We start from the raw sequence: 71878 nt of genomic DNA on the forward strand, positions 1-71878 counted from the left end.
AAATGTTTTCAAAATATGAACATTTGTGGAGAACAATTGTGATTAATTTCAATGTATTTTTTATAGCTTTGAATTATTAAAATATATATTTTTTTGTTTTCTGTCTATATTCATTCATAAATCTATTATATAAAGAACAAAAAAAAAATTTCCTCACGCCAATTTTGTGCCCTAGTGATCACAATTCCTAAGTCCGTTACATCTAAAACAAAATGTTGGGTTTAGGGTTTCTTCGATAAATACAACTTACAATTATTGGGAGGAAAGGAAAGGGTCGGGGTCCAAGTGTGAGAGACCCACCCCAATTGAGGGTGAATGTGGCATTTGTGTTTGGATTAAACTTTTAAAGGCCTTTGTCGTCGTGTCATATATATATCGACAATGCTAGAGACCCTCAAAATTTAACCCCCAAAAGTCCCCCAAATCTATGTGGCATTAAAATAACCATTGATTTAAAACACACATGTAGGGACCACTTCACATCCAACACTCCACAATAAATGGGGGACTTTTGGGGATCACTTTTTGGGGGTCTCAAGCATTATCCTATATATATATATCGTGTGGAGGATCGGATCTTCCAAGCAACTTTTATTGTTATTTCCATAGCATAATTGTCTTATATACTCAATTTACAAAAAAGATCATCAAAAGCTGGCCAAGAAAAACATCCACCACTTCTAAGCGACAAAACTACCAAAGCAAAGCCCCTCAGGTGCAATGTCACGACCCAAATAAGAACGTCCAACTCATGACTTTGTCACAAGTCAGCATAATTTAGAAATGATATTTTCAGCCATTCCAAACCATTTAGGTCCAAAAACAACTTCTTCCACGATCTGCCTTTGATAAACAGAAAATCTATTTCCATCAAACGTACACATTCTGAATATATTTATAGTTTCTATTCAAATACACAGAGTCATCCACGAAAGAAATTGTACAAAAAAAAAAAGAATAGTAGGACGTCACCATTCCTTATTGCATCTAATATTTTTTTGAATGGATTACATTGTCTTCCTCATTTATTTTTGCAAGTTTAAGAAATTAAAATTTGCATGGAATTTGAAAGCCTTGACTATTGTGTGATGTATATCCCAAGAAGAGTACTACATCACACTGGTTGTGCATATTCTCCTCATTTATTGATTGGAAATGATGCTAAATTCCAGTTGAGAATCTGATGGCGCTCAGTGAGAAGCCCTGTTGATGCTGTGAATCCCACATAGATGAAGCTTGGCAGGGTATTTGGGATGTCAATAGGCACCTCAAGAAAAGTCTCACCTATTGGATCAGATGCATATCCAACGTGAACTCTAATGGACTTTGTCCTCCCATCCAATACTATTAGAACCTTGATGTCTCTTCCACTTTTCAGGTCAATTCCGGTATCATTGAGACTCCTAGCTTGAATCGGATGTATTACACTTTTTGTGACAACCGCAATGTGATTTGCATCCAAATCACCTGTATTCTTGTAAGTGTCAAACTCCACAGCTAATTGACCACCAACATGGCCTGCATTTACCTCAAAATGTATTGGTGTAGTTGAACATATAATGTATGTATGAATTTTATATCATATAATAAAGACAGGAACCATAGCTTCACATTATATTACCATCTAGTGCTGGATCCATTATTCCAAGATAGGAACCACAGCTGTCAGATGGCGAGGGACTACTGTCTGGTGCCATAATAAATGTTAGTCCGTCTGCCGATTCAGTTGAATAAGGGGAGGTAAGAATCCTGAACGTGAATTTAGTAAGGATCACTGCTGGCCACGCAAGCAAAGGGTGTTTGTATAGAACCTTGCCAACTTGATTTAGTGGTAAGGTTGGATAACCTGGTTGTGGCTCTGGGGTTAGGCTTAAGTAGCCGTCATGACTGGTAACTGAACCCGTGCAAGTTAAGTTACCATCACTGCAACTTGCCGGGGTGAATGAAGGAAAGCTGAAACCAGTGGTGATTTGAGGGAATGGAGAAGGAGCTGGGGTGAATGAAGAAGCTTGGTTAAGAAAAGCAAAGAGAAACAGAAACAGAAACATGTTTGGGAGGTTATATTTGTATGTGAGACTACTTCACTTACAACTCATAGCAAGAAATCGGACTTACTCAACTATATATAGTGGGGTTTGATGATAGTAGTCGATGAAGTTTATGCTGCATTGTTGGAGGGAAATTAAGCCATCTTCAACAAGAAAAAGAAAAAGTTGGCTTAACTTTGTAGTTAGCGTACTTTACAATATTTTTGTTCGCATTTCCCATCTGGATCCAATTACCCAAACATATTTTATGCTATTGAGTTACATAATTAACATCTCCAAGGCCTCATTGTATTCGTAGATTAACCTTCGTGAGACTCAGAAAGATATAAAGACACAAGGTAAAGTCCATACACCAAAAGAAACATAGTTCACATGTTTTACAAGAAACTAAGCAGAAATGGCATCATGACAGGCTTGTGTCTAAACAAATATTCTTTCTGGTCTTTTGTATTATGTATTGTTTCTCTTTCTTATGAATCAAATCCTCTATGACACCAAGAATTCTGTTAATTTTAAAGAGAACTAGTACTTATCTACACAAGATTGAAGAGCCTTAATTAGTCGATTACGCGTTCCATAATACATCAGCAGTTCCATAAAAACTATCGATCAAGTCTGTTGCCAAAATCAATAATTGAACCACAAAATATTTAAAGAATAAGCCAACTGTAGTCTGTAGCTGTCTCAATGTCCTCTAATTAAATTTTTTTTTATGTAGTGTTCTTCAATATTATTGAACTCATGTAGAAAGTAAATGAGAAATGTCATCATTGTCATATATATTAATTCATATATATTCAAGGGCATTTTCACAAGTGCTCTTGGAACATACCCAAGCCACAAGTCCCATATTCGAAAAACAAGGGTATGTGTCTGCAAGTATATAGCTATAGCTTTTGAGTTCAGATGGGTCACCATCCATATGTGTCCGAAAGTATATTTTAGGCCCACGTAACGTGGGTTCACTCTCAATCTAATTTCTTTAACAAGTACAATATCAAATTTCAAAGAGTCTTCAGTCTTCAACACACTAGTTCTATATTAGTCACTTCATACATTCCTTTCTATGCTTGACTTGCAAGGGAGGACTAGTAGTGATGCTTAAATCTCAGCCGACCTACCACAGTGTCAGTGGGGTGGCAAAAAATCAGTTTGGGGTTGGACAACATCATGTGTTTATGAAATATTTACATATCCAGACCCTAACTCAGATTGGATTTCGGACCACACCCAGATTGGTTTAAATCCAGACAAGTATATCATACAATAACTAAATCCATGTTTGGGCCCAAACAACTAAACTGGACAAGATTTCTGTGTTTGGACCCGGAGCCGATTTTAAACTGAACAAAAATTTTATGTTTAGACCCAGATTTTAGACATATAACTTATTTCCGAACTTGGTTTAATCCGGATTGGATAAATTTGATCTTCCGGATCGGACAGTGTTTTTTCACTCCTATCCACTCATAATCGTTAGGGTAGCCAATGTAGATGACTTAGAGGATGAAAGTATTGGTTATGCAACCTAGAAAAAAAACAAAGGAGAAAAAAAAGGCTGAGATACAAATATAGGCTTTCAACATCAGCAGAAGAGAAGATTATGACTTACTTTCTTCAAATCTTGTTGTTCTTTTAATTCTCTTTGTTTACTGTTGTTTCAAAATGTCAATAAAAATACCTACATGCAATGACAAACGCTATAATGTTACTGTTTTAAAAATTAATATTTTGACTGACTTTCTTCAGCAGAAGAGATGATTATGACTTATTTTCTTCAAATTTTGCTCATTTAATTCTCTTTGTTTACATTTTTTTTTTCACAATATCAATAAAAATTCTTACATTCAATGACAAACATTATAATGTTATTGTTTTGAAAAAGTAATATTTTGATTTATAGCGTTGAGGCTTATACATGTTCGTCGTATTGTGATGACAGTTGAATAAGTAGAGTGATGATTTTGGTCATTATAGCTACCAATAGGCTGCAAGCTATTTTTTTAGACAATTTGTTGAGTAATAATTAATTTAAATAAAAAAAATTGACAATCTTCTGAAAATCAGTGTCGATGTTGGAAAATAAATGGCAAGGACTATAAGAAGAGTACACCATTCCTTATTGCATCTGATATTTGAATGGATTACATAGTCTTCCTCATTTATTTTTGCAAGCTTAAGAATTTAAAATTTGCATATAATTTGAAAGCCTTCACTATTGTGTGATGTATATCCCAAAAGGTGTAAAACATCACACTGGTTGCGCAGATTCTCCTCATTAATTGATTGGATATGATGTTAACTTCCAGTTGAGAACCTGATGGCGCTCAGTGAGTTGCCCTGTTGATGCTGTGAAACCCACATAGATGAAGCTTGGCAAGGTATTTGGGATGTCAATAGGCACCTCAAGAAAAGTCTCACCTATTGGATCAGATGCATATCCAATGTGAACTCTAATGGACTTTGTACTCCCATCCAATATTATTAGAACCTTGATATCTCTTCCACTTTTCAGGTCAATTCCGGTTTCATTGAGACTCCTAACTTGAATTGGATGTATAACACTTTTTGTGTTAATCGATACATGATTGCCATCGAAATCAAATGTATTCTTGTAAGTGTCAAATTCCACCGCTAATTGATCAGCAGCGTGACCTGCATTCATCTCAAAATTAATTGGTTTAGTTGTATATATAATGTATGTATCGATATTACATCAATAGTAAAGATAGGAACCATCGCTTCACATTATATTACCGTCTTGTGAGAATGTTGGAATCCCACATCTAAAATATGTGAGAATGTTGTAAATCCACACCCCCATACACACCAACAATATTGTCCGTTTTGGATTGTCCGGTTCTCATAGATACATCGGACCCGCACAGCTTTGTTTCTCCTTTGCCCCAAGCAAGTGGACTAGCCCAACTCACTCAAGTCTAGGAGAAGGCCTTGTTAGTGGTTAAGGATGGGCTTGGGTTTATAAACCACACATGGTTGACATTACCAATCGATGTGGGACAACACTCCCCCGCACTTGTGGGTTGGGTTATGCCAAACCCAACAAGTGGAGTAGAGGTCATATCCAACTGGACCGAATCGCTCTGATACCATGTTGTAAATCCACACTCCCATACACACCAACAATACTGTCCGCTTTGGATTGCCCGGTTCCCGTGGATATATCAGGCCAGCACTGCTTTGTTTCTCCTTAGGCTCAAGCAAGTGGGTTAGCCCAACTCACTCAAGTATAGGAAAAGACCTTGTTAGTGGTTAAGGGTGGGCTTGGGTTTATAAATCACACATAGTTGGCATTACCAACCGATGTGAGACAACAGAGGATCCCATTGGTTTATAAGAGCAAGCCCATGTCCTTACAATCAATTAGGCATTTTCTCCTTACTTGCAAGTGTACAAGTCACACAAGTAATAAAGTGATGAATAAAGTATCGTTCCCATGAGAATCTATTGGCAATTCAATCAAATACTAATTATGGCTAATCCTACACTATTCGGAGAATCAATGTTTGGGTTTGTTTGCCAACTAACAGTAAAGCAGGAAATTTAACAAATAACTAAGCAATATACAAGTGAAATTAAGCAATCCAACAATCATACCAATTACCGAGTAATTAATTCAAGAGAGCAAACACTAGGGCACCTAATGTTACCACCACCTATCCAGTTAAACTACATTGATTCATTAATCCCTAATTCACAATTTAATTATTAACAACCGATTTCACTTTCTATTCAATGCTCCATTCTTGATTACAGCAAAAGTGTTTTCAATGCCATTCCCTGCTATTCCTAACAATCGGATTTAAATATCAAAAACCCATTAAGTATAGTGAATAATCGTGTAGCGATTGCATAGGTCATTCACCTATATTCCTATGGTTCATGCAATCTATGTCATCTATGGTGAGTGCAACCCTAGATATCTCCTTCCGGTCTCAACCTAGGCAGAACATCATTCGAATGGTGATTAAGCATTCAAAAGCATTAAGAGCATTCAAAAGCATTAAGAGCATTCATAGATAATCAACAATTAAAGAGGAAATTAAGAACGACAAACCAAGTTTATTAAATATTCAAAGTGGGGCTCCATTAGGACCCTAACTAGAGGATTAGTTCCTCATATCATCCAAATACGTAATCAAACCCAAAATAGCAATCATAATTACAAAAAATAGAGAGAGATACAAGAAAATCCTGAAATCCTCCTCCTCTTCCTTGCTTCTATGCCGCCTTCAAATAGTTCGCCAAACCCTAACCTCCAAGAATGAGGCAAAAACCTAATTTCTACCATTTTATACTCCCCAAAACCCCATAGTCGTTTCTCTAACAAGCTTGTGTCATTTTGGAATGTACCCACTTGAATTTAGGGGTATTTTCATGAAGTTTGAAGTGCATAATCACGAACTGGGAGAAGTGTGATCGATCGGTAATCTTCTCCTATCGATTGGAAAAGTCACTAGGACGCAGCTGCAACTTTAAAAATCAAACCCAATCAATCAGAAATGGGGCACGATTGATTAACAAAGTCACTGTTTCCAAAATTTCCCATTTTTGTCTCATTTTGGATCCCTTCTTTCTGGTTCACGCTTTTATGCCTAAAAATGCACAAATGAGACAATTAGGCTGAATCTATCCTTAATCAGCTCAAAACGACACAAAGATCAATGAAAGGGGTGCATAATTGTATGTATATAATATGCACATCACACACACGTGAAGAGAATTATTGTAGAAGTATAAGTGAGATGTATAAAATAATTTGAATGTATCTGCCCTCCCTAAATCCCACTAAGGCAACAGGGACTGGAGCTACAAGGGGTCTTGGAGATATTGTGTCGAAAACTTAGCCTATAATTCGGAGTTGATTACAACATCTGGATAAAAGGAGTTGAAGTTGTTAAATAAAATGCCTCATATCGGAAGTATTACTTAACACCTAAGAGTTAGCAAAGGGGATGTTGTGCAAGATGGGAGCAAGCGCACCAGTCAAAAGTCGGTATGATATAGTATTATTGATGTGAGTTGGTTATTTTCAGTATGAGGGTTATAATTATATTTTGGGTACCCGGGTAGCTTGCTATAAAAGGGGGAAACCCTAGTCGCATTTGTACCACTGAAATTGTCTTATTGAAAATAGTCGTAAACTCCATGGACGTAGGCACTCTTACTGAACCACGTAAATCTTGTGTTCTTCTTCTTTCTCTTCCCTGCTTTGATTGCTCTGCTTGTTTATTGCCCTATTATCTGTTGTTTATGAAGGACATGTTTCATAGCAGAAGTCGTGTATGAAGAATCAGACATGCACACTCCCTATTTACCACTCTTGCATCATGATACTCTTTATTGTTTATACAAACCCCTATTACTCCTATGATATCAATTATCACAAGTTAATTATGTTATCCTAGAACTATATAGGTTGCTAGTATATCACCAATAATAATATTGCAATAAACCAAAATCAGGTGGCTCAAGCCCTGTGCAAGATTACGAGTGAAATTTCTATAGTTATGATAATCAGGTTACTATTGTGGCTTCCCGGTTAAAAATTTCTTCCATTTCTACATAGTTTCTTCCATTTTTGGTCTAAAAAATGGACGTTTCGATGGGTTTCGAACCCTTTTTCATATTTTGGTATTTTTCGGTTTGTTTTTAGGATTTTCCTTATTAGTTGCTTTATTATCTTATTTTCCTTTTCTACTTATGTCGTAATTAGGGTTACGAGTTATTATATAAGGTATTGTAACCTCCTTTGAGAGGTAACTTTGAAATAAAATAAACACACAGTTTCAGGATTTCTCTGAGTTTACTTGTTTTACAAGGTATTGACGACGATCATAACTTTTACCAGTTTCCGTTCTGTGTTAACTTTTTATGCTGGAATATGACGGTTCTTGGTGTAGAGAGTTGTGACTGTCGATGAAGATGGTGGTATATCTATGCAATTTTTGTTTTTATCAAAGTGGAGATTATTGGAATTGATCAATAAAATTAGACTCTAATTAGATTAGAATTAGTAATTCGAGTTTGACTGAGATTATATTTTGTACAACCTTATAAATATAAGACGTTTTTAGGGTTGTAACTAAGTTCTATTGTTTTGTTTTCTCCAAACATGGGTTAGATAGGTGGCTAGATCTAGTGAGAGAGAGAGCAAGGTGGGGAAACTTTGTGATTTATCTTTTGGTGTAATTGGGTTCTGGGTATGAGACAATGAGAGATTCAAGATGTAGGGTTGAAGGACTTAGGCGAGGCCACACAAGAGGTGAGTGAATTGTGTCCCCAAATTCCTATTAGGAATCCTCTAATACAAAATCTTCACACAAAAGCACAACACACACAAAGACTTGGTCTCTAGTAGGATATCCTAAGCCAATTCAAGCAAATTTCAATGAGGCCTTCAATCAAGTCAACCAAATCATTTGTAGTACAAGTATGAAGTTCCAACAATATATAGAACAAAGTCAAGACAATGTATATAATATTAGATTTTAGATAATCAACAAATATTCAAGTTTTAATCAATGCATAATTTGTATGATAAGCGGAAGCAATTTCATCAATTAATAAAATAATTTCAAATCAATGCAAACTTGACTTTCTCCAACTAGACCCGTATGTATCAATCAAACAAATATATTAGTTTTTGATCATATAAAACAATAACATATAATAACACAATATATATTAAACAGTGAACAATATAAAACATATAAAACCATATTAAAGCAATAAAACAAAACTATAAAAGAGTAGCGTTATGAGAGATGCAAACATTAATTTATAGTGGTTCGGCGACTTCACCAAGTCCTCCTACTCCACTCCCTAAGCACCCTTGCTTAGGAGTTCAATCCACTACGGTGATTTTCTGGAGTTCACCACCAAAAATTAGAAGTTTTCACACGTAAACCCTCCTAACTTATACACACGTGGCTTTTAAGACAAACCACAAAATTCTCACAATTCTCACAAGGATGGTATACCCAATTAAGAGTTTTTACAAGTTTTAGCTCAGGTTCTCTCAACGTTTATAGCTGTAAACTAGGAGAACAAGTATGATAGCTCACGGGTAAGATGTTTGAGTGAAGAATATAAAAGCTTTTTGTGATAAGAAAGTAGATGTAGAACAATTGCTTGCTCACGGAAGAATGAGAGAAAGCTAGTGTGATATTGGCTCAAGAGAATGCATGCAATTCTTCCACTTTTCTTTGATGTGCACAGCTAGACTTATAGGATGGCAATTGATGCTTTCCTTTTTAAAGTTTGACAGTCCCTTAGTCTTGCTCTCTATAACTTCGGAAATCACTCTATGAATGACTTGAAACTCAGCTCCTCAATCTCACCCTTGAATTCAGCAATCAAACCTTGAGAAATATCTTCATGAAATAGGAAACTATAACTCCATTTGAATGTAGAGAGTAATTGGCGCGTAGCACCTCCATATGAGCCTTTGAGATCAATTTGTAATTAGAGATATAATAGTCCTGATTCACCTCTATCTTCGTGCCTCTTATAATTTCAAAAATTATGCCTCTTTAATTTTTGAAAATCAGCTTCAAGATCTTCTCTTGACAAAGTTCGAAAATGGCTCCTCATTGAATCCGGAAATAAAGCTCCATAATTTTCTGGTCTTCACATAATCAAAAGTTAGTCCTTTGACCGTTGCCTTTTAATCAGCTTCTTTCCATCTTGATTTTCTCTTGATTTTTGTTTCCTTCAATAGCCAACTTTGAATCTCCTCATTTTCAGATCACATAAGGAAAGTAGAACTTCACATTTATCTCCAGAATATTCTCCAAGTCAAATAACTCCATATGGTCAGTAAATCTTCTTCTTTGCACACCTCTCGGTCAAGTTAATAAGGACGTGAAAATATATTGCATTAATGTTGAAATCATCTCCATAAAATCAGCTTCCAAAACGATTCTCATCTCCTTTCAAAATTCAAACGGCTATCACTCTCAAGGCTTTGAATTTTGGTTGCATATAAGGTAAATAAATCTCGCACTTGATTCTTGCTCATTTATTTTCAGGTAAATTTTCATTCCTTCTTCACTTTGTCTCCATATGGCAACCTTGAACAATAATTTAAACGTGCCATGTCATCCACACAAATATAGCATGCTCGGCCACCTCACTTGCCAATATGGCATTTTCCAAATTTACTCCAATTTGCATCTAGTAGATTGTCAAGGGTACTTCAGAATTTCTTAGCAAACCCTAGGTCTTCCAAGACCATTCTTAGACCATTGGATAGCTCACATATTCATTGGAGTATTTAGACTTAACCTGAAATATTCTTAAAAATGCGTGTAAGCTAGTTTGAGCTTCATGCTTGAAACATAGGTTAGTTATGATAAAATAATTAAACTTCTAACATATATACCATTATAAGCATAAGCAATTCGCACATGAATCATTTAGTTAAGATATAATCATAGTTCACACTCAAGATCAGGTATTCAACATGTATTTTGGTGAACAATCTTCAAAACATGCTTTTCCACATTTTAAGACATATTCAAGTAGATTATGCTCACACACATTTTGGCACACAATCATCAAAACACAATGTTGACCTAGACACTAAGTCTTGGTCCAACAAGGGTGTTAGAAATATGGGTTGGATTGGACACTTATGATAATCTCTTGAACTCTTGGGTATTCTTGGATTTCTTGGTGAGAGAAAATTCTCAGTATGTAGTTGTACAAATTTTCTACATTGTGAAGTTTTCTCTTGACTGTCTTTTGGCAACAACCGTGGTTTTTTCTCCTGTTTTAAAGTTTTTCACGTAAATTATTGCGTTGTTCATTGTTGTTATTTTCACAATTTCAATTTCTCTACTGTCGTATGATAATTCTGTCAAGGAGGATCGAATATACTTTCCCAACAAAACTATGTTAATTGGCATATACATAGTGAACAATGTGCACGTAGGGTACGTCCCACAATATTTTACAGTCTGGCTATTTCAAGACCAGAATTATAAAGAACACAAAATTAAGTACCTTAGCTTCCATTCATTTTCTTATGTGGGCAGTTTCCCTGTTGACAGACAGATTGAAATGTCTTAGTCTTACTAGATGGACTTTACCTTCTGTCTTTATATCTTTGTCAGTCTCACAAACGTCAATTTGCAAATACAATGCGGCCTTGGAGATGTTAATATAACCCAACAACATAATCTTGTAAGCTACGCTAACTACAGAGCCAACTTTTTCTTGTTGAAGGTGACTTAATTTTCCTTCAACAATGCAGCTAGCATAAATTTCATCGACTACTATCATCAAACCCCACCATATATAGTGGAGTAAGTCCGATTGCTTGCTATGAGTTATAAGTGAAGTAGTCTCGCACATAAATATAACCAACCAACCATGTTTGTGTTTGTGTTTCTCTTTGCATTTCTTAACCAAGCTTCTTCTAGCCCAGTTTCAGTTACCAGTGACCAAGCTTCTTCTAGCCCAGTATCTTTTCCATTCCCTATAATCACCCATTTCAACTTCCCTTCATTCACCCCAACAAGTTGCATTGATGGTAACCTAACTTGCACGGGTTCAGTTACCAGTAACGATGGCTACTTAAGCCTAACCCCCGAGCCACGACTAGGCAATCCTGTTGGAAATTCATGTCTTTGACCATGAATTGATTTGAGAGCCAATTATTGGATATGTTGGAACTAAACATGAATCTATTGAGTTTCATGTGGAGAATGATTATGTGTATTCACTTGTTCAAAGCCATGAATATAGTGAATGAAATGTTATTTCAAAGCAAGCCATTTGGACATGACTAAGTTTGAGGAAGAATAAAAGTCCCACATTGGAGAATTAGGTGAACCAACTCTTGTTTATAGGAGTGAGGATTGAACTAATGGCTTGGGCCCAAGGGCACCCAAGCTTTTGTGAGAGGGAAAGAATGCACTTTATGCAAAAAAGACCACCCGCGCCGCCGCCGCCGCCCGGCCTATCCGGTTCGGTTCGCACATGTGTGTGATGGGCCGGCTCAGTCCAAGTTTTTCCTTGTTTGGCCCACCGCCCAGCTCGTGGGGCTCAAACAAATTAAAAATTTATCTTTGTAGAACAAAAAACAAACAAATCAAATTTTATCTGTGTTTTGATTATTCTCAATTAATGTTGGAATTATCCGTGTAGATTAGCTTCCAATCCATTTTCGTTCCAATCCTTGATACCTCCCAAGCACCATAAATAGAGGCCTCCATACCATTCACAAAACACACCTTAAAAGCATTTGCATTTGTTCTTAGAGAGAGTTGAGAGCTGCCGTTGTTGTTTCCGAAAGTTGCCTGGTGTGAAGCTTCCATTCCATGCAGAGCTGTGGCCATTCTATCCTGGGAGACTGTCGTCTGTATTCCTCGAAGCAAACCGGCGATGGGGAGGCGATTTAGTCTTAAAGAGACAGAGACTACTCTGGGCTTGGCTTTTTACATTCAATTTTTTTTTTCTATTCCTCATTGGTAATGTATTATCCAATTGATCGGTAATATGGTAATGTTGTTTCTTCATATTGATTTCATTGTTACACGTTTCAATTCTTAATGTTTCATAAACACTCACTTATTTCACAACAATCTTAAGACTAAATCGTTTATGTTGTTTATGGTTCATTCCTCGAATTGAAACTATTACTATTTTTTGGTGTATTAATTTTGTAGTTATCACTATGACAAACGTGGGAGAAAACATGACTGCCAACGTGGTTGGAGGAAACATTCCTGTCGTGCCAACACTGAACTCCGCTGGAGTAAATGGTGGGAATGCTACTGGTGGCATTCAGCAAGTTACGGTTGCTGTTCCAACAACGTTCCATGTCAACCCGCATGGTGAAAAGCTTGGGAAATTTGGTGGGCAGATTTCAAGAGGTGGCAACAAAAGATGCACTTCTACCTAACCACCTTGAATCTGGCCAAATTTCTCAAAGAGGATGCACCCAAGTTGGATGACGTAGATGTCAACACTCAGAATGTTGCTGCTGTAGCTGCGGTGGATGCATGGAAGCATTCAGATTATCTGTGCAAGAACATCATCCTCAATGGTCTGACCAACAGTCTGTACGGTGTGTACAGTACTTTCCCCACTTCTAAAGCACTCTGGGCGGCTTTAGAGATGAAGTATAAAACAGAGGATGCTGGCTCAAAGAAGTTCGTGGTGGCGCATTTTTTGGAATACCAGATGGTGGATTCTAAGAAAGTGGTAACTCAGACAGAGGAGTTAGAGGTCATCATCAATGAGATCCTGGCTGAGGGGTTGATGTTGAGTGAGTCATTCCAAGTGGCTGCGATTATTGAGATGCTGCCCTCCTAGCTGGAAAGAGTTCAAGAGTTATCTCAAACACAAGACAAAGGAGATGAACTTTGATGACTTGACTATGAAGTTAAGGATTGAGGAAGACAATCGCAACAATGAGAAGAAGGGGTACAAGCATTAGGAGGCAAAGGCCAATGTGGTGGAGACAAGCAAGCCCTCTAAGAGGAAGTTCAATGGAGTCAACAAGAATGGCTCTAAAAGGTTCAAGAGCAAGTGCTTTGAGTGTGACAAGGAGGGGCATCGAGCCAAGGATTGCCGCTCAAGGAAAGGCCAGAAAACTGATCAGAAAAGGAAGGCACAGGCACACCTTACTGGAGTTGAACAGGATTTGGAAGAGATGAACCTCTGTGCAATGATTTCTGAGTGCAATTTGACTGGAAATCCCAGAGAATGGTTGGTGGATACTGGAGCTACTCGCCATGTGTGTGCTAGTAGGGAGATGTTCTCCTCATACCGTCCCATAGTGAATCAGGATATCTGCATGGGAAATGCTGCTACCGCCAGAGTTGATGGTGTTGGTGATATGGTTCTGAAGATGACCTCCGGAAAGGAGCTGACTCTCCTTGGCGTGCTGCATGTGCCTGAAATTCGCAAGAATTTAGTGTTAGGGTCACTGCTTAGCAAGAGAGGATTCAAACTTGTTTTTGAATCGGAAAAATTTACTCTTATTAAGAATGGGATGTATGTGGGGAGGGGTTATCTGGTTGATGGTCTGTTCAAAATGAATGTAATGACGATGAATCGTGCTAATAATATTGCATCTTCTACTTACTTGCTTTAGTCGTGTAATGTATGGCATGGCAGATTAGGACATATTAATTATGGAACTTTACGTTGATTAATTAACATGAACCTAATACCTAAATTTAGCTTAGACATGAATCAAAAATGTGAAACATGTGTAGAAGCTAAATTGGCAAAGGCACCATTTCACTCAATTGAAAGAAATAGTGAACCTTTGAATTTAATTCACACAGATATATATGATTTAAAATTTGTGCAAACAAGAGGTGGAAAAAAATATTTCATTACATTCATCGACGATTGCACAAGGTATTGTTATGTATTTTTGCTAAGAAGCAAAGATGAAGCTATAAAAGCATTCAAGCAATACAAAGTTGAGGTTGAGAACCAACTCAACAAGAAAATCAAAATGTTAAGAAGTGATAGAGGTGGTGAATATGAGTCACCATTTCAATCACTGTGTGCCGAAAATGGAATCATTCATCTAACTATAGCGCCGTACACTCCCCAACAAAATGGGATAGCTGAACGGAAAAAAAGAATGTTAAAGGAAATGATGAATGCAATGTTAATAAGTTCTGGATTACCCCAGAATTTGTGGGGGGAAGCTTTGCTTTCTGCAAATTACGTTCTGAATAAGATACCTCACAAGAAGATGGATAAAACTCCATAAGAATTGTGGAAAGGTCGAGCACCTTCCTACAAATTCTTAAAAGTGTGGGGCTGTCTGGCAAAGGTTGCAATCCCTGATCCGAAAAAGATCAAAATAGGACCTAAAACGGTTGACTGCGTGTTTATTGGATATGCTCACAACAGTAGTGCATATCGATTTCCAGTTCATAAATCAGAAAATTTTGAAATACGTGAGAATACGATTATTGAATCTAGAAATGCTTCATTCTTTGAGAATGTGTTTCCTCACAAAAGTACACATGAAATGAGCACCCTTAAACGAACTCATAAATTTGTGACTCAAAATGAGGAAGAAGGAACTTCACATCAAAATGTTGAAGAAGAACCAAGACGAAGTAAAAGAACAAGGGCTTCTACTTCTTTTGGTCTTGACTTTCTATCATTCTTAGTAGAAAAGGAACCTCAAAGCTTCAAGGAAGCAATTTCTACCCCTGAAGGTCCATTATGGAAGGAGGCAATAGACAGTGAAATTGAGTCCATCATTCAAAACCACACCTAGGAACTAGTGGATTTACCTCCTGGAAGTAAACCATTGGGTTCGAAGTGGGTCTTTAAAAGAAAGATGAAGGCTGATGGATCAATTGATAAATACAAGGCTCGACTTGTAGTTAAAGGCTACAAACAAACAAAGGGAGTAGATTATTTTGATACTTATTCCCCTGTTTCAAGAATAACGTCTATAAGGCTTTTAATGGCCTTTGCGGCATTACGCAATCTTGAAATCCATCAAATGGATGTGAAGACGGCATTCTTGAATGGTGATTTAGATGAAGAAATCTACATGGAGCAACCCAAAGGGTTTGTGGTTCCAGGAAAAGAGAAGAATGTATGCAAACTTGTGAAGCCTCTATATGGACTAAAACAAGCTCCAAAATAATGGCATGAAAAATTTGACCAAGTAATGATGTCAAATGGCTTTCACATTAATGAATGTGACAAATGTGTTTATATGAAGAACACATCATCAGATTGTGTCATTATTTGCCTATATGTGGACGATATGATTATCATTGGTAGTGATAATAATATTGTTAAAGCTACTAAGTAATTACTAGCAAGCAAATTCGACATGAAAGACTTAGGTCTTGCAGATGTCGTCCTTGGAATCAAGATTACCAAAACAAAGGATGGTTACGCGTTATCTGAGTCACACTACATTGAAAAGGTGCTCAATAGATTTGACAAAGATAACAGTACCACAGCGGGAACGCCTGTAGATGTGAATCTTCATCTCAAAAAGAATGAAGGTCCTAGTGTATCTCAATTGGAGTACTCACGGATCATTGGTAGCCTAATGTACCTAATGAATTGTACTCGTCCGGACATTGCTTACTCAGTTAGTAAGCTAAGTCGGTATACTAGTAATCCTGGAGAGGATCACTGGAAAGCAATAGCTAGAGTCCTTAATTATCTAAGGTACACAACTAATTATGGACTACATTACACAAGATATCCACCTGTAATTGAAGGTTACAGTGATGCAAATTGGATTTTAGATTCAGAAGATGCTAAATCCACTAGTGGATACGTCGTCACACTTGGTGGTACAGCTATATCATGGAAATCCTCGAAACAAACGTGTATAGCTAGATCTACTATGGAATCTGAGTTTATAGCACTAGATCGAGTTGGAGAAGAAGCCGAATGGCTCCGTAATTTTTTGGAGGATATTCCTTTGTGGCCAAATCCTGTGTCGGCTATTTGCATAACCTGCGATAGTCAGTCTGCAATAGGAAGGGCACAAAATCAAATATACAACGGTAAGTCTCGACACATTCGTCGTAAACATAAGACCGTAAGATAGCTTTTGTCAAATGGGATTATATCCATTGATTATGTTAAATCAAAGGACAACATTGCTGACCCTTTGACAAAAGGCTTGACTAGAGATCAAGTATATAATTCATCAAGGGGAATGGGTTTAAAGTCCATAACCTAAAGCTCTGCCACACTAGCAACCCAACCTAGCTGATAGGAGATCCCAAGATCTAGGTTCAATGGGACAACCGAATTGTGGGGGAACTTAAAGTAATCACTAAGGAATTTATTCCTAACTCTTTCCTATGATGAGATGGTGATACCTGTCATGGGTTCAGGATAATCTATGATTTTAATGATTCGTGTACGTTGAAAAATTCAACGGAAGTATGGCAGGATAATTCTAACAAGAAATCAACTATATGAGTGTGAAGGGGCCGCTTTTATGAGAGTGATAGGACTAATCTCTCTAGAGCACTCATGAATTACCAGACATGTCCAGGGCCAAAATGGACAGAATGTAAAAGGAACCAATGATGGTGGAAAAGAAACTGTGTGAATATTGTTGTCTTGGTTTATACAAAAGCTAAACAGTTCAAGACATCGCGTTCACTAGTTAGCGAATAATCCCGATGATATTTCACTAGGGAAGGTTCAAAGTCAAAAGCTACCTATCCTGATGCAGCTATTTTCCAAAGCTTTCTCTATCTCTCTAAGTCGAGTCTGCATAGCATCTCTGCATTTCATTCATGTGGGGGATTGTTGGAAATTCATGTCTTTGACCATGAATTGATTTGAGATCCAATTATTGGATATGTTGGAACTAAACATGAATCTATCGAGTTTCATGTGGAGAATAATTATGTGTATTCACTTGTTCAAAGCCATGAATATAGTGAATAAAATGTTATTTCAAAGCAAGCCATTTGGGCATGACTAAGTTTGAGGAAGAATAAAAGTCTCAAATTGGAGAATTAAGTGAACCAACTCCTGTTTATAGGAGTGAGGGTTGAACTAATGGCTTGGGCCCAAGGGCACCCAAGCTTTTATGGGAGGGAAAGAATGCACTTTATGCAAAAAAGACCACACGCGCGCGCGCCGCCGTCCGGCCGGTCCGGTTTGGTTCGCGCGTGTGTGTGTGATGGGTCGGCTCAGTCCAGGTCTTTCCTTTCTTTTTGGACTACAGACCAATGGGCTTTCAACCTATTTCAAGTCTTTCGTTGTTTGGCCCATAGCCCAGCAGACTTCCAGCCCAACCCGGAAACTTGTCTCAGTCCAGCTCGTGGGGCTCAAACAGATAAACGAATAACAAATTAAAAATTTATCCGTGTAGAACAAACAGATCAAATTTTATCTGTTCAATTAATTATCTGTGTTTTGATTATTCTCAATTAATGTTGGAATTACCTGTGTGGATTAGCTTCCGATCCATTTTCGTTCCAATCCTTGATACCTCCCAAGCACTATAAATAGAGGCGTCCATACCATTCACAAAACACACCTTAAAAGCATTTGCATTTGTTCTTAGAGAGAGTTGAGAGCTGCCGTTGTTGTTTCCGAAAGTTGCCCGGTGTGAAGCTTCCATTCCGTGCAGAGCTGTGGCCATTCTATCCTGGGAGACTATCGTCTGTATTCCTCGAAGCAAACCGGCGGTGGGGAGGCGATTTAGTCTTAAGGAGACAGAGACTACTCTGGGCTTGGCTTTTTACATTCAATCTCTTTTTCTGTTCCTCATTGGTAATGTATTATCCAATTGATCGGTAATATGGTAATGTTGTTTCTTCATATTGATTTCATTGTTACACGTTTCAATTCTTAATGTTCCATAAACACTCACTTATTTCACAACAAATCCAACCTTACCACTAAATCAAGTTGGCAGGTTCTATACAAATACCCTTTGTTTGCGTGGCCAGCATATATCTATTCTACGCTCACGTTCAGGATTCTTACCTCCCCTAATTCAACCGAATTTGCAGATGGACTAACATTTATTATGGCACCCAACAGTAGTCCCTCGCCAGCTGACAGCTTTGGTTCCTATCTTGGAATAATGGATCCAGCACAAGAAGGTAATATAATGTGAAGCTATGGTTCTTATCTTTACTATTGATGTAATATCGATACATACATTATATACAACTAAACCAATTACTTTTGAGCTAAATGCAGGTCGCGCTACTGATCAATTAGTGGTGGAATTTGACACTTACAAGAATACATTTGATTTGGATGGCAATCATGTATCGATTAACACAAAAAGTTTGATAACACTAATTTATGTTGAAGTCTCAATGAAACCGGAATTGACCTGAAAAGTGGAAAAGACATCAAGGTCTCAATAATATTGGATGGCAGAGAAAATTATCTTACAATGTACATTGGATATGCATCAGAACTAAGAGATGAGATTTTTGTTGACGTGCCTATTGACATCCCATATACCCGCCAAGCTTCATCTATATGGGATTCACAGCTTCAACAGGGTATCTCACTGAAAGCCATCAGATTCTCAATTGGAGTTTATCATCATATCCAATACACAAGAAATGAGGAGAATCAATCAGCAAACCAGTGTGATGTAGTGCTTCATGCATGGGATATACATCACAAAATACTACTGAAGGCTTTCAAATTCTATGCAAATTTTCAAAATAAATGAGGAAGGCGATATAATCCATTCATATATCAGGTGCAATAAGGAATGGTGATGCCCTATTTTTCTTTCAGCTTTGTCAAGAAATATAGACACGTAATTTATTTTCCATTGTCTAGACTACACCGACTAAGAGACCCGGAAGGCAAACAAATTTCAACCTTAGTGGAAGATTTGGAAACCATATCTTGTTTCTTGGCCTTCCAAGATGTTAGAGCATAACCTCAAAAAATACACCAATCAATAGTTTATAAGAGAGTATCGAAAAATCTTGCCCAGTCAGCATCACAATAAGATGTCAAGGTTATTAGAGAATCTGATGAAAAAAATAAGCCACATATGGAGGTCCCATGTAGATAGCGAATGATTCAAGAAAGTACCCTTCGTATTTAGATGAACTTCCAAATAGTGTTTTAAATCCCGATTTGGACCGGCCGATTCAACCGATTGAACTGGATTCTGATCAGTTCATCGGTACAATTCAATTTGAAATATACGATTAAATCGTGCCGGTCAAGAACTGATTGAACAGGGGGTATTACAAGTATTCATTCGGTGTTAAATCTATTTTATACCCTTTTTTAAAAAAAAAAGAATTTTAATTTTTCAAAACTAAAATTAAAATTTTCGTTTATAAATTAATAAAAATAAAAATTTAACTAAGACCCAAAGTCTCTAAAAAGTGTCCTCAAGTGAATTTTTTAACAATGTCTTTGATGAGAACCTAAGACTTTATTTATAGGAGTCATAAAATATGTTAAAAATACTATTAGTGAGAATTGAACTTGGACAATCAATAAGGAAATCATAAGCCTTAAACATTAAAGCAATATGATTGTCAAGACCCAAATACGACATGTGACCGGCGCATGACCCCAATGGAACGGATCCACCAAGGTAAAGCAAGCCTCAAACCAAAATAGATGAAACATATAAACTGCATATGATAGGAATGTCTCATAACATTACATGTCCAGTACATTACTGGCCTATTGCCCATATATACAAGAAGTGTCTTAACTGTGTTTAGATGGAGCATCTAATGCTGAAGATGAACCTAAATCCAAAAGATAACATATACAAAATACCCGCACAACAGGTGCTGGAATCACCAAAACAACGGAACGTTCCAATATGCCGAGGACGATCCTAGTACTTCCCAATCAACACTATCTGAAACATATCAACAATGGAGGCATGAGTCACAAGACTCAGTGAATGAATAGCAACTTAAGCAATAGTGCAATACAAAGGGGACAAGCAAACTGAGGACGACGAATAATCAAGTAGCATGGAAATCAAGTTCTTTCTCAGGTCACATGAATCAACAGTTTTCCAATTAGCGATAATTAGGCGGGAGGACTTTTGCACAGAATCAACAGGCAGCATGCGAAGTGCCGTAACAGGTAGCATACAAAGTGCCGTATCAGGGAAACAGGCAGCACATACAGTACCGTAACAGGCAGCACACACAGTGCTATAACATACTTGGTGCACTAAGGCTAACGCTTACTGTCGTCAGCATACAATATCCTAATAGAAAGTCACTCCCGCATAACAAAAGATCAACAATGTCAAATTGTCAATCAGATAGAAATAGAGTCGGATAATCTGAGATAAAAATCAAATATCATGTCGAATATCGGAATCACAATCAGAGGAACTCATAACCATAGTCAGATTCAACATAGCCCATACGGTACAAAAACAATACCAAAGTCAGAAACAGAATCAGAATTAGAATACCATGAATTCCAGAATTCAAGTCGGTGTACGAATAAAATCGGTATTCAAATAGCTTCAGACTTAGAACCACAATAAGATAAAGTCGTACCAAACACAATGGTTGACTCAGAACTTGTCCAAAAAATATACGAATCGAGAATCACGAAAATGGCAATGTAAATTTTAAGCGGAAAGAATATGCAAGGTTATAGACGCGCGTACAGTGAATCCTTATTAAACCAACTTCACTCAATACCACAATTGGGACCAAAGTATAAATATTTACCTTCTGTAATCTTCAACCTTTAATCTCTTGATTTTTCCCCCACTGATCTTCACGAGTTGTTCACTACTTTGGTAGAAAATGAAAGAGTTCCTAAGTCCACTCCTTCCAACATCCATGGGTACAAGTTTCTCCTTCTCACCTCCTCTTAACGTGTGACTGTGGTTTCTACATCTACTTAATAACTTGAAGAAAGAAGGAAATAGTTGAACTTCCTTCTCTTAAGATGCTCTTGATATGCCAAAGGAGGAAATGTCACACCATTTCTTCTAGATCCTTCTCGTCTCTACTCTCATACTGTGCTACAGGTGTTTGGCTTCCACGGGAAGCTAAACATAATATTTATATAACTTTAAACTTTATCCAATTGCATTTCAATTTCATTGTTCATTCATTACATTTCAATTTCTTTACCCTTTTCAAAGACCGTTATGTCCTCCAACTTTATCAGAAGTTACCATTCATATATTTACAATTTTACCATTATTTGTTAATTCCAACATTTTTTTAGACCGGGTATTACACACATCACCTGTATTCTTGTAAGTGTCAAACTCCACAACTAATTGACCACCAGCATGACCTGTATTTACCTCAATGTATAGGTTTAGTTGAATATATAATGTTTGTATGGATGTTACTTCATATGATAAAGATAGGAACCATAGCTTCACATTATATTATTATCTTGTGCTGGATCCATTATTCCAAGATAGGAACCATAGCTGTCAGATGGCGATGGACTACTGTCTGGTGCCATAATAAATGTTAGTCCGTCTGTTGAATCGATTGAATAGGGGAAGGTAAGAATCCTGAACGTGAATTTAGTATAGATCATTATTGCTGGCCACGTAGACAAAGGGTATTTGTATAGAACCCTGCCAACTTGATTTAGTTGTAAGGTTGGATTGCCTGGTTGTGGCTCTAGGGTTAGGCTTAAGTAGCCGTCGTGACTGGTAACTGAACCCGTGCAAGTTAAGTTACCATCACTGCAACTTGTTGGGGTGAATGAAGAGAAGTTGAAACGGGTGATTGTAGGGAATGGAAAAGATACTGAGCTAGAAGAAGCTTGGTTACTGGCAACTGAAACTGGGCTAGAAGAGGCTTGGTTAAGAAAAGCAAAGAGAAACACGAACACAAACATGGTTGGTTGGTTATGTTTATGTGTGAGACTACTTCACTTATAACTCATAGCAAGCAATCAGACTTGCTCAACTATAAATATTGTGGTTTGATGATAGTAGTCGATGAAGTCTATGCTGCATTGTTGAAGGAAAATTAAGTCACCTTCAACAAGAAAAAACTTGGCTCTGTAATCAGTGTACTTTACAGAGTTTTTGTTCCTATTTGCCATCTGGATACGAAGATTACAGTTGTTATGTAATAACCCTAGTTTCCAATATTCTTGTTTGTATTAATTTCCTATCTGGATATGAATTTTCTCTCTATTGAGTTATCATAACAGCTCAATATCTTGTATTCTCAGATTGGCATTCTTGAGACTCATGAAGATTAAAGACAAAAGGTATAGTCCAGAAAGAACAATACAGATCAATCTGTCTTTTCTAGTTTCACTAGTTATGCCTACAAATGGTAGCTAATGTACTTCTATTGTGCTCTCAACAATAGCATGGTTCATCTTAAGAATCCCACATCTAAAAGATATGAGGATCCCATTGGGTTTATAAGAGTAAGCTCATCTCTTTACAATCAACTAGGCATTTTCCCTTGTGCTTGAACAAGTTCCATTAAGTGAGACGATCTAGGGAGAAACAAAGCCGTATGAGCCCGATGTATCCACTGGAATTGGCAAACCCAAAGCGGACAATAAATGTATCTAGTTCACTTCATATCCAAATATGAAAGTCCATATTACCGGCAAAAAGGACATGTATAACAAAAATTTTCATAGGCTTATAAATCTCATGCACAATCTAGTACTAGGCCAGAACCACCTGAATTTCTTTTGTCACATTATTGGTACAAGATAGCAGCCTATAACATTCTAGGACAATCTCATGCCTCGAAACCAAGTAAAATTATCATTTTAACATAGCCGAGTCGAACACAGGCTTGTTCAAGCTCGGCTTGTTTAAGTCTTTGCTTGGATTGAAAAATAAAGAATGGAGTAGAGTTAATGGAGGGAGAGTTATGGGAGGGGGAGTTAAGGGAGAGAGACTACATTGACTCGCTATCACTTGGATAGAAAATAGAGTTAGATAGAGTTAAGATATGTGAGTTACAAAAATACCCATATTAAAATTGAAATGATGAAAAAATTTAATAGATGATAACAAACAAACTTTTCTCTCACCTCACAAACCCTTCAAATTGAGAGGTCACAAAATATAGAGTTGGAGAATTAAGTGAGGGGGCATTTGCCCCCTCCTTAACCCCACTTAACTATCGCACCAGCAATAAATCAAATCAAGTGGCTCAAGCCATGTGCAAGATTGCGAGTGAGATTTCTAGAGTTATGATAATCAGGTAACTATTGTAGCTTCCCGGTTAAAAATATCTTCCATTTCTACATAGTTTCTTGTAAACAATGTGAAACTTTGTCACTTGGCATACACATAGTGAACAACATGCACGTAGGGTAGTCCCACAATACAGTCTGGCTATTTCAAGACCAAAGAGTAGAGTTGTAAAGAACACAAAAGTACCTTAGTTTCCATTCATTTTATTATGTAGGGCAGTTTCCCTGTTGACAGACAGATTGAAATGTCTTAGTCCTACTAGATGGACTTTACCGTCTGTCTTTATATCTTTGTGAGTCTCGCAAATGTCAATCTGCAAATACAATGTGGCCTTGGGAGATGTTAATCCAACTCAACAACGTAATCTTTGGATCTAGATAGGAAATACAAACAAAAATATTGTAAACTACAAAGCCAAGCCAACTTTTTTCTTGTTGAAGGTGACTTAAGTTTCCTTCAACAATGCAGCATAAACTTCATCGACTACTATCATCAAACCCCACTATATATAGTTGAGCAAGTCCGATTGCTTGCTATGAGTTATAAGTGAAGTAGTCTCATACATAAATACAACCAACCAACCATGTTTGTGTTTGTGTTTCTCTTTGCTTTCCTTAACCAAGCTTTTTCTAGCCCAGTTTCGGTTACCAGTGACCAAGCTTCTTCTAGCCCAGTATCTTTTCCATTCCCTACAATCACCCGTTTCAACTTCCCTTCATTCACCCCAACAAGTTGCATTGATGGTAACTTAACTTGCACGGGTTCAGTTACCAGTAACGATGGCTACTTAAGCCTAACGCCAGAGCCACATCCAGGCAATCCAACCTTGCAACTAAATCAAGTTGGTAGGGTTCTATACAAATACCCTGTGTTTTTGTGGCCAGCGTATATCTATTCTACGTTCACGTTCAGGATTCTTACCTCCCCTTATTCAACCGAGTCTGCAGATGGACTAACATTTATTATGGCACCCAACAGTAGTCCCTCGCCAGCTGACAGCTATGGTTCCTATCTTGGAATAATGGATCCAGCACAAGACGGTAATATAATGTGAAGCTGTGGTTCCTATCTTTATTATATGATGTAACATCGATACATACATTACATATTCAACTAAACCAATACATTTTGAGGTAAATGCAGGTCATGCTGGTGGTCAATTAGCTGTGGAGTTTGACACTTACAAGAATACAAATGATTTGGATGCAAATCATATTGCGATTGTCACAAAAAGTGTAATACATCCGATTCAAGTTAGGAGTCTCAATTATACCGGAATTGACTTGAAAAGTGGAAGAGATATCAAGGTTCTAATAGTATTGGATGGCATCACAAAGTCCATTAGAGTGCACATTGGATATGCATCTGATCCAATAGGTGAGACTTTTCTTGAGGTGCCTATTAACATCCCCAATATCCTGCCAAGCTTCATCTATGTGGGATTCACAGCATCAACAGGGCGTCTTACTGAGCGCCATCAGATTATCAACTGGAATTTAGCATCATTTCCAATCAAGAAATGAGGAGAATCTACACAACCAGTGTGATGTAGTACTCTTCTTGGGATATACATCACACAATAGTGAAGGCTTTCGAATTCTATGCAAATTTTAATTTCTTAAACTTGCAAAAATAAATGAGGATGGCTATGTAATCCATTCATATATCAAGTTCAATAAGGAATGGTGATGTCCTTCTCTTATTTTTGTCCTTGTCATGAAATATAGACGTCATTTATTTTCCACCATCTTCCTTATCATGAAAAATGGACATGGCATTTATTTTCCACCGTCTACACTGATTTCCAGAAGACGGATGGTAATGTTATATTACACTGGTGCAGAGATTATTTGATATCTTCACAAAACGGGTTAAGTGCAAATGGGTCACTGAAAGATAGGTTAGTCTGCAAATAGGTCACTCAAAGAAAAAATTTTCAAATTGGGTAACTCAATATTTCAATTTTAAGCAATTAGGTCATGGGAATCTAATTCCGATCAATTGGTCGTCGGAATTTGCTTACTTGTCAGTTAACTGCCAATATGAAGCCGATGACTGGTGGCTTTTTAATGACGTGTTTTTACAACTAATTTTGAAAAAAAAAATCAGATTAACCCACCCACCCTCACCCCCACCCATTCTCTCTTCACTAGAAAACTTCCATCGTAGTCACCCTCTCCTTGTGAGATCTTGTCGACTGGAATTGAAACTTCTCCAACTTGCTCCCCTTTGTCATTAAGGAGGGCGAAGCTTTTTCAAAACTTGAATCCAAAGACGAGATCTGACGAGATACAGAACTCCAGAAAATGCCACTCCTCAACAACAACAACACAAAATCAACCACTATGTCGACTTCTCGACTACAAAGCCGAACATTGCACCTATTGCAGAGGGAGACCGAACAGTTTAGTTGTATTCTCAATCCGCTTAAACTCAATCTTTCCCATCCCTAAACACAGAATCCCTAAACTCTAAACGAAGCTTTTCCAACAGAAATCTAATGGCTTCAATCTTGCTATGAGGGCGGGTGAACAACAGATCTAAGGATTCTTTTTATTCGTCAAGCGTGTGAACAACTGATCTAAGGCTACAATCTTTTTAGGGAAAATTTGTGATAAGCCCCTCACTTAAATGTTTTATTCCAATAAGGACACTCTTAAAAATTTTACTCCATAAAGTCCATAAAGTTTAAAACACTATTCCATAAAGGATAAAATGTTAAAATATATGGTTTTATTGCCTAAAATACCCTCATCTTCATCCTCAAATATGACACACTTCTCCTACATGTGATTCATCTCTGACCTCCATCGGAAGCTTCGTCTCCGCGACCGGAAGCTTCATCTCTGCCCCTCGTGACTTATTCAACAATTATACGACATTTTTTAAGTTAAATTTCATCCCTTTTTTTGTATTAGTACTAGATCTACTCATATTCATAAGGGGGCTTGTAGATCTTGTTGTTTTTCTTCGATTTGTCATCCCATCATTATTTTTCGGTATTTTATTTGGTGATTTTCATGATTTTTTAGTTCTGATTTGAGATCTACAGACCGCAGGTGATATGTTATCTATTTCGATTAATTTGATATCTATCATATGCTATCTGTTTTGCCAAATGTTATTTGTCTTCTTAAAATGTTATCTGTCTTTAATGAAATGTTATCTGTTTGAAGTTCCAAAAGGACAAAAACATATCACATGACATATCAGAACATATTCGAAACATATATATCTGCATATTCATATTCGATTTTAGAAGAATATTGACAGATACAAAACAAATATAATATTGACAAATACAAAACAGATATATTATCATATACTAAAGGTAGAACAATGCCTTTTCATGTTTGTTCTCTATTTCTCTCTCTAGATCAAAACTTTGCTTTGAAGATCCGTCTCTATCGAAAGTGAAGGAAGAATAAAGAGCCCCAATCCCGATCTTAGTCGCAAGGAGGAAGAAGAAGAAGAAGAAGAGAAATATCGATCTATGTCGCAAGTAAAGGAAGAAGAGTCGAAGAAAGAAGAAGTAGCGAAGAAAGAAGAAAAAGAGAGGCGTCGAAGGAAGGAAGAAGAGAAACGCTGAAGAAAGAAGAAAGAAGACTCAAGGGCAAGTAGCCACATGACAGTAGATATTAAGTTGTTCAAGACCCTTAATAGATCTGTTACTACTCAAGTAGTGTTGGGAAATTGATATTTGGTGAGAGTAGAAGTGTCACGGCCCGTCCCAGGAACGTGACTTATTGACAACACGTGTGTGCACCCACGTGCCGCCACCTAAAAATCAAGACTCAAATACCATTAATTCACCATTATACCAACACAATTTTAAACAAAAATTCCGCAGCACCTCCCCGTATATCGGAGAATGCCTCCTGCATCAAACATAGCAATTTAAAACCAACCAATTCCCATACCACCAAACTAATCATCCAGGGCCTCAGGCCATAACCATCAACAAATCCATATTCATACACATACTAAGGCCTCGACCAAAACTATCCATAACAATATGTACTCGTAGGTATCTTAATACATATTTAAACAAAAGACCAATTAAGCACCACCACATAAACACCACACCAAACAAACCATCACAAGTCCAGGCTATCCGCGTCACGCTCCTCCCCACTGGTCCGTAGTCGGAGCACTAGCGTTAGTACCTATATCACCTGAGGAGGGGAAAATATAACACGGTGAGCAGGAGGCTCAGTGAGGATATCGAATAGGAGCATAAAATGAGAAACAAGGCCGGAACATTATAAAGAAATAACGCAATGCAACAATATGTCATGTCGTCACACAAATGCAATCCATACATCTAACCGAGCCATGTCGCTAGAGCCAGTTAATCGGAACCACTAGCACATACTCTCACAAATATTCCATACCATGCCACTAGAGCCAATTAACCGGAACCACTAGTGCATGTTCATACAAGTACCATCAGCCGTGTCACTAGAGCCAAATAACCGGAACCACTAGTACACGTTGACGTACGTACCAAAATCCAATCGACCACTTCTACCAAGCAACCAATGCAATATCACACATTAATATTATGCAACTAAATTCATTGCGCGCAATGTCATTCAAACATGTAATCAAGAGCATCGACTACTCGATAGGTGATCGAGTGTCCAAGGGTAATGCATCAAACACAACCATCTAATAACAAGGGTATTTCACACACAATAGTATGCATACAAAGGTTTGTTTCCCCTTGAACAATAAGGCGGAAACGAATGAAATTAATCCTATTTCGGGTAGCCAAAAGTGTTTCGAAATTGAGGGTTAAGAAAATCCCTACCTCGTTTTGGCCAAACACCACAACTCCTCCAAGCTCAATCAACCTTGCCCAATTCCTCAAACCCTAGCTCAAACACCTCTCCTCCAATCTCCACACTTCAATCCAAGATCAAATCTCAATCTTGTGAAGATCTTGCAATCCAAGCTTTAGAAAGTCCAAAAGCTTCAATTCAAGCTCCTTTCTCTTTGATTCACACCAAAATCCTTCTTCTCTCTCGGGTTCTCTCTCTCTCGGCTATCTCTCTGTCAAAACCAGTAAAAATAATAAACCCAGAACTGTCCTAATGTGTTTTAAAACGGAATATTTCATCGAGTGCCCGGACGGCTCAAAAAGTGTCTGAACACTTTATGAACAAATCGAGACAGAGTGTAAAACTGCTCAAAAATTGCTCGAGGTGTCCGGACACTTCACCATATTTTTTTTTTCAATTGGGTTTTCACAAGAAGGAAAATGCACTATCTCTATTTCCACTTCCAAAGGAAAATATCTCATTCAGGATGTTATGTTTGTACCTAAATTAGATTCTAGTATGCTTAGTATGGGTCAGTTGATGGAGAGGGGATTTACTCTTGTGTTTGGAGGTAAAACTTGCAAAATCCTGGATGGAAGCAAGAATAATAAATTGGTTGTCACTATGGAAATGAAAGGAAGGAGGAGTTTTCAGTTAGATTTCAACCAAGGAGAATCTCAATTGGCCTTAAAAGTGACTGCTGAAGATTCCTCGTTATGACATCAGAGGCTTGAACACCTAAGCCATCAAAATATCAATCGGATCCATGATCTTAAATTGGTTAAGGATATGCCAAGAGTTGATACTAGTTCTCTCGTGTGCAGTAGTTGCATGGAAGGAAAACAAAAAAAGAAGCCCTTTCATGATGACTCTGCGGGAGAGCCAAGGAATGCCTAGATCTCATACACTCTGATGTATGTGGCCCAATGCACACGATTACCTCTGAGGGAAATAGGTACTTTCTGTTGTTTATTGATGATTTTTTTAGGATGACCTAGGTTTTCTTTTTTAAAGAAAACTATGAAGTCTTTAGTGTTTTCAGGATTTTTAAAGCCTTCGTGGAAAAACAGTCTGGTAAATTAATTTAAACACTAAGAAATGATAGGAGTGGTGAGTTCACTAGCAGTGATTTTGAACTGTTCTGTACTGAAAATGGGATCCACCATCAACTCACAGTAGGCTATGCTCCAGAACAGAATGGGGTATCTAAACGCAAGCATAAAATTGTTATGGAAATGACAAGAACTCTTATGGCAAGGAATCAGCTTCCTAAGGGGTTATAGGTTGGAGATGTTAATACTATTATTCATTTTCTTAATAGGTGTCCTACCAATGTTGTAAAAAATATGACTCCTCTAGAAGCTTGTAGGGTACAAAACCCTCTGTAAAATATCTCAAAGTTTTTGGTTGTGTGTGCTATATTATATGTTCCTTATACTAAGAGAAAGAAACTTGACAAAAAATGTGAAACAGGTATTTTGTTGGGCTACAACACAAAATCAAAGGGTTATAGAGTGTATAATGAGGAGTCAAAAAGGCTTATCATTGTTATGGATATTGAAGTTGATGAACAAGCTGTTTGGGACTGGGATGAACATGTGACTAAACAATTACCTGTTGATATAACTGAAATTGATCTAAGGGAGGGGCATCTGGTCAGACATATAAAAATAATTGTGACAATCTATCAGTTGTGTTTGACGACTCAGATGAGAATTCCAATCCAAGAAGTGAAATTGATTTTCAAGATCATTTTAGTGATGAAGACTCTGAATCACCTACGATGAAGCACAAGAGTTTAACTGAAGTTTATGAGAGTCGCAAACTAACTGCTTTGGAACCTACAAGTCTTAATGAAGCTCTATGCAATAAGGTGTGGACTGATGCGATGAAAGAAGAGTTAAATCAAATTGAAAGAAACTTTACCTGGAAGTTTTTGGATCTTCCTGCTAATAAAGAAGCAATAGGGGTGAAGTGGGTGTTTTAGACAAAATTGAATCCAAACAATTCTGTTTCGAAATTCGGTAGTAATTTGACATATTGCGGAAATATTATAGAAGATAGAAGAAGCAGATCAGAGATTGGAGAAGGAGAAGATAGCTGAAGAAAGCATTTCATTCAACTTAGCCACAACGACTATCGAAGTGACAATATATACAAGATGAGTTTCAAATGTAAAGGTAACCAACGGTTACTGAACTGATGGGACATGTACAGATTGAACAAAAAATTTACTTGTAATTGACCCAAAAACCAAGTATGGGCCTAATAAGTAAATCAAGCCTAAAGAATTAAAAGAAGACAGCCCACAAATAAAAAGCCCAAACCAAATAACCATAGAAACCCAATTTCGTAAGAACAAAGTTAGGGCAAGAATGACAGACACCATGAGAGGCGCACGATCAAGCTTCAACAAGGAGAGAATCTCAACACCCCCCCCCCCCCCCTCAAGCTGAGCAGGAGGTATCATGTTTAGGTTGGAAATGTGATGATGGATTCAATGAATTGGAAGAGGCTTTGTGAGTAAATCAGTCGGCTGGTCTTCGGATTTACAGTAAGCCAATTTGATCAAACCTTGCTTGACTTTATCCCTTGTGTAGTGTAAGTCGATCTCAATGTGTTTTATTCTTTCGTGAAACACGGGATTCGTGGCTATGTGTATTGCAGCCTGATTATCACAATGGAGAATCATTGGATAATGAGGTTTAATCTGTAATTCCTCGAAAAGACTGTGAATACATGTCAATTCTGCAGTAGTGGATGCCATGGCTCTATATTCGGATTCAACTAAAGACCTTGAGATAGTAGTTTGTTTCTTTGATTTCCAGGCCACTAGAGCTTCACCAATTTTGACTATGTAACCTATCATAGAACATCTTGAGTTTGGGCAAGAAGCCCAGCTTGAGTCACAATAAGCTTGCACTTGTAGATTGTTAGTGGTAGGATAAAATAATCCTTGATTTAAAGTACCTTTAACATACCTGAGAATTTTGATTGTTGTTCGCATATGAATGTCTGATGGTTTTTGCATAAACTGACTCAGAGTATTCACTTAATAACTGATATCAGGTATAGTTAATGTCAAGTACATTAACTTCCCTATAATTCTTCTATTGGGCAGAGGATCATCTAGTTGATTTCCTTGGGTGCTAGATAATTTGGCATTAGTATCAATGGGAGAGTTATTGTGTTTAGCATGAGTTAGGCAAGCTTCTGAAATCAAATCCAAAAAGCATATTTGTTTTGGCAGATTTCTAAACCCTTAGGAGTATAATTTACTTCAAGGCCTAAAAAATATTTAAAAGGACCAAGATCTTTGATTTTAAAACAGGAAGCCAAATGTTGTTTGACTTGATTCATGAGATCTAAATTATTTCCTCTTATGGCCATATCATCTACATATAAAAGGAGGAAAACTTTATTTCTATTTCTATTGTAATAAAACATGGAGTAATCTGTCTTGCTTTGGGTGAATCCAAAGTCAAGGAGAGCTTTAGTGCACTTCTCATTCCATTGTCTTGAAGCTTGCTTCAAGCCATATATGGACTTGTTCAATTTGCGCACCAAATTCCTTAGAACATTTTCTAGTCGTGGAGGAATTTTAATATATACATCTTCTTCTAGATGAACATTAAGAAAAACATTATGGACATCTAAATGGTGAATAGGCCATTTATACATAGCAGTAATAGCTAGGAATATTCTGACAGTATCTATTTTGACTACTGGAGCAAAAGTCTCTTTGTAATCAAATCCTTCACTTTGGCTAAAACCTTGAGCTACATGTCTAACTTTATATCTTTCAATGGTTCCATTTGAATTATATTTGATCTTGTATATCCATTTACATCCTATAGCTTTTCTTCCCTTAGGCAATTTAGTTAAAGTCCGAGTATTATTTTCTTTTAAGGCTGTCATTTCGCTTTGCATGGCTCGACGCCAATTAACATCTTGAATTGCCTCTTTATATTTTGTAGGTTTTGATTGTTTACAAATAGCAGCAATAAAATGCTCATGAGATGCATTAGACGATGAACAAATAGATGTTGATGCAATGGAGGATTTGGAAACCATGTCACAATAATAGTCAGCAAGGTATGTAGGTTTTCTCCTATTTCTAGTTGTGTTAGTCTCTGTTTGTTCAGTGTTTAAAATTGGATGAGATTCATTAATGGTTTCTTGTGGATTTGTAATATGTCTAAAAGGAAATTCATTTTCATGAAAATTAACATCTCTAGAAATAAAAATTTCTGGTCCAAGCCACTTTGTATTCTTATAGTTCTAGCCACATTACCTAGGTGTTGATGCTTCCTTTCTACAACACCATTTTGTTGAGGTGTGTAGAGGCAGGAAGTTTGGTGGATTATTCCTTCTTGATGAAACGAGTGTTGCATTTTAAATTCCTTTCCATTATAAGTCCTCAAAACCTTCAATCTTTTGTTAAATTGAGTTTTTACATAATTTATGAAAACCCAAATCATTCTTGAATGATCATCAACAACAGTCAAAAAATATTTAAAACCATCTGGAGAGATTGTTGAATTAGGTCCCCAAATGTCCATATGGACTAAATCAAAACTTTCATTAGATTAAGTAATGCTAGTACAAAAACTTTTTCTTTTCATTTTTCCTAGTTGACATTGTTTACAATCATGAATATCTTTGTCAACCACAATTGGCATGAGTTTGGATACATTCAGAGATGGATGTCCAAGTCTCAAGTGCCACATCCTAGCATCAATTACAGAATTAATACCCCCAAAATAGCCTAGACCTTTAAAGTTCACTCCCATCCCATCCTTCTTCAAGGTACCTATTTCCTATAATTCAGAATTATTTTGTGTAAATATAACTGCATATTTATCATCTTTTGTAAGTTTGGTCACTGAAATCAGATTAAAAGTGAAAGTAGGAACACATAGGACATTGAGCAGATTAATGTTTCCGATTAATTTTGTGTTTCCTATGTGTGTGATTTTATGTTGTTGACCATTTGGTAAAATGACAAAAGCATCATGCATGACATGAGATATATGCAATAATTGTAAGTCACACACAATATGATCAAATGCTCCACTATCAATACTCCATTTATTAGTGAGTTTAGGAGAATTGAGTTTACCTGCTACTGCTGCAGCAGTCAAGAACTGTATGAGCTTCTGATTTTCTCTCTTTGTTTTGATCATTTGTTGAGCTTCACAAATGCCATATTTGCATGATGGAATCTGTTCATATTCCTCAAGTTCATCCTACAATGCCTTTAACTTTGAATAATACTCAGTAACATTGAGCTCTTTTTGTTTGATGTTTGAAAGTTCTCGAAAAATTTCAAAAAGTCTTGTGGCATTAACCATTGAATATCTGTTTTGAGGTCTAACCACAATTCTTGTGCTGATTTTCGGGTAGATACACTTGGCAGAATTTGAGGAAACATAGAATTGGTGATCCAAGCTTTAATCAAACTGTTGGCTTGGAGCCAGAGTTGGTAGTTCGGGAAATTACAACTCCATGTGTGATAGTTAGATCCAGTTAATTCCAAAGATATTAACTTTTGGATAGAAAAATCACTTTGCAGGAAATTGTAGGGATTTTTGAATGGATTTTGTGGTGATGGATATGGATATGCAGGTATGGTGGTTTGAGTGGAATAGATGGGTTTGGGGAGAGAAACGGGTTGAGGATGAGGCACAGTTTCGGGGTGGGGTGAGTGTGAGGCAAGTGTTGAGTATGAGGTGGAGTTTGCAAGTTTCTCATATAATTGGTGAAAAAAGAAGGCATGTGACAAATATTATTTATCGTATTTTATAATTTTTTTATTTTTAGTGTCAGTTTTTATACTTTAGAATGTATAATTAATAGATGACCTAAAAAAAATTCAAGGGGCAACGACCCTCGCTAGCTTTGTCAACCCTAATATAAAATTATATGTCTACCATTACGACCCCCCTCATGCTAAGCTCTGGCTTCGCCCCTGGATGGCAAAGGCTCCGATACCATGTAGTAATTTGACATATTGCGGAAATATTATAGAAGATAGAAGAAGAAGATCAGAGATTGGAGAAGAAGAAGATAGCTGAAGAAAGCATTTCATTCAACTTTGCCACAACGGCTATCGAAATGACAATATATACAAGATGAGTTTCAAATGTAAAGGTAACCAACGGTTACTGAACTGATGGGACATGTACAAATTGAATAAAAAATTTGCTTTTAACTTACCCAAAAACCAAGTATGGGCCTAATAAGTAAATCAAGCCTAAAGAGTTAAAAGAAGAGAGCCCACAAATAAAGTGCCCAAACCAGATAACCATAGAAACCCAACTTAGTAAGAACAAAGCTAGGGCAAGAATGACAGACACCATGAGAGACGCACGATCAAGCTTCAACAAGGAGAGAATCTCAACAAATTCAAAGGCAAACTAGTAGCTAAGGGGTACTATCAGAAGTGTGGAAAAGATTATACTAAAACGTTTACTCCTTTTGCTCGCATGGAAATTGTCAGATTATTGTTTGTCCTGACAGCTCAATGGAGTTTTGGAGGAGGAAGTTTTTGTCCAACAACCTCCAGGTTTTTCAGACAAGGTGAAGAATTAAAAGTGTTCAAGTTAGGCAAAGCTCTATATGGCCTCAAGTAAGTTCCAAGAGCTTCGTATAGCAAGATAGATGACTATTTTATTGGCCAATGATCCAAAAAAACCTCAAGTGAATCTACTCTTTATGTTAAACAATGAGGAGGTGGAAAGAAAATAATTGTCTCTCTCTATGTTGATAACTTGGTTTTGGACTGAAAATGAAGATCTTATAGCAGATTTTAAGAGGAACATGAAGCAGAAATTTGCGATGAATTATTTGGGGTTAATGAATTATTTCTTGAGGATTGAAGTAGATCAAAAACAAGGACATGTTTTCATTTGTCAGCAAAGGTATGTGAAGGATCTATTAAGCAGATTTGGAATGGTGGATACCAAGGCCGTTGTAAGTTGTAACTCCAATTTATGCTCATAAAAAAATTCACAAAGCAGATGGGTCTCCAAGAGTTTACTCAAGGCAGTATAGGTCTATGGTAGGAAGCTTACTCTATCTATCATCAACATGACCAGACATTCAGTGTGTAGTAAATCTGTGTTCTCAGTTTAGGCAAGCTGTTTGTGAAAATCATTTAGTTGGAGTTAAGAGGATTTTTAGGTACATAGAACTATGGCATTCACAGTGGCGTACCTGAGTTTATGGGGGCCCTGGGCAAACTATAAAAAAGGGGCCCCTTAATTTTTTTCCCGTTATTATCATATAGTTTTAAAAGTTTAACAATATTCTATATACAATCCATGCATTTGAAAAACCACCATCCATTGTTTGCAAATGATTTAATATTTCAATAGGCTTTTTTATTTCGTTAGGTAAAATGTTACACAAAACTTTGAATTCTAAAGCTAAATCTCTTCCATCAATATCATAAAAATTAAAAAATGTCACACTTCAAAAAGTCTTTTGATTTTTGAAGAGGCTTTTGATTTTTTTTTCTTAATTTTTTCATGGACTGGTCTAACTTCTAGAGTCTAAAACCTAAAGTGGTCTTTCTTACTTTCTAATTGGGTTGGGCCCCTACTTTTATTAGTTTGTTTTAATTCTCAATTCCTTTTGGGCTTTATAAGTAATATTTATGGGCTTTAAAATAGGGTGGGATTGGTTTTAAAATAAACTATCCTATAAGGCTATAACTAAAAAATTTCAAAATTTAGGGCCCTAAAAATTGGGGGCCCTGGGCGAGGGCCCAGCTAGCCCAGGCCTAGGGCTGCCCCTGGGCATTCAATATCATGACAAGGCTGGAGTTAAGTTATAGGGGTATTCTGACAGTGATTGGGCAAGATCCTTTGATGACTAGAGGAGTACAGCTGGATATGTGTTCTCTTTTGGCTCTGGTGTTTTTAATTGGTTGTCAAGAAAACAGAAGATAGTAGCTCAGTCTATAGTTGAAGCTGAGTATGTTGCTATCAAATCCACTTTTTCATAGGCGAAGCAAACATATTGCTATCAAATCTGATGCTCTAACGGAAGCTGCTCACAAGAAAATTGTTGCTACTGATTTCTGTTCAAGTGAAGATCAACATTGTTTCACCAAAGGTCTGCTGAAGTATAAGTTTGTTGATATGCGAGCTAGACTCGGAGTAAAGGAGAAATAACTTCGAGGGATGTTATAATTGTTGTTATTTCTCCTTATTTTTATTTGTATGTCTTTCACTTAAAGTGTTGTCGTTTTGGTGTTTTGTCAATACTATGTCGTTTGGTCTTTCTCTTCTTGTTTTAGTAGTTTCGAGCCTAGGGTTTGGCTGTGGTTGTTGTATTGTTCTATCAAACGTTTTCTCTCAATTCATATCTATGGATGATGCTTTTTTTGGAACAGTGGTAATCTTGTTTATGTGATTGAGTTCTTAACATGGAATCGGACATGCACACTCCTTATGTACCACTCTAGCATCATGATACTCTTTATTATTTAATTATGTCATCCTATAACTCTTATGATATCAATTATCACAAGTTAATTATGTCATCCTAGAACTAAATACAGTGCTGGTCTTGCACCAGTAATGATATTACAATAAATCCAATCAGGTGGCTCAAGCCTTGTGCAAGATTGTGAGTGAAATTTCTACAATTAGGATAATCAGGTAACTATTGTGGCTTCCCGGTTAAAAACATCTTCCATTTCTACATATATAGTTTCTTGTAAGCAATATGAAACCATGTTCGTTCGCATATACATAGTGAACAACATGCACGTACGGTAGGTCCCGCAATATTTTTCCAGTCTCGCTATTTCAAGCCCAGAATTATAAAGAACACAATAGTACCTTGGCTTCCAATCATTTTCTTATGTAGGGTAGTTTCCTTGTTGACAAACAGATTGAAATGTCTTAGTCTTACTGGATGGACTTTACCTTTTGTCTATATATCTTTCTGAGACTCGCAACGTCAATCTACAAATACAATGTGGCCTTGGAGATGTTAATATAACTCAACAACATAATCTTTGGATCCAGATATATAGGAAATACAAACAAAAATATTGTAAAGTACGCTACATCGCTAACTACAAAGCAAAGCCAACTATTTTCTTGTTGAAGGTGACTTCATTTTCCTTCAACAATGCAGCATAAACTTCATCGACTACTATCATCAAATCCCACTATATATAGTTGAGCAAGTCCGACTGCTTCCTATGAGTTATAAGTGAAGTAGTCTCACACATAAATACAACCAACCAACCATGTTTGTGTTTCTATTTCTCTATGCTTTTCTGAACCAAGCTTCTTCTAGCCCAGTTTCGGTTACCAGTGACCAAGCTTCTTCTAGCCAATATCTTTTCCATTCCCTACAATCACCCGTTTCAACTTCCCTTCATTCACCCCAACAAGTTGCAGTGATGGTAACTTAACTTGCACGGGTTCAGTTACCAGTAACGATGGCTACTTAAGCCTAACCCCAGAGCCACAACCAGGCAATCCAACGTTGCAACTAAATCAAGTTGGCAGGGTTCTATACAAATACCCTTTGTTTGCGTGGCCAGCATTGATCTATACTACGTTCACGTTCAGGATTCTGACCTCCTCTTATTCAACCGAATCTGCAGATGGACTAACATTTATTATGGCACCCAATAGTAATCCCTCGCCAGCTGACAGCTTTGGTTCCTATCTTGGAATAATGGATCCAGCACAAGATGGTAATATAATGTGAAGCTATGGTTCCTATCCTTACTATTGATGTAATATCGATACATACATTATATACAACTAAACCAATTAATTTTGAGCTAAATGCAGGTCGCGTTGCTGATCAATTAGCGGTGGAATTTGACACTTACAAGAATACATTTGATTTGGATGGCAATCATGTATCGATTGACACAAAAAGTGTATTACACCCAATTTATGTTAGGAGTCTCAATGAGACCGGAATTGACCTAAAAAGTGGAAAAGACATCAAGGTCTCAATAATATTGGATGGCAGAGCAAATTCAATTACAATGTACGTTGGATATGCATCAGAACTAAGACGTGAGCTTTTTCTTGACGTGCCTATTGACATCCCACATACCCTACCAAGCTTCATCTATGTGGGATTCACAGCTTCAACAGGGTATCTCACTGAAAGCCATCAGATTCTCAGCTGGAGCTTATCATCATATCCAATACCCAAGAAATGAGGAGAATCAATCAGCATACAAGTGTGATGTAGTGCTTCATGCATGGGATATACATCACAAAATACTACTGAAGGCTTTCAAATTCTATGCAAATTTTTAAAATTTCAAAATAAATGATGGAGACTATGTATCCATTCATATATCAGGTGCAATAAGGAATGGTGATGCGGATGCCCCATTCTTCTTTTAGTTTTTGTCATGAAATATAGACACGTCATTTATTTGACTGAGCAAAACCAAGTTCAACTAAGAGACCCAGAACCCAAACAATTTCGGCGCATGCTGCTGACATAGGTCGATATTCAACCTCCGTGGAAGATATGGAAACCAATATCTTGTTTCTTGGCCTTCCAAGAAGTTAAAGCTTAACCTCAAAAAATACACCAATCAGTAGTGACACAATATGGGTATTCATTATTCAAGAAGCCTACTTGGTCCAAGCCCAAGCTGAGTCTTGATACAAAGAAGCCCAAGCCCAAGTCCATGGATGCTAACTATATGTCCTAGGTTTCAAAGTGGGAGAAGACAGTTTTTGAAGATTGAAGCAATTGTGTAGCAGCCGTGGAAGTGAGTTCCTTTGGTGAAGTGATTCCATCCCTTGGAGAGAGATTCTCCTCCTATCCTAATCACATGGTTGATGGTATGTTTGTTGGTATTCCTTTAGATGGTCTATAGCTTCTCTAGTTATAGATCGTGCTAAATAATATATGACTTCTTGTTGGCGGCACTGAAGGAATTTCTTAGTGAAGCTATAGTTGATTCATTGCAAGTTGGATTTTATTTAATATTGAAACTTTATTGAATAGTATTTGTGTGTTGGGTGGATTACAAGCTGTATTGTGTGCTGGAAGTGTGATATTTGCAGTGCCCACAATGTGTTTGATAGAAGTTCCCAACCATTTTGTATTACAATGGGTTTTCTTAGTTAAGCTTGTACGTGTTCTTTGCTTGGTTTGATTCTGTTTGCATCAAGTAGTTTATAGGCAAGTGTCGAAAAATCCTGTCCGGACAGCATCACAATAAGATGTCAAGGTTATTAGAGAATCTGATGAAAAAAATAAGCCACGTATGGAGGTCCCATGTACATAGCTAATGATTCGACGAACCGACTCGTATGGAGGTGGCATGAAGAACCCAAGAACTGACTAACTTGCCGAACAACAAAGGCAATGTCAGGGCGATCAATAATCAAATAAAATAAACTCCCAACTAATTTGTGGTAAAGAATGGGGTCAAAAAGAATATCACCTCCTTCCTTAAGCAACTTGAGATTCACTCCATGTGTATCAACAGGCGTATCATCTGAAAAACCTGCTAGGGTTATAATATCGGTAGTATGGTTATGTAGTTATGTTGATTCAAGAAAGTACCTTTCGGAGTTTTGATTAACTTCCAAATAGTATTTTAAATACTGGTTAACCGATTGAACTGGATAAGTCAATTCCTCAATACAATTCAATTTTAAATATAGGATTAACCCGTGCCGGTCAAAAACTAATTGTTGGGGGTTTAACGTGTATTGGTTCGGTGTTATTTATACACTTTTTTTAAAAAAAGAATTTATAATTTTTCAAAACTAAAATTAAAAATTTTCATTTATAGATAAATAAAAATAAAAATTTAATATGGCTCATTAGGTTATCTAATCAAATTATTAAGACTCATAGGATGCCTAATGAGTGGAGGAGAACCACTATAGTACCCATATACAAGAATAATGGTGATATCCAAAGTTGTAATAATTATATGGCCATCAAACTTATGAGCCACACATTAGAACTTTGGGAGAGAGTTGTGGAACGGAGATTGAGATAGGTATCCACATTATCTGAAAATCAATTTCATTTTATGCCAAGATGGTCCACAACGGATGCGATATTTCTACTAAGGGGACTTGTAGAAAATATAGACAAAAGGAAACAGACCTACATTTAGTATTTGTGGATTTGGAAAAGACATATGATAGGGTGCCTAGGGAAGTAATGTGGTGGATTTTAGAGAAGAGAGGAGTCCCGACTAGCTATATCAGTATGATTAAGGATATGTATGAAGGAGCCGTAGCTTGTTGATAAGCTCATATATTATCTCATTTTAGTACTTTCTAAACTTGGTTTTTGTTAGAAGATTGGCTTTAAAAAGGACTTATTATTTTGTTTTCCTTATTTTCAGTTTTCTCGAGCACTTGGATGGTTTTTGATGAAAAAGGGTCTATTTTGAGCATTTTGAAGAACCGTCAATTGAAGAATAAAGCTAAGACCTTGAAGAAAGTTGGAGAATATTTTGGGAATTTTAGGTGAAGCAGATTGACCCAGATTTTGAAGACAAGTTGACCCGAAATATGATCTCGGCAGAACTGCGCTATCTGTGAAGAAGTGGGTCTAGAAGATTCCACATAATTTTGTTAGAGACGTGTGAGATAGCCCTGGAAAGCTAAGACATCAAGCTTCAATTTACATATTTTTGGAGATTTTTCTAAAGGGCGTAACATGGGAAAAACGTCCGAGACATCCAGCAGTCCAGTTTCCTAATCAAAGAAGAAGTCGACCTCTTTCCTTTTTGTTGGTTTATTGTTTTGGAAACCAGGGGTTGCCGTGAGGTTTCCTTGGAGTTTTAGTATTTGTTTTAGAGGAAGTTTAGGGTTTGAAAGAGGTTATAAAAGGAGGACTTCATAAAACTTTCGGGGGTTCAGACACTGAGATATTCAGCCGACTTTTCTAGGGTGTTCTCCAACCTTTCTTGTGGTTTTCATTCTTGACTATGTGTAACTAAACGCTTTTGCTAGGGCGTGATGAAATCTTAATATGATTCTCTAGTTTGTTTATTATTCTTATCTTTGATTGCTCTTTTGATGTTGGATTTCTAATCACTGTGCTATATACTTGTTTGATTGCTTGGATGATTGGCCACCAACTAAGTTTTCAACTAAGTAATTTGATGCAAGCTCACTTAGATACCATACGGGGTTTGGGACCAGCTTCTTGTGATTAGGAATTGGGAACGCCTAGGGTAGATACCATACTCCTAGGGTTTACATGGCATGTTAATGAATTCTTGCACTTAAGGACATCTTGCATGTTCATATTTGAGTTAAATACCATAACCAAATTGCATGTTAAGATAAACGAATTAGCCTAGATACCATAGGTAATTCACGCCTTAGTGGATTCGCCAACAACATCAATTGAGTGGATTAAGGGTGAGGTAATCAACAACTAGAGAGGATTATTAAGGTGGATTCATTGTCCTAGTGCTTTCATAAATTTGCTTTCACAATCAAAATCAACAATTTTGTATTTTCTTTACTTCGTTACTTTGATTTCATCGCTCGCTATCTACAATCAACCATCTCTCAAGAATTGTTTCTTTTGCTAAGTTTAGTATAGTAGTTAATCGTATTGTTTGTCCAATCCTTGTGGTTCGACCTCGTTCTTGCATAACCTATTCTACTACGGTCTTGTGCGCTTGCGAGTATTTTAATTTGGGATTTTTGTTTGCTTATTTTAAGTGATCAAAAATTGCTATCAAGTTTTTGGCGCCGTTGCCGGGGATTGTGTTATTCAATTCGATTAATTATTTGTTCTTTACTTAGTTTTAATTTTGTCAATTTTTATGTGTAGGTTGCAAAATCAGTGCGTGTTAGCTCGAGTCAACATTCTGTAGCTCGAGCTAAAATAGCCGACAGACAAATTTTTTTGGAGACGAGCTGATCAAATTTGAACTGGTGATTGAGCTTAACTTCGTGGCATAAGAAAAAAAAAGGCTAAGGGAAGAAGGAGAAGAAACTTTTGGGAAAGGTACAATGACTTGTTTCTATGAGAATAATTCAAACTCCTTTCTTGAAGCAGAAGTGGCAAAATTGAGACATGAGTTGAAGCTACTAGTTGGAAAGAAAGAGGTATGTGCTATGTGTTCTAGCAGTATGCATACTATTAAAGCGTGTCCACATAATCCCGTATGGCAAGAGGTGACTGCATCCCGAATATATTCACAAAATAGAGTTGGGTACTCTAACATGTACAATCTGGGTTGGAGAGATCACCCAAATTTTTCGTGGACACACCAGCTAGGACAGTCCTCAATGATTCCACAGTTTGAGCAACGAATCGAGCCGAAGAAGCCTTGTCTTGAGGATATGTTTGCCCGATTCATACACGGTACTCAAGCTTCAATTCAGAAATTATGTACACAATTGGGACAGATAGCTAATGTGGTGAATGAGAGGAGTCAAACCGAAGTTAATCCAAGAGGTATGGAGCATGCAAAGGCAATTAGAACTCTACGAAGCAGCAAGTCATATGGCAGAGAAGATAAGGATGTGATTTTGGGGGATGAGAGAGTTAAAGATACATCAGTTGTGCCTCCATCATCACAAGAGGAAACTGACCAATTAATTCCTCCTAGTGCACCACCGGTTGCCCCATTGAAGGAGAGAGTTTACATACCTCCTCTACCTTTTCCTCAACAATTTCAGAAGCAAAAGAAAGACAGACACATGCTGGATATCATGGAATTGTTCAAGAAAGTTCACATCAACATTCCTCTGTTGGATGCAATTAAACAAATTCCATCATATGCCAAGTTCCTCAAGGATGTTTGCACTAATAAAAGGAAGTTTGCGGAGCATGAGAGGGTGATGCTAAACGAAGAGCGCAGTGTTGTTCTACTTAATAAATTGCCACCAAAGTTGAAAGATCCAGGGAGTTTTACAATCCCTTGCGTTATTGGCAATTTATGATTTGAAAAAGTTTTGATTGATTTGGGTGCTAGTGTTAACTTAATGCCTTTATCTGTTTTTCAGCAACTAGGTGTTGGAGAGATGCAACCAACGTCAATAAGCTTACAACTCGCGGTTCGGTCCATCAAATTTGCACTTGGAATTATTGAAGACGTGTTGGTTAAAGTGGATCATTTTGTACTTCCGGCGGATTTTATTATACTTGATATGGAAGAATGCCGAGAAGTTCCCATCATCATGGGTCGTCCATTCTTGGCAACCGCTGGCACTATTATTGATGTGAAGAAGGGTTTGTTAACAATGAATGTCCTAGGAGAGTTAGCGAAGTTTCGAGTATTCGAGGACATGAAGAGACAGGAGGATATGGAGGAGTGTAATCAGCTGGACATTATTGAGAAGCCTGCACACACCAATTTTATTTCTCAAGTCAATAATGATGAGATAAAAACTAGCTTCGAGCATCGAAAATTGACTCAAGCTACCGTTGATGAAGGAGTGGATATGGTAACTGTGTTAAACTCTGCTCAACCACTAAAAGGGAGGCAAATTGCTGAACTTTTAGGGCCTCCAAGTCCACGAGCAGTACCATCCATACAACAAGCTCCTAAACTGCAACTTAAATTGTTGCCCACTCATGACATGCCAATTGGACCGAAAGAGTTCTCTCCGGGCCACAAAGTCCTTTTGAACAACTCTACGCTCAAGCTATTTCCATGGAAATTACGTTCAAGAAGGCACGATCCTTTTCAAGTTGCACAATTCTACCCCAATGAAGCTGTTGATAGTCAAAACTTGGAGAGGGACAAAGAATTTAAAGTTGACATGCATCGTCTAAAACCATATCTTGAAGTTGGCTATGATGCTGCCAAGTCCATCACTTGAATGAATGCATTGCTCTACGTCTTGCCTAGACGTTAAATAAAGCGCTTCTTGGGAGGCAACTGAAGCTCTCTTTTTCATTCTATTTTTTTTCTTTACTTAGTGCTTAGATATAAATCTTGATATTTCGATTTTGTTTCCTGTAGGATCTATTGGACAGGGGTAAAATTAGCTCGAGCTACGAAACTTTCACTTGATGATTCATTGAGACAGCTGCAGATTTAGCTCGAGCTAAACATTTTTTCTTGGAGGACTTGAATGGGAAGCTTGTCCAAAGACCGTCAATATCAGGTTGTATCTTTTCCTTCCCTTCTTATTGTGTGATTGTGATTTTGTTGTGATCAATTGCATTGAGGACAATGCACAATTTAAGTGTGGGGGTGGGATACATCATGAAAATTTTCGAAAAACAAGAGAAACAAAATAAATTATTGTCATGTGTCATCTCTTTTGCAAGTACATGTGAAGTAATTTTGTTTTTCTATCACACAGATGAATTCAAGTTAAGAACACGCATTCTTATCTAGGTTTCTTTAAACTGAGTTTTGTTTCATCTACTCTTTTTAGTTAACAATTATACTTGCACATTATACATGTTTGTGGGATATGCCATTTGAGATTAATCATGAATGTTACTGGTGTTTTAAGAGGAGTTGGAATTTGTTGAGTTAGATAACTGGGCATGAAAAAAAAAAAAAACAGAAAACAGAAGAAAAAAAACAGAAGAAAAAAGAAAAGAAAAGAAAAAATCAATAAGTATATGCAAAATAATTGTGTGTTTGTCTTTGGTTTTCTCTACTGAGTAACCGGGCCTCTTGTCTAGCAAGCAGTGAGTTTCGCGTAAAAAGGTAGAGAGACCGAGATAAGCGATTGCATGACTAGCGAAGCCTCGTAGCCTTTTTGACTCAAGTCATTAAACTCGTAGGGGTGTCTCTACACCTAATGTCCTAAGCCAATTGGTTGGGAGTCATTGGTTGAAAGCTCGTTACATGGGTCAATTAGAAAGCTTAATGAGGTTTAGCATAGCACAAGTCATGAGAGAAAAAATGAAAAAAATCTGAAAAAAAAGTGAAAAAGAAAAAAAATATACGCCTTGGTATTTCACCTGATGATTCTAATGATTCTTGTGATATTGCAATATTTGTGTTATGATCAACTGAAAGTCAAACATTCATGTGTGATTCATGCACAAAATACATAATGACACTAATGGAGTAGATGGTATGAGAACTTGGTTGAAGTGGCTGAAGATGTGAACTGTGGAGTTTGAATGCTTGAACTAAATTGTGTGAATACATCTCTAAATTATCTTCTGTTGCTGCTTTTAGATGATGACATTATGATGATTTGTGTAAATAAATGTTTGTGGGTATCATTCTGGTAAACCCTCACGAGACTATAACTCGTCCACTAGGGACACCTAGGGGTTTAAAGGCTTGTTACATACGCTGAATGTAACCGTGATTCCTACGAAAGTGAGTTAGGTTTTTTTAATTTGTTTGATTTATTTTCTTTGCTCGAGGACTAGCAAAAACTAGGTTCAGGGGTATTTGATAAGCTCATATATTCTCTCATTTTAGTACTCTCTAAACTTGGTTTTTGTTAGAGGATTGACTTTAAAAAGGACTTATTATTTTGTTTTCCTCATTTTCAGTTTTCTTGAGCACTTGGATGGTTTTTGATGAAAAATGGTCTATTTTGAGCATTTTGAAGAACCGTTGACTTTAAAAAGGACTTATTATTTTGTTTTCCTCATTTTCAGTTTTCTCGAGCACTTGGATGGTTTTTGATGGAAAAGGGTCTATTTTGAGCATTTTGAAGAACCGTCAATTGAAGAATAAAGCTAAGACCTTGAAGAAAGTTGGAGAATATTTTGGGAATATTAGGTGAAGCCGATTGACCCAGATTTTGAAGACAAGTTGACCCGAAATATGATCTCGGTAGAACTGCGCTATCTGTGAAGAAGTGGGTCTAGAAGATTCCACATAATTTTTCTAGAGACGTGTGAGATAGCCCTGGAAAACTAAGACATCAAGCTTCAATTTACATATTTTTGGAGATTTTTCTAAAGGGCGTAACATGGGAAAAACGTTCGAGACATCCAGCGGTCCAGTTTCCTAATCAAAGAAGAAGTCGACCTCTTTCCTTTTTGTTGGTTTATTGTTTTGGAAACCAGGGGTTGCCGTGAGGTTTCCTTGGAGTTTTAGTATTTGTTTTAGAGGAAGTTTAGGGTTTGAAAGAGGTTATAAAAGGAGGACTTCATAAAACTTTCGGGGGTTTAGACATTGAGATATTCAGCCGACTTTTCTAGGGTGTTCTCCAACCTTTCTTGTGGTTTTCATTCTTGACTATGTGTAACTAAACGCTTTTGCTAGGGCGTGATGAAATCTTAATATGATCCTCTAGTTTGTTTATTATTCTTATCTTTGATTGCTCTTTTGATGTTGGATTTCTAATCACTGTGCTATATACTTGTTTGATTGCTTGGTTGATTGGCCACCAACTAAGTTTTCAACTAAGTAATTTGATGCAAGCTCACGTAGATACAATACGGGGTTTGGGACCAGCTTCTTGTGATTAGGAATTTTTAACGCCTAGGGTAGATACCATACTCCTAGGGTTTACATGGCATGTTAATGAATTCTTGCACTTAAGGACATCTTGCATGTTCATATTTGAGTTAGATACCATAACCAAATTGCATGTTAAGATAAACGAATTAGCCTAGATACCATAGGTAATTCACGCCTTAGTGGATTCGCCAACAACATCAATTGAGTGGATTAAGGGTGAGGTAATCAACAACTAGAGAGGATTATTAAGGTGGATTCATTGTCCTAGTGCTTTCATAAATTTGCTTTCACAATCAAAATCAACAATTTTGTATTTTCTTTACTTCGTTACTTTGATTTCATCGCTTGCTATCTACAATCAACCATCTCTCAAGAATTGTTTCTTTTGCTAAGTTTAGTATAGTAGTTAATCGTATTGTTTGTCCAATCCTTGTGGTTCGACCTCGTTCTTGCATAACCTATTCTACTACAGTTTTCTGCGCTTGCGAGTATTTTAATTTGGGATTTTTGTTTGCTTATTTTAAGTGATCAAAAATTGATATCACTTGTGTTAGGACTATTGGAGGAGTTACATGGGAGTTTCCTATCATGATAGGATTACATCAGGGGTCGGCACTAAGTCCGTTCCTACTTGTTATAGTGATGGATGTACTCACACGACATATCCAAGATGATATAGTTCTAGTGGATGAGACAATTTCGGGAGTTAACTCAAAACTTGAAATATGGAGGCAAGCATTAGAGTCTAAAGGATTTAAACTAAGTAGGACTAAATCAGAATATATGAAATGTAAGTTTAGTAAGACTAGGTAAGGGAACGAACAAGTAATTAAACTAGATGTGAAATAAGTAACAAAAAGTAAAGTTTTTAAATATCTTGGATCAATTTTCCAAGAATATGGTGACATAGGTGATGATATAGTTAATAGGATTAAAAACGGGTAGAATAAGTGGAAGAGTACATCCGGGGTGTTATGCGATCGGAGAATTCCTTTGAAGTTGAAGGAAAAATTCTATAGGTAAGCTAATCGCCCTACAATGATGTATGGTTCCGAGTGTTGGGTTATCAAGAAACAATATATCCAAAAAATGCATGTAGTAGAAATGTGAATGCCTCGTTGGATGTGTGGTCACACTAGGAAAGATAGAATAAGAACTGAGATTATTAGATCTAAGGTAGAAGTAGTACCTATTGAAGATAAGTAACGAGAAAATCGGTTAAGATGGTACGGACATGACCAACGTAGAGATAGCAGTGTGACAGTGAAGAGGAATGAGAGAATTTTTATAGGAGAGAGTAGGAGGTAGCGAGGTAGACCTAAAAAGACATGGCTTGAAGTTATAAGAAATTATATGAATTTAATAGGAGTGGATGAATGTATGATCCATGATAGAAATGAATGGAGAAAACAAATACATGTGGATTTCCAATGATGTTCTCATAGACTAGTGTAGCCGACCCCAAACTTTTGGGATAAAGGCTCGAATGATGATGATGAAAAATAAAAATTTAACCAATACCCGAAGTCTCCAAAAAGAGTCATCAAGTGGCTCTTTAAAAAAAAAGCTTTGATGAGAACCTAAGACTTTATTTACAAGAGTCGTGGTTGTAAATTTCCTTCAATTTTTCAATGAGAGATGTTTGTTGTACGGGTTGAAAAAATGTGTTAAAAATACTATTAATGAGAATTGAACTTGGACACTCAATTAGGAAATCATAAGTTTTAACCATTAAAGAAACATAATTTTTGTTACAGCTATCCCTTGCAATAGAAATATATATATATTTGTGTCGCTCGGCCCGTTGAACTGGTTATATCACATACCAATCACATGACCGGTATAATTCCGATACCACTATATAAAACACTGCTTCCAAACCCAAAAAATATATGTAAGGACCTATATCCTTCACATGAAAGGATGCGCTCAAATTAAAACTGCTGAAGTTGAAGAATCATAACAGAGTTTGTCACGCCCCAAAGCCGGGAAACATGAAAAAGAATGGCAACTCTACGTATCCCTAATAAATTCAACCATCACATGTAATTAGACAATGTACTAACGAAAGTCAATGTAATTAGACAATGTAATAACGAAAGTCAATGTAATTACACAACGTAATAATGCAATTTAATGTAATTGGATAACGTAATACTATTATAGCCGGTTATGGAAGAAGTTGTTACGTATACAAAAAGTTTTCCGTAAAAGATAGAAAAAAACAAAATTCATCAACATACACCTACGAACTAGTCAAAAATCCGGCAGCATCTATAGGAGCCAACATTCTAGAACTATGATAATGAAGAAACCATTGTGGCTTCCCGGTTAAAAATGTCTTCCATTTCAGCATAGTTTCTTGGAAACAATGTGAAACTATACCTTTTTTTGGGTGTATGGACTTGCATGTTTGGCATATATAGTAAACAACATGCCAGATCCATGCCAGTTTGGCATATAGACTTCAAGCAATTGATGACAAAGTATCTTACCAGAACTAGCTCCCACAATATTTTTTTATTTTTGTAGTCTGGCTATTTCAAAAGAAGAATTATAGAAAAAACCAAAGTACCTTAGTTTCCATTCATTTGCTTATGGGAGATAGGTTCCTTGTTGAAAGACGGATTGAAATGTCTTAGTCTTTCTAGATGGACTGTACCTTCTGTCTTTATATCTTTGTGAGTCTCGCAAACGTCATTCTGCAAATACAATGTGGCCTTGGGAGATGTTAATATAGCTCAACAACATAATCTTTGGATCCAGATAGGAAATACAAACAAAAATATTGTAAGCTACGCTAACTATAGAGCCAACTTTTTCTTGTTGAAGGTGACTTAATTTTCCTTCAACAATGCAGCTAGCATAAATTTCATCGACTACTATCATCAAACCTCACTATATATAGTGGAGTAAGTCCGATTGCTTGTTATGAGTTATAAGCGAAGTAGTCTCACACATAAATATAACCAACCAACCATGTTTGTGTTTCTGCTTCTCTTTGCTTTTCTTAACCAAGCTTCTTCATTCACTCCAGCTCCTTTTCCATTCCCTCAAATCACCACTGGTTTCAGCTTTCCTTCATTCACCCTAGCAAGTTGCAGTGATGGTAACTTAACTTGCACAGGTTCAGTTACAAGTCGCAACGGCTACTTAAGCCTAACCCCAGAGCCACAACAAGGCAATCCAACCTTACCACTAAATCAAGTTGGCAGGGTTCTATACAAATACCCTTTGCTTGCTTGGCCAGCAATGATCTATAGTAAATTCACGTTCAGGATTCTTACCTCCCCTTATTCAATTGAATCTGCCGACGGACTAACATTTATTATCGCACCAGACAAGAGTCCCTCGCCATCTGACAGCTATGGTTCCTATCTTGGAATAATGGATCCAACAAAAGATGGTAATATAATGTGAAGTTGTGGTTTCTATCTTTATTATATAATGTAACATCGATACATACATTACATATTCAACTAAACCAATACATTTTGAGGTAAATGCAGGTCATGCTGATGGTCAATTAGCTGTGGAGTTTGACACTTACAAGAATACAAATGATTTGGATGCAAATCACATTGCGATTGTCACAAAAAGTGTATTACATCCAATTGAAGTTAGGAGTCTCAATTATACCGGAATTGACCTGAAAAGTGGAAGAGATATCAAGGTTCTAATAGTATTGGATGGGAGGACAAAGTCAATTAGAGTCCACGTTGGATATGCATCTGATCCAATAGGTGAGACTTTTCTTGAGGTGCCTATTGACATCCCAAATACCCTGCCAAGCTTCATCTATGTGGGATTCACAGCATCTACAGGGCTTCTCACTGAGCGTCATCAGATTCTCAACTGGAATTTAGCATCATTTCCAATCAAGAAATGAGGAGAATTAATGCGCAACTAGTGTCATGTGCTACTTCCTGGGATATACATCACACAATAAGAAACGCTATCCAATTCTATGCAATTTTTAAATTCTTAAGCTTGCAAAAATAAAGGAGGAAGGCTGTGTAGTCCATTCATATATCAAGTCCAATAAGGAATGGTGATGTCCTACTCTTCTTCTTGTAAGATTTATTTATTGTGTCAGCAAAACAAAATGGGTGCATATCATATTATTTTAATAAATAAGAATTTGATGGGTTATTTTGAAAAGAAAATTAAATCGCCCCCATTCAACTTGTTTGCAAGAGAACCTCACTACGCCACGCCCTCCTGCGGAGCAAAATCAAACTCATCATCGTTTCCACCTGTAGCCAAGTACGTCTTACTCTCTTAGTAGCTAGCGGCCGCAATGTGCATTCAATTCACCGACTCTTATCTTCCTTAACCTTTTGAATCCTAATCACACCATTTATCTGCATTAGTATATCTACATTATCTGTCTGTTTGTTTTGGTATTCCTTCTCAAGCTTCTATTTCCTCCGTTAAAGGTGCATTAGTTTATCTACATTGTCTGTTTGGTTTTGTTATGTATTGAAATTTATCTGTACTAAAATTATCTCCATTAGCTTATCTGCAATATTACATTTTCTATTGTGATTTTGTTATACTTAGTGTATAATGAAATTTATCTTCACTGCAAATAAATTTATATGCACTATAACAGTGTCTCTTTTATGTGTCAATACAATTGTCGACGACTCTTTATATGCCTTGTGACAATACCATCAAGGAGTAATTTTATGAAACAATATGTGCCTTGCGACAATACAGTTCATGCCCTCTTTATATGCCCCTGCATTAAAACTGTTTGGAAGTCCAGCTGCTTCTGGGCAACTTTAAAGCAAGCAATTGGTGGGAGTTTTTTGAAACTATAACACGCAAATATTAAATTTTATTTTAAGACAATAATCCAACAAAATACAGAATAATCCAACTTCTTTTATGCTTTTTATATACAAACACATCCAATATTACTTCATTTCACAAGTCTATACTCAATACATTCTCTAATAGAATATATTCACAATCACAGTAATATAACTTGTTAAAACTAATATTTTCTAATTAAGATTTTTCATATATGTACATATAAGATGTATCATTTTAATGTCTTATTATATATATGAGGTACAATTTTAATTGACCTAAAAGTTTCTCCTGGTCCCACTTGACATTGAGCAAAAAAATGTCTTATTATATGTATTTATATATACATTATTATATATAAAAGATACAGTTTTTCTAATTCACCTTAAAAAGCCTTCCATGTATGCTTTTAACAAAAAAAATTAGCTTAACAATCAGTTTATTGTTGTGGGGAAAACAACATCTCAAGGATAATAAGGGAAGTTGATGCTTATAAAAAAACAATAATAAGCGAAGTTGATTTCCATCTTACAACTCTTTATTTTGAGTTAACTTATTATAAATTTTGTTTGACTAATTTTGTTTTCCTACCTCCAAACACCACAAAGTTAGGCAAACAATTTCAAGAGGTTGATTTTCCATCAAACAAACAGAGCATTAACGTAAACTTGTCAACCATATTGTCTTATATCCTACAAAAAGTAATTTTGGTAACCGAGCCCATGCTTATCCAGACAACAAACACCTTTTGCACCAAACATCTCCTTGTCAACGTCGTCGTGTCAAATTTTACACTTGACATATAGTACCTACTCCCATATTGTCACATCCACTAGCCAAAAAGTGAGACCTCTCTCTAACGGAAACCTGAATCAAAACTGCTTCCATTAATCTAAAGACACACATCCTATGAGAGAAAGCTATAAAAGAAGCCAGGGATCCTCATGAGAGAGGATCTTCTCCAACGCAAAACCTCTGATATTCTGAGCCATCCGAGCATTTGCTAACTCTCAATCTATATTACTTCTTTCTATGCAACTTTTGTTTGTATATATATCAATCTTACAATCTAACTGTCATCTAGCTAGATAACCTATGCTAACTTGATCATCGAAGTATTTTTGGCTGACACCTCACTGGTGTCCTAGAATTATGATCATCACTTTGTGTTTATTTCGCAGATCACTGGTGGCCCTCTAAAGTATTCCGTGATTGTGGAATTAGCTCCTACAGTAGCCAATTATCTTTTACTAGTACTTAAAACTTAAAAGTAAAATAATTTAGAGCCAATATGTTGAACCACATGGCACCAAATAAAAAAATTAACACGCAAAATTAATTAGAGCTCTATTACTTTAATGGTGCGTTTGGTACAGGGGTAATGGGGTGTAATGGTTACAAGGGTAATTAAATTTTAAGTTTACTTGTGTTTGTTATGTCAGTATAACTTTTACTCCTGTAATAAATTTTAGTAATTGAGCTTATTTTTTACACATAAAGTTTACTAGTGGGGGGACCTGGGTAATAAAAAGTAATGAGAAGTTTTACACCAACCTATTACCCCTTTAAATAAAAAACTCTAAAAGCTCATAAGTTATATATACACATATATATTATATATTATATATATGTATATATATATACACCAAATAAAAAAATTAACAAGCAAATTAATTAGAGCTCTATTACTTTAATTATTATAACTTTAAAAGGAAAGAAATCAATAACATTCCATTACAACTATATTACTCTAAATAAACACTACATAAATTTAATATTTCTACATGAAAGTTAACGAAAAAGAAATAATAAAAATAAAATTATTTTTCTGTAATTAAGTATAATAGTAAGTTATTAGCAATAATTGAATTAATTGATTTTGTTTTAGACATCAATTAGTTGAATTTTTCATTATCATATGATAATAATTAGTTTTATACAATACTTAAATGTAACGTTTTTAACTCGTAAGTTGTGCCACATGTTACACAATATATATGACAATAATAAAAAAAAAATTTAAAAAGTAATTTCATTATAACTCTATTTAATTAAATATACTAAGTAATTATTTAAGAAGAAAATTGATAATATTTCTGTTAGAGTAATATTTAGGCTACTAGAGTTATATCAGTCTAAATATAACATTATATAATGAAAACGAAAAAAAATTTATTCAATCAGAATTAATGGAGTATATTTGAACTATTGCTTGTGTGGATAATATCTGTGTGTATGTGATGCAAGCGAGAGGTTGTGAGTTCAAGTCTCATGGGTGTTTCTATTATCGTAATTTGCGAGAAGAGTCATGCTTAGCCCAACGTATGTCAATATCACCCTCCATTATTTCCCACACTTGGCCTCGGCCCAAGACTTTATTTAGGAGAGTAATGGTTGTAAAATTCTTTCAATTTTTCGTCATGTGATGTATATTGTATATTTATTGCATGCGTTGAAAAATATGTTAAAAATACTACTCCTTCCGTCCCATTTTATTTGCCCGTCTTTCTATTTTGGGTTGTCCAAAACTAGTGTCGCTTTTCTTCATTAATTACTAATTTTGTTCATCTATTCCAAAATTAACCTTGTTACTTTAAAACACCAAACTTCAAGGAAAAAATATATTTTAAATCAATAAGGGCAAATTTGGAATAACATAGTTATTTTGTGTAGTTGGCCCCTTAAACAGTTGGATTTTCAAAGGATGACAAGCAACTTGGGACCGAGGGAGTATTAGCGAGAATTAAACATGGGTGTAAAAAAATAGTAAGCCTTAACCACTAAAGAAACATGATTTTTGTTAACTTGTCTTGTGCAATATATTGATATATCTATCTGTAGATCGACCGGTTGAACCGGATATATCACATACCAATCGCATGAACGGTATAATTACGATACTGATATTTAAAACACTACTTCCAAGCCCATAAAATATGTGAGAGGATACATCCTTCATATGAAAGTATACACTCAAAAACTGTTTAAGTTGACAATCGTAATAGAGTTTATCAAGCCCCAAAGCCGGGAAACATGAAAAAGAAAGCAAAAACAAAATTCATCAACACACAACTACGAACTAGTCAAAAATCCGAAAGCATCTATAGTAGCCAACTTTCTACACCTATGATAATGAAGAAATTATTGTGGCTTCCTGGTTAAAAATATCTTCCATTTCAGCATAGTTTCTTGTAAACAATGTGAAACTATGCCTTTGTTGGTGTAAGGACTCACATGCTTGGCAGATATAGTAAACAACATGCAAGATCCACGCTATTTGGGCATGTTGGACAGTTAGAGTGGGGTTTGGACCTGGACTCTCCAAAGCCCATGAAACACTGATATGGAGGGGTCCTTAGCATAATTCAAATCAGAAAATTCATTGCTGGCTCTCGTGGACTAAATTGTGTACTCCAAAGAATGTGGGAGGTATGGGGTGTAGAGATTTTGAAGCCTTCAATAAGGCAATGCTTGCTAAACAGGGTGAAACAAACAGTCAGGGTCCAGACCTACATGCAATTTTTGCAAGAGAGAAGGACACCTAGAGGAATCCTGTTGGAGTAAAACCAAACCCCAATGTAATTATTGTTAAAGAGAGAGACTTGTAGAAGAGCATTGTTAAAATAAAGGAAAACCCCAATGTAAGGGATGTGGAAAGTTTAGGCATACCCTCAAAAAGTGCAGAGGTAAAAATAAAGACAAGCAACAGGCTAATTTTGCTCAAGAGACCAGTGATGATGAAGAACACTTGTTTATGGCTTACTTTAATACTACTTAGTCCAGTAATTGTATGCTCTTCGTTTCTAGACTCGAGGGCCAGTTATCACATGACAGCAGATATTATGTTGTTCAAGACCTTTGATAGATCTGTTACTACTCAAGTTGTGTTGGGAAATTGAGAATTGGTAAGAGTAGAAAGAAAAGGCACTATCTCTATTTCCACTTCCAAAGGAAAATATCTCATTTAGGATGTTATGTTTGTACCTAAATTAGATTCTAATATGCTTAGTGTGGGTAAGTTGATGGAGAGGGGATTTACTCTTGTGTTTGAAGGTAAAAGCTGCAAAATCTTGGATGGATGCAAGAATAACAAACTGGTTGTCACTATGGAAATGCAAGGAAGGAGGAGCTTTCATTTAGATTTCAACCAAGGAGAATCTCAATTGGTCTTAAAAGTGACCGGTGAAGATTCCTGGTTATGGCATCAGAGGCTTGGACACCTAAGCCATCAAAACATCAAAAGGATCCATGATCTTAAATTGGTGAAGGATCTGCCAAGAGTTGATAATAGTTCTCTCGTGTGCAGTAGTTGCATGAGAGGAAAACAGAAAAGGAAGCCCTTTCATGATGACTCTACCTAGAGAGCCAAGGAATGTCTAGAGCTCATACACTCTGATATATGTGGCCCAATGCACACGATTACCATTGAGGGAAATAGGTACTTTCTATTGTTTATTGATGATTTTTTCAGGATTACCTGGGTTTTCTTTTTGAAAGAAAAATATGAAGTCTTTAGTGTTTTTAGGACTTTTAAAGCCTTCGTGGAAAAACAGTCTGGTAAAATAATTAAAACTCTAAGAAGTGACAGGGGAGGTGAATTCACTTGCAGTGATTTTGAATTGTTCTGTACTCAAAATGAGATCCACCATCAACTCACAGTAGGCTATGCTCCAGAACAGAATGGCGTATCTAAATGCAACAATAAAATTGTTAAGGAAATGACAAGAACTCTTCTGGCAAGGAAGCAGCTTCCTAAGTGGTTGTAGGCTGGAGCTATTAATACTATTGCTCATTTTCTCAATAGGTATCCTACCAATGTCGTAAAAAATATGACTCCTCTAGAAGCTTGGTCGGGTACAAAACCCTCGGTAAAATATCTCAAAGTTTTTGGTTGTCTGCGCTATATTACATGTTCATGATACTGAGAGAAACAAACTTGACTAAAAATGTGAGACATGTATTTTCTTGGGCTACAACACAAAATCAAAGGGTTATTGAGTGTATGATGAGGAGTCAAAAAGGCTTATCATTGTCAGGGATATTAAAGTTGATGAACAAGCTGTTTGGGACTGGGATGCACATGTCACTAAACAATTACCTATTGATATAACTGAAATTGATCTAAGGGGGGGCATCTGGTCAGACAGATGAAAATAATTGTGACAATCTATCAGTTGTGTCTGACGACTCATATGAGAATTCCATTCCAAGTAGTGAAAATGATTTTCAAGATCATTTTAGTGATGAAGACTCTGAATCACCTACGATGAAGCACAAGAGCTTAACTAAAGTTCATGAGAGTCGCAAACTAACTGCTTTGGAACCTACAAGTCTTAAATGAAGCTCTATGCAGTAAGGTGTGGACTGATGCGATGAAAGAAGAGCTAAATCAAATTGAGAGAAACATTACCTGGAAGCTTTTAGATCTTCCTGCTAATAAAGAAGCAATAGGGGTGAAATGGGTGTTTAAGACAAAATTGAATCCAGACAATTTTGTTTTGAAATACAAAGCCAAACTAGTAGCTAAGGGATACTGTCAGAAGTGTGGAAAAGATTATATTGAAACATCTACTCCTTTTGCTCGCATGAAAATTGTCAGATTATTGTTTGCCCTGACAGCTCAATGGAGTTTTGGAGGAGGAAGTTTTTGTCGAACAACCTCCAGGTTTTCTTAGACAAGGTGAAGAATCAAAAGTGTTCAAGTTAAGCAAAGCTCTATATGGCCTCAAGTAACCTCCAAGAGCTTGGTATAGCAAGATAGATGACTATTTTATTGGCCAATGATTCAAAAAATGCTCAAGTTAATCTACTCTTTATGTTAAACAATGAGGATGTAATACCCACTTAAAAAAAAAGAAAAAGAAAAATGATGAACTGAAAAACAAAATGAAAGTGAACCTAAATAGTCAATTAGAACAATGGTAAAATCGTAAATAAGGGAGTGGTAAATTTTGGTGAGTGCTAAGGGTGGAAGGGTCTTTTGGAAAAAAAAATTATTGTGAGCCAACAATCAGATTTGGCTTCCCGTGTAGGCCACATCAAAGAACCATTCTTTGAGATTTTTCTAGAACAAGTGAGATAGTGAGCAGTGGATGATGGGTGGCTTGGGTAGTGAATCCGGTTTGGTCAAAATAGTTTGAAGCTTATAATTGTTGTATCTACAGCTGGGTTTACTCTTATGAAGTGTTGGAAGGACGATTTGAAGTATAAGGGTGTGAGAAACTTTTTAAGTTAAGACTTTGATCTTTTGATTTAAATTTCTGGGTGAAGTAGATGGTTTTAATGGAGATGTCTCTTGCTTGTGATGTTGTGATTACCAAGAGTAGAGACTAGAGCCATGCTCAAGAATGTTCTTGAAGGGAAATTGAAGACTTGTGTTTACAAAGGTAAGGGCTTTAATAGCACTGTAAATCTGAATTTGCGATTTAATGTGGGAGCTAATATGATATTATTCAAGGAATATGAGCTGCTGGAATTTTTGTTGAAGTTGGAGATTTGGTGGAAATACACACGGGTAAGTACCAAGTGGTGCTAAATGTGAGATTTTATTATTTACAATAATAAATGGAACTTATTGGAGCCTAATGAGGTCAGATGTGAATCTTTTGTTGTGAATCCGGTGAATTAAAAAAAAATCATCAAGGAGGCAAGGAAAGTAATAAAGCTTTCAAGGGTAAGTGTGATTTATGGATCAAGCATATCTTATAAGCCTTTGAGTTGTGAAAAAATAATTGTTTTGCATTTGGATGTTGGAGATGTGGATATGAGTTTGACATGATTGAGAATTATTGAAGTATTGGATTTTTCTTGAACTGGTTGAGTTATATAATTTTTGGTATTCGCATAGGTGCGCCGTTATGCTGTCGGATTTTTTTTTAACATGTCAGTAATAATGGGGACACATTGGGAGATTCTAAGTAGGTAAATTGTGTTTTGTTTAGGTGACTAGTTTACTGGTGAATTACGTGAATACTGGAGGAAGTAGATGGTGTTTTGATTGCTAATACCAGGTGAGTGAATAGACAACTTGTTCGATACATTGGATCCCTTTTCTCTTATGGCCCTGCACTTTCTTCTACATTTGGATCCAATATGACTTTATTGATGAATCCAATATTTTTGGTTATGTTACCGTGCTTGATATATGATGGTATTGTTCTCTCGTATGCTATGGGACAAGCATGTTTTATGGTTCCTTATTATGTTCCTTATTTCCAGTCTGACGTTGTACTAGTCTGTTCGACTCTTGGTCATATGTTCGTTCTGGGAGTGACTTTGGTCAGGATACTGTGTGCTAATGATAGTATTCGTTAGCCTTGGTACACCAAGTATGATTCGACACTGAGTGTGCTGCCTGATTCGGCACTGAGTGTGCTGCCTGATTCGGCACTGAGTGTGCTGCCTGATTTGGTATTGATTGTGCTGCCTATTACGGCATTGTATGTGCTGCCTGTTTATTGTGTGTGGAAGTCCTCTCACCTAATCACTATTCCTAGATATCTATTGGCTTATTGATCATGTTACACATGTTTAATGTTACCGATATCCCGTATCTGTTCCAGCACGCTTGTCCCCCTCTGTATTGATTGAGTTACTATTCATTCACTGAGTCTTGTGACTCACACCTGTGTTGTTGGCATTTTTTTTCAGATGTAGTTGATCCAGTAGAGCCAGGTCTGCCTACAGCCAGATAGACTTGCAAGCTCCTTATTCTGGTGAGCCCAGCACATATAGTTTGGGGGTGATTATGTATTATTTTGGTCTCATGTATTACTGTTATTTTACCGACTCTAGATGCTCCATTAACTACAGATAAAATATAATGATATGTAAGGCCATGGGCCAGACTATGTTGTAGTTACTTCCATATCACATATATTTTATTTCTTTGATTATAGTAGTGCCAGATCACCTGTTCAGAGGCTTGCTTGGCCTCAGTGTGCTTAGGTTCATTGAGGTCATGCACCGGTCACGTGTCCTCATTTTGGGTCGTGATAGAGGAGGATGAAAGAAAATAATTGTCTCTCTCTATGTTGATAACTTGGTTTTGGACTGAAAATGATGAAGATCTTATAGAAGATTTAAGAGGAACATGAAGCAGAAATTTGTGATGAATTATTTGGGGTTAATGAATTATTTCTTGAGGATTGAAGTAGATCAAAAACAAGGACATGTTTTCATTTGTCAGCCAAGGTATGTGAAGGATCTATTAAGCAGATTTGGAATGGAGGATACCAAGGCCATTGTACTCCAATTTATGCTCATAAAAAAAATTCACAAAGCAGATGGGTCTCCAAGAGTTTACTCAAGGCAGTATAGGTCTATGGTAGGAAGCTTACTCTATCTATCATCAACATGACCAGACATTCCATATGCAGTAGATCTGTGTTCTCAATTTATGCAAGTTGTTTGTGAAAATCATTTAGTTGGAGTTAAGAGGATTTTTAGGTACCTACAAGGTACATAGAACTATGGTATTCACTATCATCACAAGGTTGGAGTTAAGTTACAGGGGTATTCTGACAGTGATTGGGCAGGATCCGCCGATGACTAGAGGAGTACAGCTAGATATGTGTTCTCTTTTGGCTCTGGTGTTTTTAATTGGCTGTCAAGAAAGCAGAAGACAGTAGCTCAGTCTACAGCTGAAGCTGAGTATGTTGATACTGCCCTCACTACAAACCACATTGCTTGGCTTAGATATGTGTTGGATGATCTTGGTGAATTACAAAAAGGGCCGACTAGCGTTCTCTGTGATAGCAAATCTGCTATTTCCATGTAAAAAAAATCCACTTTTTCATAGGCGAAGCAAACATATTGCTATCAAATCTAACGCTCTAAGGGAAGCTGTTCATAAGGAAATTGTTGCTATTGATTTCTGTTCAAGTGAAGACCAACATTGTTTCACCAAAGGTCTGTTGAAGTATAAGTTTGTTGATATGTGAGCCAGACTCAGAGTAAAGGAGAAATAACTTCAAGGAGGGATTTTTTTGTTTGTCTTTTACTTAAAGTGTTGTCGTTTTGGTGTTCTGTCAATACTGTGTCGTTCGGATCTTTCTCTTCTTGTTTTGGTAGTTTCGAGCCTAGGGTTTGGCTGTGGTTGTTGTATTGTTCTATCAGACGTTTTCTCTCAATTCATATCTATGGATGAAGCTTTTTTTGGATCCGTGGTAATCTTGTTTATATGACTGAGTTCTTAACATGGAATCGGACATGCACACTCCTTATGTACCACTCTAGCATCATGATACTCTTTACAATTTATACTGGCGGACTCCTATAACTCTTATGATATCAATTATCACAAGTTAATTATGTCATCCTAAAACTAAATAGGGTGCTGGTCTTGCACCAGTAATGATATTGCAATAAATCAAATCAATAAATCAAATCAGGTGGCTCAAGCCTTGTGCAAGATTGTGAGTGAAATTTTTACAGTTAGGATAATCAAGTAACTATTGTGGCTTCCCGATTAAAAAACATCTTCCATTTCTACATATGTAGTTTCTTGTAAGAAATGTGAAACTATGTTAATTGGCATATACATAGTGAACAACATGCACGTAGGGTAGCTCCTGCAATATTTTTACAGTCTGGCTATTTCAAGACTAGAATTATAAAGAACACAATAGTACCTTAGCTTCCATTCATTTTCGTACGTATGGCAGTTTCCCTGTTGACAGGCGGATTGAAATGTCTTAGTCTTACTAGATGGACTTTACCTTCTGTCTTTATATCTACAAATACAATGTCGCCTTGGAGATGTTAATATAACTCAACAACATAATCTTTGGATCCAGATATATAGGAAATACAAACAAAAATATTGTAAGCTACGCTACATCGCTAACTACAAAGCAAAGCCAACTATTTTCTTGTTGAAGGTGACTTAATTTTCCTTCAACAATGCAGCATAAACTTCATCGACTACTATCATCAAACCCCACTATATATAGTTAAGCAAGTATGATTGCTTGCTGTGAGTTATAAGTGAAGTAGTTTCACACATAAATACAACCAACCATGTTTGTGTTTTTGTTTCTCTTTGCTTTTCTTAACCAAGCTTCTTCTAGCCCAGTTTCGGTTACCAGTGACTAAGCTTCTTCTAGCCCAATATCTTTTCCATTCCCTACAATCACCCGTTTCAATTTCCCTTCATTCACCCCAACAAGTTGCAGTGATGGAAACTTAACTTGCACGGGTTCAGTTACCAGTAACGACGGCTACTTAAGCCTAACCCCAGAGCCACAACTAGGCAATCCAACGTTGCAACTAAATCAAGTTGGCAGGGTTCTATACAAATACCCTTTGTTTGCGTGGCCAGCATTGATCTATACTACGTTCACGTTTAGGATTTTGACCTCCTCTTATTCAATCGAATCTGCAGATGGACTAACATTTATTATGGCACCCATTAGTCCCTCGCCAACTGACAGCTTTGGTTCCTATCTTGGAATAATGGATCCAGCACAAGATAATAATATAATGTGAAGCTATGGTTCCTATCTTTACTATTGATGTAATATCAATACATACATTATATACAACTAAACCAATTAATTATGAGCTAAATGCAGGTCGCGCTGTTGATCAATTAGCGGTGGAATTTGACACTTACAAGAATACATTTGATTTGGATGGCAATCATGTATCGATTGACACAAAAAGTGTGTTACACCCAATTTATGTTAGGAGTCTCAATGAGACCGGAATTGACCTAAAAAGTGGAAAAGACATCGAGGTCTCAATAATATTGTATGGCAGAGAATATTCACTTACAATGTCCGTTGGATATGCATCAGAACTAAGACGTGAGCTTTTTTTTGACGTGCCCATTTACATCCCACATACCCTGCCAAGCTTCATATATATGGGATTCACAGCTTCAACAGGGTATCTCACTGAAAGCCATCAGATTCTCAACTGGATGCTATCATCATATCCAATACCCAAGAAATGAGGAGAATCAATCAGTAGACAAGTGTGATGTAGTGCTTCATGCATGGGATATACATCACAAAATACTACTGAAGGCTTTCAAATTCTATGCAAATTTTTAAATTTTCAAAATAAATGATAGAGGCTATGTATCCATTCATATATCAGATGCTATAAGGAATGATGATGGCCTATTCTTCTTGTTGTCTTTGTCATGAAATACAGACACTCATTGATTTTCCACTGTCTAGACTACACCGACTTTCAGAAGATTGTCAATCTTTTTAGGTAAGAACATCAAGAATTTGTAAATCAGTGGGGACATGGGAAAGTGTAATAGCATGTTGGTCATATGCTTCGCGGATGGGATGAAGATCAACTTCTGTGTTTCGTAAGTGTTGGAGAAATTTAAAATGATATCGGTGGAAAGTGGATTTAGTAAAGATGAAGATTTGAGGCACGTTACAATGTCGCTCCCCTTAAGGGTAAATTAACCCTTACCAATTCAACAGTACAACTGGTTACCAACTAATTTCCTTTAGAATACAACAAATCTTCCTTTCATTTGCATGTGTACTATTGAAAGTGAATTGGATTGGCCACAGACTGAAAAACACTAGTGTTATTGGCAAAAAAAGGAGTTGGATTTGACCTGAGCAAACCAAGTTTCAAACGGAGCCTAAAAGTCATAAAATATGTTAAAAACAATATTAGTGAGAATTGAACTTGGACAATCAATTAGGAAATCATAAGCCTTAAACATTAAAGCAACATGATTTTTATTACTCGTATCCTCTGTAATACATACATATATATATATATATATTATTTTTGTGTTGTTGGTCGATTGAATCATTTATTTCACATACCAATCACATGACCTTTATGATTCTGGTACCACTATGTAAAACACTGCTTCCAAACCCAGGAAATATATGTCAAGACCCACATCCTTCATATGACAGGATGCGCTCAAATTAAAACTATTGAAGTTGACCAATCATAATAAAGTTTGTCACGCCTACGAACAAAAATCATCAACACACACCAACGAACAAGTTAAAAATCCGGCAGCATCTATAGTAGCCAATTTTCTAGAACTATGGTAATCAAGAAACTATTGTGGCTTCAAGGTTAAAAATATTTTCCATTTCAGCATAGTTTCTTGGAAACAATGTGAAACTATGCCTTTCTGGGTGTATGGACATACATGCTTGGCATATATAGTAAACAACATGCCGGATCCATGCCAGTTTTGCATACAGACTTCAAGCAGTTGATGACAAAAGCAGAATTATAAATAAACACAAAAGTACCTTAGCTTCCATTCATTAGCTTATGCAGGGTAGGTTCCCTGTTGAAAGACAGATGGAAAAGTCTTAAGTCTTTCTAGATGGAATGTACCTTTTGTCTTTATATCTTTGTGAGTCTTCCAAACATCAATCTGCGAATACAATGTGGCCTTGGAGATACTAATATAACCCAACAACATAATCTTTGGATCCAGATAGGAAATACAAACAAAAATATTGTAAGCTACGCTAACTACAAAGCCAACTTTTTCTTGTTGAAGGTAACTTAATCTTCCTTCAACAATGCAGCTAGCATAAATTTCATCGACTACTATCATCAAACCCCACTATATATAGTGGAGTAAGTCCGATTGCTTGCTATGAGTTATAAGCGAAGTAGTCTCACACATAAATACACCCAACCAACCATGTTTCTGTTTCTGTTTCTCTTTGCTTTTCTGAACCAAGCTTCTTCATTCACCCCAGCTCCTTTTCCAGTCCCTCAAATCACCACTGGTTTCAGCTTTCCTTCATTCACCCCAGCAAGTTGCAGTGATGGTAACTTAACTTGCACGGGTTCAGTTACCAGTCACGATGGCTACTTAAGCCTAACTCCAGAGCCACAACCAGGTTATCCAACCTTACCACTAAATCAAGTTGGCAGGGTTCTATACAGATACCCTTTGCTTGCGTGGCCATCAGTGATCCTTACTAAATTCACGTTTAGGATTCTTACCTCCCCTTATTCAACTGAATCTGCAGACGGACTAACATTTATTATTGCACCATGTAGTAGTCCCTCGCCATCTGACAGCTATGGTTCCTATCTTGGAATAATGGATCCAGCACAAGACGGTAATATAATGTGAAGTTGTGGTTCCTATCTTTATTATATGATGTAACATCGAAACATACATTATATATTCAACTAAACCAATACATTTGGAGGTAAATGCAGGTCATGCTGGTGGTCAATTAGCTGTGGAGTTTGACACATACAAGAATACAGGTGATTTGGATGCAAATCACATTGCGATTGTCACAAAAAGTGTAATACATCCAATTCAAGCTAGGAGTCTCAATTATACCGGAATTGACCTGAAAAGTGGAAGAGACATCAAGGTTCTAATAGTATTGGATGGGAGGACAAAGTCAATTAGAGTGCACATTGGATATGCATCTGATCCAATAGGTGAGACTTTTCTTGAGGTGCCTATTGACATCCCAAATACCCTGCCAAGCTTCATCTATGTGGGATTCACAGCATCAACAGGGCTTCTCACTGAGCGTCATCAGATTCTCAACTGGAATTTAGCATCATTTCCAATCAAAAAATGAGGAGAATCAATCCGCAACTAGTGTGATGTGCTACTTCTTGGGATATACATCTCACAATAAGAAACGCTATCCAATTCTATGCAATTTTTAAATTCTTATGCTTGCAAAAATAATGGAGGAAGACCGTGTAATCCATTCATATATCAAGTTCAGTAAGGAATGGTGATGTCCTTCTCTTATTTTAGTCCTTGTCATGAACTACAGACGTCATTTATTTTCCACCGACTTCCTTATCATGAAAAATGGACATGGCATTTATTTTCCACTGTCTACACCAATTTTCAGAAGACGGATGGTAATGTTATATTACACCGATTTTCAGAAGACGGATGAAAAATGGACATGGCGTTTAGTTTGTAAATAGCTCACTCAAAGAAAAAAATTTCAAATTGGGTAACTCAATATTTCAATTTTAAGCAATTAGGGCATGGGAATCTAATTCCGATCAATTGATCATTGGAATTTGCTTACTTGTCAGTTAACTGCCAATGTGGAGCCGATGACTGGTGGCTTTTTAATGACGTGTTTTTACAATTAATTTTGAAAAAAAAATTCGGATTAACCCACCCTCCCTCACCCCCACCAATTCTCTCTTCACTAGAAAACTTCCATCGCAGTCACCCTCTCCATCTGAGATCTTGTCGACTGGAATCGGAACTTCTCCAACTTGCTCTCCTTTGTCATTAAGGAGGGTGGAGCTTTTTCAAAACTTGAATTCAAAGACGAGATCCGCCGAGATACAGAACTCCAGAAAATCCCACTCCTCAACAGCAGCAACAAAAAATCAACCAATATGTCTACTTCTCGACTGCAAAGCCGAACATTGCACCTATTGTAGAGGGAGACCGAACAGTTTATTTGTTTTCTCAATCCGCTTAAACTCAATCTTCCCCGTCCCTAAACTCTAAACGAAGCTTTTCCTACAAAAATCTAATGGCTTCAGTCTTGCTATGACGACGGGTGAACAACATATTGTCGCAACCGGAGTCAGGATGCAGACCTGCGATGGAGGATGAAGAACGTTTAGAGTTGCCGCCAATTGGTTTAAGGTGCAATTGGACACGGTAAAGACCTACGAACCAGAGAAAAGGGGTACGGGGATCGATTGAGTGTGAGTAAGGTGTTAGGCATCCCAACTCCCGTTTGAAAACGGTTACCCTAATTAATTTAATGGCTATCTCATGGAAACTTGCTCTTTGCAAGATATAATTGTTTTGTGAAAAAATTTGTATGAAAAATACTATTAACTTATGATAGTTTTTGATAGTTTTTTTTTTAGAAATGCACTACCAACTTTTGGTAGGTTTAACTTTAAATACCAACTTATGATATAAATGATCTATTGAGAAAATGTCACCTATCAATTTAAATTATTATTGTCAACTTATGACAAACTTATAAATGAAATCAAATAAGGCCCATAATCCAAATAAAGGGAATCAACTTATGATTTCCTTAATTGAAATGACCTACATTCAATTTTAAACTCATACACTCATAATAAATCCAAATAATTAATGTCCAAGTTATGCATGTCAATGTGAATGAGATACCCAACATAAGGGCCAAATATACATACGTAAAATAAAAAATAAAGAATAACTCAAACAAAATCCTTAAATTACTCAAGCTCTACTTGATCCCGGCCCAAATAGAGTTCAACTCGACCTAAATGGAGCCAAGCCCGGTCCACATCGCAAACCAAATACAAAGAGGGGTCTAATAGGTATTCAAATATAATATCAAACCAAATCCATATTTAAAGATTCACATACACATATAAACATATATACAATATACACAACCATACCATGTACACATACACACATATACACATATAAAGTATACACGCACAATCCCACGGTATATACACACACATATATACACTGTATATATATACACACGAACAAAACCATATATACACATACAACATATATATATACAGTCAGACAATATATATATATATATATACGCACCACCTATACACGCACACACACTGCATATAATATATGCACACATGCATATATACATATAAACTCATATATATACACATATGTGTCTGAAAGAAATGAAGAAGCCACCGTATATCAAACATCAAGAACCCGAACCATAACCAATATAAACAATATATCAACAAACAATATAAACACTGCAGATATAAATGATAAACGATAAATAATATAGGACCCGAACCAGAGGCAATACAATATAAACAACACAGAATATAAACAGAGGCAAATATAATCAAAGAAACCGAACCAGCCAACACAGATCAATCGGATTGAGTGCACGGTATTACCTTCCGTGAAGTAGAACCGAGTGACTTTCTCCCTTTCTACTTACTCCGTACAGTGCTTCTCTCTGTCAAGAACCCCTTTTGTTTTTTTCCTTCTTCTGCTTGTTCGGCTGCTCTTCTTACACGAAAAGCAAAAACTTTTTTTTTTCTTCTCTCCCTCTCTTTTTGTTGTGCGGCTTCCTCTCTTTTTTGTGTGTCTCTCACGCCTCTTTCTTTTCCTCCCCCTCTCAATTGTTGTGCGCCTCTCCCTTTTGTGTGTCTCCTTGAGACTCCCTCTTCTTCCTAAAACCCTATTTTTCCTCTTTTTACCAAAATGCCCCCCTTAAGCCTTATTTCTGATCTCTTTAGAAACTCTAAGAAAAGCCCTTTTTGTATTTTCCATTCTTTTTGCAAATGAAAAAGATAAAGATCCCAGCAACTGGGATCCCAGTTATCCCAGTTGTTGAGGTGTATGCACAAGATTTAATGTGCTTGTGATGGGCTCCACATGCACATTAAATCCTGTGCATACACCTCAGCAACTGGGATAACTGGGATCCCAGTTGCTGGGATCCTTAGCACTTCTGTTTTGCAAAACCCTAAAAATTTGGAACCTTTTCCTTTTTAAGGTTTTATTTCCAAAATCTTTTAATTTCCTTATTTTTTAGATAACTTTTAGGGTTTAGTTGCATTGGGCTTGGGTTTGAATTTTTATAGGCTTATGGTCCAAAAATGGGCTTTTACATATTTGTAGGCCTGTGAGCCCAAGAAATAGGTTTTTGGGCACTTATTATTCTTATGTTCTTTTTCATTTTATTTTGCAATATTATTATTATTTTTTAATTCCACCGGACGGAAATCGGTTACTACACATATCTAAGGATTCTTTTTATTCTTCAAGTCCTCGTGTGGACAACTGATCTAAGGCTTCAATCTTTTTAGGGAAAATTGGTGATAAGCCCCTCACTTAAAAGTTTTATTCCAATAAGGATACTCTTAAAGTTTTACTCCATAAAGTCCATAAAGTTTAAAACACTATTCCATAAAAGAATAAAATGTTAAAATATATGGTTTTATTGCCTAAAATACCCTCATCTTCATCCTCAAACATCGCACACTTCTCCTACATGTGATTCATCTCTGACCTCCGTCGGAAACTTTGTCTCCACCGCCGGAAGCTTCATCTCCGCCCCTCATGACTTATTCAATAATTATATGGCATTTTTTAAGTTATATTTCATCCCTTTTTTGTATTCGAACTAGATCTACTCATATTCATCACGGGGCTTGTAGATCTTGTTGTTTTTCTTCGATCTATCATCCCCTCATTATTTTTTGGTATTTTCCATGGTGATTTTCGTGATTTTTTAGTTCTGATTTGAGATCTACAGACCGCAGGTGATATGTTATCGGTAACAATTAATTTGATATTTATCATATGCTATCTGTTTTGCCAATTGCTATCTGTCTTGTTAAAATGTTATCTGTCCTTTTGAAATGTTATCTATTTGAAGTTCCAAAATGACAAAAACATATCACGTGACATATCAGAACATATTCGAAACATATATATCTGCATATTCAAATTCAATTTCAGAAGAATATTGACAGATACAAAACAGATATAATATCATATACTAAAGATAGAGTATGGGTTGAAAAATATGTTAAAAATACTATTAGTGAGAATTAAACATGGGCGTAAAAAATACTAAGACTTAACCACTAAAGAAACATGATTTTTGTTATTCTGGTCATTGTGCAATATATTTATATTATCTTTGTGTCGATCGACCGGTTGAACCGGATATACCACATACCAATCGATATTTTAAACACTACTTCCAAACCCATAAAATATGTGAGAGGACACACATCCTTCATATGAACGTATAGACTCAAAAACTGTGGAAGTCGACAATCATAATAGAGTTTGTCACGCCCCAAACCCGGTAAAAGTGAATAAGAAAAAAGAACAAAAATCATCAACACACACCTACGAACTAGTCAAAGATCCGGCAGCATCTATAGTAGCCAACTCTCTAGAACTATGATAATCAAGAAATTATTGTGGCTTCAAGGTTAAAAATATCTTCCATTTCAGCATAGTTTCTTGGAAACAATGTGAAACTATGCCTTTGTTGGTGTATGGACTTACATGTTTGGCAGATATATATATATATATAGTAAACAACATGCAAGATCCATGCTATTTTGGCATGTAGAATTCAAGCAGTTGATGACAAAAGTAGAATTATAAATAAACACAAAAGTACCTTAGCTTCCATTCATTAGCTTATGCAGGGTAGGTTCCCTGTTGAAAGACAGATGGAAAAGTCTCAAGTCTTTCTAGACGGAATGTACCTTCTGTCTTTATATCTTTGTGAGTCTTCCAAAGATCAATCTGCGAATACAATGTGGCCTTGGAGATATTAATATAACCCAACAATATAACCTTTGGATCCAGATAGGAAATACAAACAAAAATATTGTAAGCTACGCTAACTACAGAGCCAACTTTTTCTTGTTGAAGGTAACTTAATCTTCCTTCAACAATGCAGCTAGCATAAATTTCATCGACTACTATCATCAAACCCCACTATATATAATGGAGTAAGTCCGATTGCTTGCTATGAGTTATAAGCGAAGTAGTCTCACACATAAATATGGCCAACCAACCATGTTTCTGTTTCTGTTTCTCTTTGCTTTTCTTAACCAAGCTTCTTCATTCACCCTAGCTCCTTTTCCAATCCCTCAAATCACCACTGGTTTCAGCTTTCCTTCATTCACCCCAGCAAGTTGCGGTGATGGTAACTTAACTTGCACGGGTTCAGTTACCAGTAACGACGGCTACTTAAGCCTAACCCCAGAGCCACAACCAGGTTATCCAACCTTACCACTAAATCAAGTCGGTAAGGTTCTATACAGATACCCTTTGCTTGCGTGGCCAGCAGTGATCCTTACAAAATTCACGTTCAGGATTCTTACCTCCCCTTATTCAACTGAATCTGCAGACGGACTAACATTTATTATCGCACCAGACAGTAGTCCCTCGCCATCTGACAGCTCTGGTTCCTATCTTGGAATAATGGATCCAACACAAGACGGTAATATAATGTGAAGCTGTGGTTCCTATCTTTATTACATGATGTAACATCGATACATACATTATATATTCAACTAAACCAATACACTTGGAGATAAATGCAGGTCATGCTGCTGGTCAATTAGCTGTGGAGTTTGACACATACAAGAATACAGGTGATTTGGATGCAAATCACATTGCGATTGTCACAAAAAGTGTAATACATCCAATTCAAGCTAGGAGTCTCAATTATACCGGAATTGACCTAAAAAGTGGAAGAGATATCAAGGTTCTAATAGTATTGGATGGGAGGACAAAGTCAATTAGAGTGCACATTGGATATGCATCTGATCCAATAGGTGAGACTTTTCTTGAGGTGCCTATTGACATCCCAAATACCCTGCCAAGCTTCATCTATGTAGGATTCACAGCATCAACAGGGCTTCTCACTGAGCGTCATCAGATTCTCAACTGGAATTTAGCATCATTTCCAATAAAAAAATGAGGAGAATCAATGCGCAACTAGTGTCATGTGCTACTTTTTGGGATATACATCACACAATAAGAAACGCTATCCAATTCTATGCAATTTTTAAATTCTTATGCTTGCAAAAATGAAGGAGGAAGGCTGTGTAATCCATTCATATATCAAGTTCCATAAGGAATGGTGATGTCCTTCTCTTATTTTAGTCCTTGTCATGAAATATAGGCATCATTTATTTTCCATCGACTTCCTTATCATGAAAAATGGACACGACATTTATTTTCCACTGTCTACACCGATTTTCAGAAGACGGATGGTAATGTTATATTACACTGGTGTGGAGATTATTTCATATCTTCACAAAACGGGTTAAGTGCAAATAGGTCACTGAAAGATAGATTAGTTTGCCAATAGGTCACTCAAAGAAAAAAATTTCAAATTGGATAACTCAATATTTCAATTTTAAGCAATTAGGCCATGGGAATCTAATTCCGATCAATTAGTCGTCGGAATTTGCTTACTTGTCAGTTAACTGCCAATGTGGAGCTGATGACTGGTGGCTTTTTAATGATGTGTTTTTACAACTAATTTTGAAAAAAAAAATCAGATTTACCCACCCACCCTCACCCCCACCCATTCTCTCTTCACTAGAAAACTTCAATCGCAGTCACCCTCTCCATTGAGATCTTGTCGAGTGG

General features: G+C 36.6%; 5 protein-coding genes across 6 annotated transcripts; 4 read left to right on the top strand and 1 right to left on the bottom strand.

The window, feature by feature from the left end:
• Positions 1 to 1138: 1138 nt before the first annotated feature.
• Positions 1139 to 2048, bottom strand: LOC119981913 (anti-H(O) lectin 1-like). Its single transcript, XM_038825051.1, has 2 exons — positions 1622 to 2048; positions 1139 to 1518 (listed from the first exon to the last, which is right to left on the bottom strand). Exons 1-2 carry the CDS (start codon positions 2046 to 2048, stop codon positions 1139 to 1141), a joined length of 807 nt encoding a protein of 268 aa, XP_038680979.1.
• A 22271-nt stretch (positions 2049 to 24319) lies between these two features.
• On the top strand, positions 24320 to 25259 carry LOC119981915 (mannose-specific lectin alpha chain-like). The gene is made up of 2 exons (XM_038825053.1): positions 24320 to 24776; positions 24880 to 25259. The coding sequence occupies exons 1-2, from the start codon at positions 24320 to 24322 to the stop codon at positions 25257 to 25259; spliced, it is 837 nt and encodes a 278-aa protein (XP_038680981.1).
• A 10122-nt stretch (positions 25260 to 35381) lies between these two features.
• Positions 35382 to 38766, top strand: LOC119981916 (seed lectin alpha chain-like). The gene is made up of 5 exons (XM_038825054.1): positions 35382 to 35482; positions 36571 to 36724; positions 37173 to 37228; positions 38156 to 38283; positions 38384 to 38766. The coding sequence occupies exons 1-5, from the start codon at positions 35382 to 35384 to the stop codon at positions 38764 to 38766; spliced, it is 822 nt and encodes a 273-aa protein (XP_038680982.1).
• Positions 38767 to 39300: 534 nt separating this feature from the next.
• LOC119982204 lies at positions 39301 to 45079 on the top strand. Of its 2 annotated transcripts, none has more exons than XM_038825450.1 (2): positions 39301 to 39406; positions 42384 to 45079. In XM_038825450.1, exon 2 carries the CDS (start codon positions 42566 to 42568, stop codon positions 43499 to 43501), a length of 936 nt encoding a protein of 311 aa, XP_038681378.1. In that variant the 5' UTR covers positions 39301 to 39406; positions 42384 to 42565; the 3' UTR covers positions 43502 to 45079. Both variants share the same exon structure in this region, with proteins under 2 accessions (XP_038681378.1, XP_038681379.1).
• Positions 45080 to 49932: 4853 nt separating this feature from the next.
• LOC119981917 (anti-H(O) lectin 1-like) lies at positions 49933 to 50842 on the top strand. Its single transcript, XM_038825055.1, has 2 exons — positions 49933 to 50359; positions 50463 to 50842. Exons 1-2 carry the CDS (start codon positions 49933 to 49935, stop codon positions 50840 to 50842), a joined length of 807 nt encoding a protein of 268 aa, XP_038680983.1.
• The last annotated feature ends 21036 nt before the right edge of the window (positions 50843 to 71878 follow it).

Source organism: Tripterygium wilfordii, chromosome 17, assembly GCF_013401445.1.
Source record: "Tripterygium wilfordii isolate XIE 37 chromosome 17, ASM1340144v1, whole genome shotgun sequence".
Lineage (NCBI taxonomy): Eukaryota > Viridiplantae > Streptophyta > Magnoliopsida > Celastrales > Celastraceae > Tripterygium > Tripterygium wilfordii.

Coding starts and splice junctions, on each gene's coding strand:
- LOC119981913 (XM_038825051.1), bottom strand. CDS start 2,048: ATGTTTCTGTTTCTGTTTCTCTTTGCTTTTCTTAACCAAGCTTCTTCA. Junction 1,519..1,621: donor AATGGATCCAGCACTAGATG/GTAATATAATGT, acceptor AGGTAAATGCAG/GCCATGTTGGTGGTCAATTA.
- LOC119981915 (XM_038825053.1), top strand. CDS start 24,320: ATGTTTGTGTTTGTGTTTCTCTTTGCTTTCCTTAACCAAGCTTTTTCT. Junction 24,777..24,879: donor AATGGATCCAGCACAAGACG/GTAATATAATGT, acceptor AGGTAAATGCAG/GTCATGCTGGTGGTCAATTA.
- LOC119981916 (XM_038825054.1), top strand. CDS start 35,382: ATGAAGCAGAAATTTGCGATGAATTATTTGGGGTTAATGAATTATTTC. Junction 36,725..37,172: donor ATATGCGAGCTAGACTCGGA/GTAAAGGAGAAA, acceptor AAATCCAATCAG/GTGGCTCAAGCCTTGTGCAA. Junction 37,229..38,155: donor TCTACAATTAGGATAATCAG/GTAACTATTGTG, acceptor GTTCACGTTCAG/GATTCTGACCTCCTCTTATT.
- LOC119982204 (XM_038825450.1), top strand. CDS start 42,566: ATGACTTGTTTCTATGAGAATAATTCAAACTCCTTTCTTGAAGCAGAA.
- LOC119981917 (XM_038825055.1), top strand. CDS start 49,933: ATGTTTGTGTTTCTGCTTCTCTTTGCTTTTCTTAACCAAGCTTCTTCA. Junction 50,360..50,462: donor AATGGATCCAACAAAAGATG/GTAATATAATGT, acceptor AGGTAAATGCAG/GTCATGCTGATGGTCAATTA.